General features: G+C 35.9%; 2 protein-coding genes across 4 annotated transcripts; both read left to right on the top strand.

Annotated features, from left to right (window-relative positions):
* Positions 1-25381: 25381 nt before the first annotated feature.
* Positions 25382-61544, top strand: LOC149851192 (DNA double-strand break repair protein). 3 transcript variants are annotated; one of them, XM_090013988.1, is made up of 9 exons: positions 25382-25532; positions 26308-26383; positions 27396-27479; positions 39550-39583; positions 58695-60327; positions 60413-60506; positions 60608-60763; positions 61062-61150; positions 61237-61544. In XM_090013988.1, the coding sequence occupies exons 1-7, from the start codon at positions 25424-25426 to the stop codon at positions 60645-60647; spliced, it is 2070 nt and encodes a 689-aa protein (XP_089870114.1). In that variant the 5' UTR covers positions 25382-25423; the 3' UTR covers positions 60648-60763; positions 61062-61150; positions 61237-61544. The 3 variants fall into 3 exon arrangements, with proteins under 3 accessions (XP_089870114.1, XP_089870105.1, XP_089870124.1); XM_090013979.1 differs by having other exon boundaries at positions 61062-61544; XM_090013998.1 differs by lacking the exon at positions 25382-25532 and having other exon boundaries at positions 26345-26383; positions 27396-27450; positions 61062-61544.
* A 9718-nt stretch (positions 61545-71262) lies between these two features.
* LOC149851191 (uncharacterized) lies at positions 71263-71910 on the top strand. The gene has a single exon (XM_090007919.1). The coding sequence runs from the start codon at positions 71263-71265 to the stop codon at positions 71908-71910; it is 648 nt and encodes a 215-aa protein (XP_089864045.1).
* The last annotated feature ends 179 nt before the right edge of the window (positions 71911-72089 follow it).

Raw genomic sequence — 72089 nt, 5'->3', positions numbered from 1 at the left:
ATTAGAGATGATAATTGGACTTTTAGTTGTTGGCTTCATCTACATTGGGTTTTGAATTGTGACCCTTTGACATTGAATGGCAAAATACATGGATTTACTGACACAATAATGTATTTGGTGTCTTTTTTCGGTATTCTTTGGCAGCCAATTAACCCTTAACAGTTGCCTTGAAAATAGATGATTTTTCCTTGAGAGTGAAAACAATACAAACTTGTTTTTTAATAGTGATGCACAGGAATCCATAATTTTCTATTTCTTTGGTTGGTTTTGTAGATTATTTTTCTTGTTGAAAAGTGAAAACACCAAATATTATTGTTTATATAATCAATACATACATTATAGTAAGTACTTTTTTATGTGTTTCATGTTTAGTCTATTTATTGGTTTTTAATAATGTTTTCTTTGATCTGACCATTTAGGTCTTCATGGAAGTAGCCAAGGCATATTTAGCAAAAAGTTTTGAAGCATTTAAGAAAGAACAAACCACTTTTGATAACGAAATTTTGCTCCCCAGTTTACATGTAGCAGAGTCTCAAATTAGGAAAGGTTCTATAGTTCAGAGGGTGTTACTCTCTATGCTTGATGATTTGAACACTAGTGCTTTTTGTTTCCTTGTTGATTGTGTTTCAAGGAAGTCAGTAAAATTTCAAAAAACCCATTCACGTTTTAAGAACATCATCAAAAAATATCTTCCTGTGATTTTTTAAACTGCCTCATTCCCAACTGTGTTAGAGTTGTGCACCCAGATAATAGAACTGTTCAGAGATCTAAATAATTTTAGAGAAAATAGCCTCCCAATTGCAAACAAGTTCTCTACATCTAGTCGTATTGTTGTTAAGATGATACTGAAGCGACTGAAAGAATTTCATGTTCATGCTCTTGATGCAATGAGAAGAAAGCTCAAGAACTGTCGTTGTTCTCTTAATACACAACCTTGTACCAATAGGAACAAAAAACAGATGATTGGGATGCTTCAAAGAAAATTTGGAAAGCTTCTTTCAGAGGTTAATGAAGACAGGATGCCAGAAATTTTGACTAAAACTCTAGGAATCACAAGCTTGTCTGCAAAACTGATAAACAGGTGTTTCGGTAGTCCACTCCCAGAGTTTTTTGTGGTCCATCCTGAAGTTGAAGCATTGCAGAGTGAAATCCTAAACGCTATTTGGTCTATCCTAAATGTTCCACTTGATGAACTGAAGGAGTTATCGTTGCTACTGGACCCTGATACTGAATTTGGAGGACATGTTCTTAGATCTAAAATTAAGTCCTTCCTGATTGATTTCCTTTTTCAGTATGATGAAATGAAGATTCTAGATTCAGTTCTAAGGGTTGTTTCCATTATTAATAATTTCTCAAACCAGATAACCACTAGAGAAAAAATTGAAGGTGAGCTCGAATGTATGTAGTTGCATGAGACAGATTGTATGAAACTTATTTGAACAACCAAACATTGATCTCATAAAACATGACTCTTGTTTCTGAAGTATTAGACAAAGGATGGATCTCTAAATGGAATTTTCCACGAAAACAAAGAAACACCAAGTCTATTAAATTATATTAGGATGTTCCTAAGGTGTCATAATAATTTGTCTTCTTTTTTTTCTCAAAACTGTCAAAACTTGGCTTATTCTAGGTTCAGTTTAAACCCCTAAGGTATGTGCATTACCACTTCGCAGATACCTCCATAAACACAAAGTTACACAAACATGGTCCTCTTGGTGAAGGTAAGCGTGGTATCTCTAAATAAGTGCTATATATGCAACACAAAATTTTTTGTAATTTTGAAAATCTTACATATGAAAATTGTATTCTCGATAAAATGAAGAGATAATCATTTCAAGAAAGAATCTTTGTTTCTTTTCGACCACTTTAATACATTCAGATGTATGGGGACCAACACCTGTTATATCAAAGGGTGGTTTTATGTATTATGTAATCTTTGTGGATGATTTTATGAGACACACTTGGATTTATTTCCTTAAACACAAGTCTAAAGTTTTCTCACATTTTCAAATATTTTATAATTTAGTCAAAAACCAATTCAAAAATGATATTTCCATCTTTCGCACTGATTCAGGAGGAGAGTTTTTATAAAAAAAAATTAAAGATTACCTAGATCTATATGGTATCAAACATGAAATTTAAAGATTACCTAGACTTATACCCCTCAACAAAATACTTTAGCTAAAAGAAAGTGTAGACATATTATAGAAACAATAAGAACTTTATTTATTACAAACCAAACACCTAAAGATTTTTTAGCTCAAGTCACATTAACTGTAGTTTATCTTATTAATAGAATGACATCTTCTTATTTTGAAAAAGTATCTCCTATTGAAAAACTTTTTAAACCAGTCCCAGATTACTCTAGATTGAGAGTTTTTGGATGTAAGTGTTTTATTTTTACTGACAAAAATGACAAACTCTCTCCTTGTGTTATTTGTTATGTCTTTTTAGGACATGCAAATAATTTAAAAAAACTACAGATGTTTTGACTTTAAAACTAAAAGGCTATACATTTCAAATAATGTATCTTTTTTAGAAAAAAAAACTTTTTTTGAAATTGGGAAAACAAAGAAAATAAATGAGTATTCTTTTCTATTAGATTTAATTCCAAAGATCGGTGATTGTGATATTGATGAAGATAGGACTAAATTTGCATTGGATATTTTTGCTAGGTTTGGTATTTCAGATGATAAGAAGGTTGACACTCTCAAAGTTGTAAATGTCAAAATAAAGATTGATGATGGGGAACCACTTGAAAATCCAACACTATATAGACAACTTGTAGGCGTAATGTCATATCTCTCAATTACGAGACCTGACATTGCGCATATAGTTCATACAACAAGTCAGTTTCATCATGCTCTCACCATTGTTCATATGGGAGCAGTTTTGCGCATTTTAGATATATTCAAACTTTTTGAGGACTTTTATTGTCTACTTCTTCATAATTAGATTTAATTGCTTATACTAATGCTAATTGGGGAGATGATTCCAACAACTGGCAACAACTCATTTTTGTGTGTTTTTAGGTGACTCGTTGATTTCATGGAGATGTAAGAAGCAGTAGAAGGTATGTTTTTCTTTAACTGAAATAGAATACCCTGCCATTGCTATGACCACTATAAAAGTGGTCTGGCTAAGAAGATTGCTGACTGACATGACAGTCAAATTAAAGGAGCATCCATAGTGTGTTGCTACAACAAAAGTTTTATCTACATTGCCAGCAATCAGACTTTTCGTGAACTTACCAAGCATATTGAGATGGATCCTCACTATGTTCCACAGAAGTATCTATATGGCACTATTGATCTTTCATATGTTATTTCTCAATATCAGTTGGCGGATTTATTCTCCAAACCTCTCAGTGCTCCTAGATTTCTCTTTCTCTTAAACAAACTTTCGGTTATTCAATCATAAGTTTGAGGGAGAGTGTTAATATATATATATATATATATATCATTATAATTAAAATATTTTGGTTTATCTTTGTTGCCACCACTTCCAGTTATCACATATGTACACAAAGCTCATTGAATTGTCTTGTCATAAAACTGTCATCGTTTGCTCGATGATCAAAACTTAATTTTGAGCCCCAAATGACCTTTTTAGAAATCGGTTTCGTGAACAAAGCATTTTGCTGATGACAACCTTCAAATTTACAATTTAAAAAAACGTCAAAAATGTCATTTTGAGCTTTGAAACATTGTTTTGAAAACACAAGTAAAAGGTGCTTTTTCATAACTATTTTTTTATTACCTCAAAAATCAAGCCTTTTGTCCTCTCACGTAAAGAGAGACTTTTAGACTTGCTCTCTTGTTGGCCTTCATCTCACTCGCAAAACAGTTTCGAACCATGGTTGGCCGGATATCCATCCTCTGACACATTGATATTCACCCCATCATGAATTTATTGGTTGTGGCCAGAAACATCATTGGAAAATAGGACAAGATTTCCATGTTTTTCTTGCCATCTACAACAAGAAATTGCAACGGGAATTCAATAATGTTGGGTGAATGCAGGTAACTCCCTTCCCTATTCTATGGTGACAAAGGTTATGGCTAAGCGAGTGGTATAACTAACGATAGCAGTGATGGTGGGATGATGTTGAGAAAAAACATTGGTCTTATGCAGATGGTGATGGTCAGTAGACTTTTTTTTTTGGAAAATGACTATACTGTACCACAAAAAAAATGACATGATTCTCCAAATGCCCAAATGTTTTTGAAGTCCTCATGTCTAATATAGCAATTTGGCAACTTATTTAGGACCTTTTTACCCTTCGCACGAGCAAACCTCGCGAAGTTCCTTCGATATATATTTCTGTTTGTCGGCTATCACAAACCCTCACTTAAGTATATTCACATTTTTTTGTGAACATCTTGTTAATCTAAAACCCCATAACTTTGCAAATACCACGATAAATTCGCATATAATTTACTAGGTTCACAAATCTAAATTTGTGAACCTCTTGTTAAATGGAAACCTCGATACTTAACAAATAACGTACTAAATCTGCATATAACTTACGAGGTTCACATATATAAATTTGCAAACCTCTTGTTAACCTTGATACTTCACAAATATCATACTAAATTCACATGTAACTTATAAGGTTTGCATATCTAAAATTGTGAATATCTTGTTAAATGAAAACTTCGATACTAATCAAATATCAAACTAATTTTGCATATAACTTACGAGGTTCACAAATCTGAATTTACGAACCTCTTGTTAAATAAAAATCTTGATACTTTGCAAAATCAAGAATTTTTTAAAAAACATGAATTTACACTCAACTCATAGATACACATAAAAATTTATCATTTATTCAATTCAATTGTCAAAAAAAACTCGATTTTTACATCCTAACCCCCTTAAAAAGAATTTTGTTCCCAAAATTCGATATAAGCATGGCTTCAAACAAATAGAGATATTTCTTCTATATACTAGCTTCAGGCTCCCAAGTACATTCCTCGCTACCATCATGCTCCCATTGTACTTTAGCTAGAAGAATGGTCTTCGTCCTCAAAATTTGCTTTTTTATCCACAATCACTATTGGACTCTCTTCTACGATCAAATCTTTTTTGATGCTCATATTCTTGTATTGGATCACATGTGAGGGATCTAGAATATACTTTCTCAGCATAGACACATGAAAGACATCATGTATCTGCAAGTACTGAGGAGGTAGCACTACTTGGTATGCGGCCTCACCTATCTGCTCTAGAATCTCAAACGACCCAACATATTCGGTACTTAACTTTTTTTTCTTATTGAACTGTAGCACACTTTTGGTAAGAGACACCCTGACAAAAATGAAATCTCTCACTGCAAAAATGATCTCCCTATACTGCTTATCCGTGTAGCTCTTCTATCGACTCTAAGCCACACATAGTTTAGTGCTAGATGCATGTACCAATCACCCTTCCAATTGAGGGCACAAGCTCACAACTTATCCTCGAGGGTTTGTATCATACGCTCTGACTATCTGACTATTTGGGGATGGAAAGTTGTGTTGAACTTCAGCTTTGTACCCAGAGTCTTCTGCAACTGTCCCCAAAAGCGAGAAGTGAAATGAGGGTCTCAGCCAGATATGATCAACATGGTTATACCATGCAATCGAACTATCTCACAGATATACAACTCTGCTAAATTATCGAGTGATTGGCTAATGAGGATGGGTAAAAAGTATGTCAATTTGATTAGTCTATCTACAATCACCCAAATCGCTTTATGCTGATGTCGGGTCCCTACATTGAAATCCATCATGATCTCCTCCCACTTCCACTGTGAGATCTCCATTTGTTGCATGGTACCATGAGATCTTTGAAGTTCGATCTTGACCGATTGACAAGTCATGCATCTTGAGACAATAATAAGGTCAGATAAATCCATAAAATATCATAAAATCATTTGAAATCTACTAAAACTGCAAACATTGTGATCTCCAGTTTCATTTCTTTCCACCAATACCTCTTTTGTAGGTCTTTAAAAATCTTATTGCTACCCTAATGTATAGTGTACTTGGATCTATGAGCCTCCTCCCATAGTTCTTCATTCAGTTTGGGATTGTTGGAGACTCAAATATGCTCTCTCATCCATATGCTCCCATCCTCTCTTTGCTTAAAGGATGTATGCTCCAATCGAGCAAAGAGTCTTCAATCTCTCATATTTGGGGTCTTCCTTCTGAACCTCAATGATCTGAGCGATGAGATCAGACTGAATGGTCATGCTAGACAACTGAATCACCCCTTTATCCTCGGCAAAGAGCTTTCATGACATAAAATCTTTTAATAATTTCAACTATATTTCCACCAAATTGGTTGAATTGCCTCCTGTCTTTCTACTGAGCGCATTAGCTACCATGTTGGCCTTCCTTGGATGGTATGAGATAGTAAATGCATAGTCTTTGATGAACTCCAACCACCTTCATTGCCTCATGTTGCGAACCTTATGAGAGAATAAGTATTTCAGATTCTTATAATTTGAGAATACTTCTAACTTATCTCTGTATAAATAGTGATGCCATATCTTTAGTGTAAAGACAATTGTCGCCAATTTTAGGTCATGAATGGGGTAATTTCTCTCATAAGTCTTGATCTTATGAGACGCGTGCGCAATAGCCTTCTCTCATGAACGGTGTTCCCTGAGTATACTGAGTTCAATCCTCAAGTGGTCTCAATGTTGTTCCCTGCTCTTAGAGTATACTAGGATATCGTCTATAAAGACAATAATGAAGGAATCAAGGTAGGGACGAAACACTCGACTCATCAAGTCCATGAATGAGGCTGATGCATTCGTAAGCCCAAATGGCATCACCACAAACTCATAGTGCTCATATCTCATCCAAAAAGTGGTCTTATGGACATTATTATCCTTCACTTCGAGCTCATGGTAGCCGAAACAGAGATCGATTTTCAAAAATATCTTTGCTCTATGCAATAGGTTGAACAAATTCTCGATTCAGAGCAACAAATATTTATTTTTAATGGTGGCTTGGTTGAGCATGTGGTAGCCAATGCACAACCTCATAGAACCATCCTTTTTCTCAACAAACAAAACTAGTGCTCCCCACTGGCGCCATACGATATGGTGCTTTGGAAATCAATTTTATTCCAGGCAATAAATCAATACTAAACTCCACCTTTATTATTGGTGGAAGTCTCGGTACATCTTTTAGAAAAATGTGCGAGAACTCACTGACGACGTCAAGGTCCTCTATCAATAGAATTTCAGACTATGTCCCAATCACACTGACCAAAAATGTTATGTGTCCTTGACCCAAACATCTTTAACCCTTCAATGCTGAGATGATACGACTACACAATGTAGGTCTGGATATCTTAAAATCTATTTCTAGGACCTCTAGTCTCGATATTACAACTATCTCTTCTTGATACAAAATACTCTCATAGTGTTCAAACAACCAGTTCATTCACAATATCACATGATAACTTTTCATATCGAGTAGGTCTAGATTGACAGGTAAAACCTGCCCTTGCAACTCTATACTTATACCTCATATATGTGAGACATACAAAGAATTATTCCCAACTAGGGTATAAACGTCAAGGGCAAAGGTAAGTGGTTCTATAGGCAATTCTAATTGATTAGCACAATCCACAGAGACAAAGAAGTGAGTATACCCACTGTCAAAAAGTACTAAAGTGGCTTGTCCTGCCATAGGAATCATACCTTGGACTAACTCATTCGACAACAACTAATCTGTCATAGCGGCAGACACTCGCCCTGACACTTGGTTCTGCTACTGAAAATATTAGCTCTTAAGACAACAACAATCCTAAAATCAGTTCAGTAGGGAAAAGAATTGGTCTAAACTCTGAAAATCCCTACAAAATTTGTATATCGTTAAAGCTAGAAGAGAAAATCAGATTGCTTGATGCAAGGGGAAGGGAAATCAAATTATAAAATAAAGTTAATGTAAGATGCCATTATATATTATAAGGAGAGGAGCATAGGTAATCTTGTGGAAATTGCATTTCTTTTAATGGATTTCAAACCTTTTGACAAAACCTTGGAATTTTCCAAATTTCAAATACTAATAACATGTGCTTCTGACAAACCCTTGGAATTTTCTTTGTTATCTTCCTCTTTGGTTTAGATTCCCTCTCCACTACCCACCTAAGCCCATATTCTGAACCATATATGATTGCTTGCATCCAACTACCTCCAGCTGTAAGAAATCAAATCCACCAATAGACTAACCTAGATGGCATTGATCCAGTTCTAGTGAATCTATCTACATAGAACTCCTGTCCAGAGTTGTTAGTTGGGGAAGTGGGAGCAGGAAGCGGTTCAAAAAAAAGAAGCAAGAAGCTAGGCACTAGCAAAATTTTAAGAAGCAAGATGACTTAGAAGCGAACCAAGAATCATCTCAGAAGCGACCTAGGAAGTGAAGGAGAAGCGAAAAAAGAAAAAAATAGTGTAATTAATGTTGTTTTATCTGGATGTCTCTTTTATAGTGTGGGAATCTTGGATGACAGTTTTGGGAAACCGTGAGGATACTAAAACTCTATGTGCGATTGTGCCCTTGAACTTGATATGGTGGTTCACCTTTTGGCCATGGTTTTAGGGAGTTTTCACCACTTTGCCAAGGGTGGTGTGTAGACACAGCTGTTATTGTTATACCAAGAAAGTGGCATCAGTGAATGTTGATTTTCCTAGTGTCCCGACATTAGATGTTGAATTCTAATGTTCTGATGGATGGTCTTGATTTCTGATATCGGTCGAGGGTCAAGTGCAGAACCCAATAATAATATAAGAATTGTGTGTTAAGGTACAACTGAGAACCTATCTTGAACCTCGGTAATTTATTGTGCCTATTTTGAGTATATGTGGGTTTTAATGAAAAGTGAAACTAAAATTATGTGCATTTTATAGGGACATACATACAAAAAAAACCCGATAATAATTTACTAAGTTATTCATGCATGTGCATTGATATCATGTATATTTATTGTTCTGCATTGGTTTATGCAATTTTACTTATTTATTCTCTGTTAGTTGTTGTCAATGCATGATATTTAATCTTGAATGCCTGAATTGCTATTGAGTTATAAGATTGTTGTAATTATGTTCCTCTGAAAACTTGCATGAATTTAATTTATGTTTTTCTTGTCTATTTGGATTTCTAGAGGAATTCGTACGCAAGATCTTTGATTCTAACCATGTGCCCTTTATGTTTTTCACAGGATTCAAAGCCCAATGATGAAATCGATTGCCACAGAGAGCCTATGAGACTGTGTGACTACTTTTGACATTTTCTTTGGGACATTGTGACTACATTGTTATTGACATTTATTTGATTATGTTCTTAAACTTTAATTATTGATGAATAAAGTTAATTAGTGGATTGTTGGTTCAATGTAAGATCCCTTGTGGTTTGAATTGTATTATGCATGTAAGGGCTCAAATCTCTAGGTTTGGTTTTCATAATTGTTTTAAAAAAAAATCACTTTTCAATGGGGGTGAGTTGGAGTCATTACATCTATGATGATTATATCATCCATATAAAGAAGGAGAATAGTAATACCTACATTAGAAATCTTAACAAACAAGGTTTTGTCAGTTAAGCAAGATTGAAATTCAACATCAAGTATAACTATAAACCTATCATACCAAGTCTTTATAGCTTGTTTAAGGTCATACAAAGACTTATCTAAACGAAGAGCCTTTCCCTTAGGAATAACTATACCAGGTGGTGCCTCTATATAGACTTCTTCAACCACTATACTATTGATAAATGCATTCTTAATATTCATTTGGCATATAGACCATTTCTTTATAGATGCAAAGGCTACTAAGGTCCTAACTGTGGTCATTTTAGCAACTAGAGCAAAGGTTTCCTTAGAATCTATTTCATACCCTTGGAAATATTCTTTGGCAACTAATCTAGCTTTATACCTTTCAAGAGTTTCATCACTCTTGGTTTTAACCTTATATACTCATTGACAACCTATAGGTTTTTTTTCTGCAGAAATGTCTTAAGCAGTCCAAGTATTCACCTTTTTTAAGGCATCTAATTTCACTCTTATAGCTACGACCCGCTCAGGATGTTCCTTTGCTTAAGCATAGTTGGAAGGTTCTATATAGGAATGTATTAATGCAATGTAGGATTGATACTTAAGTGAAAATGACTCATAGTACACAATTTTTTTAGGGATTTTTTATAATCTAGATGACCTTGTTTGTATTTCTACCTGTTTTTCATCATTGATATATTTTTCAAGAGCACATGGATGTTCAAAATTACCACGCCTTGAATATTGGATATACTCTTCATCCTTATGAGATTGTTCTTCACTCGTCACATCACTTTTAACTTCCTATCTTCATCAATATCATAATCACAGATCTTTGGAATTAAATCTAACAGAAAAGAATACTCATTTATTTTCTTTGTTTTCTCAATTTCAAAAAAAGTTTCTTTTTCTAAAAAAGATACATTATTTGAAATGTATAGCCTTTTAGTTTTAAAGTCAAAACATCTGTAGTTTTTTTTTATTATTTGCATGTCCTAAAAAGACATAACGAATAGCGCGGGGAGAGAGTTTGTCATTTTTTTTAGTAAAGATAAAACACTTACATCCAAAAACTCTCAATCTAGAGTAATCTGGGACTGGTTTAAAAAGTTTTTCAATAGGAGATACTTTTTCAAAGAAGAAGATGCCATTTTATTAATAAGATAAAGTACAGTTAATGTGACTTGAGCCCAAAAATATTTAGGTGTTTTGTTTGTAATAAATAAAGTTCTTATTGTTTCTATAATATGTCTACACTTCCTTTTAGCTAAGGAATTTTATTGAGGGGTATAAGTCTAGGTAATCTTTAAATTTTATGTTTGACACCATATAGGTCTAGGTAATCTTTAATTTTTTTTTTATAAAAACTCTCCCTTTGAATCAGTGCGAAAGATGGAAATATCATTCTTGAATTGATTTTTGACTAAATTATAAAATATTTGAAAATGTGAGAAAACTTCAGACTTGTGTTTAAGAAAATAAATCCAAGTGTATCTCGTAAAATCATCCACAAAGATTACATAATACATAAAACCACCCTTTGATATAACAGGTGTTAGTCCCCATACATCTGAATGTATTAAAGTGGTCAGAAAGAAACAAAGATTCTTTCTTGAAATGATAATCTCTTCATTTTACCGAGAATATAATTTTCACATGTAAAATTTTAAAAATTACACAAATTTTTATTTTTGGAAAAAATAGAATCTTAGATATACTATGATGGCCAAGTCTCTTATGCCATAGATCCAAATTCAATTTCTAAACATTACAACAAAATATATTTTTGGGTATTTCCAAAAAATCCATATAGTACAAGCCTCCTTCTCTATGGTCTTCATCTATCAGCTTCCTTGACTGACGATGATACACTCGACAGCCATGAGAGGAGAAGGAAACATTACATCTATGGTATGATAATTGAAAAACAGAAACAGACAAAAGGTTTGAGTTCAAGTTAAGAATATATCTAATTTTTGTAATACAAAACTTTTTGAATTTTAAAAATATTTTCAAAATTTTCTATTCCTTTTATCTCAAGAGATGTTTCATCAACAGTGAAAACATTTAACCCACTTGAGTTATGACAATAGGATAGCATATTACCATTTGGTGTCATGAAAATAGGCACCTGAGTCAAGAAGCTAAAGAAATTCACCGGAATCGAAAAAGCTGAAGGGAGAGACCGCGACTCCAGTGGATAAGGATGCTCCTTTGAGTAGAGGTTGAAGAGTCTCCACTATTTGTATCAAGGATATGTTTCTAATAGATTGATCACTTGACTTTTGTGGAGGTCCAACAATGGCAACCTTCTTCTCATTTGGTTTCTTTAATTTAGGACAATATGTTTTCTCATAATCCAGTTCATGACAATAGTAGCAAATAAGTTTTATTCTTTCATACTCATTGCCTTGCTTCTCATTATTTGGCCTTATATAGTGTGGTGGTTTGTAGTTATGAACATAGTTTCATGATCTAGATACGTCTAGAACATAGTCATCATCACTTTTAGAGATACGCTTTTTAAGCCTATTCTCCCTCATACTTAATTCTTCTATAGTGTTTTCTATTGAAGAGACTTTCCCTCGATGCAAGAGAGCGGATTTGTATAATCAAACTCTAATCTCAACCCATTAATAAATTGGTAAAAATGTTTCTCTTTTATTTGATTTTGGTGGAGTTCTATGTTTTTCAGATAATGCAACTTTGGTTCAAGAAGAGTTAACGGCTCTTATAATTCAAACAAACCATTATAGTATTCTCTAATGCTTTTGTCTCCGTGAACCATATTATGTATCTTATCTTGCAAGTTGCACACATATGCAATATTCTCAAGAGAATACATTCTCTTAAGATAATCTCATGCATTGTTTGCATGTTCAAATTTAGCAAGACTTGAACAGTTCTTAATGTTGATGCTACTAATGAGCCAAGACATAATCTTGGTGTATCTCATTCTCCATTCCTTTTATTTTTTTATCATAAGTGGGCATGCTTTCCAATGTACCAAAAACAATTTCAGCTTGATCACTAAGCTTTGATACCATATAAGGAAATGAGAACCTCTAGCAATGTTATCCAAGTCACTAAAGTGGATACACAAAAAAGCTACAATAAGATCTACAAAAACACCAAGATAAACACACAAAGAACCATAAATAGACGCATACGCAAAACCCACTCAATGACAACACAAGGAACACTTATAAATAAAAAAAATGATGCTTTATTCAAATGGAATTCGTGCAAGAAGCATTACATTAGTGAGTGGGCTTCACCCCTTTATATACACATTCCAAAGAGACTCAAAAAAGATGTTGAGAGAGGCTCAATGGCTCTAAATAGAGCCGTCGGCCCCTCCCAATGTCCCTTAAGTTTGACTAGTCAACCTTTGTTGACTAGTTGGAATCATACCAAAAAGAAAAAAAGGTAAAAACTTAAACTAACCTAGTTTTATATATATATATATATATATATATATATACATATATTTTGAACAATAAAGACCATCATGTTATTTCAAGAGTTGTTAGGATTAACAAGTTTTGGCCAACTTGTTAGATATCCTAAGAGTGGTTGTGGCTAAAAAATCCCAATATATTTGTAACAACCCCAACTCATCCCTGTTGAAAAGTGGAATTTTTTTTTAAACAATTGCGAAAACAAGCCTAGAGACCCAGGGTCTTACAAACATAACACATTTCAAAGTCATCAGGGATCTTACATTAACCATCAATCAAACCAAATAACTTTATTCGTCATTAGTTAAAGTCTAAGAACAATAGGCAAATGAATATCAATAAAATGGAGTCACACTGACTCAAAATAAAATGTCAAAGCAGTTACGCAGTCCTTGTAGGCTCTCTATGATAGTTGGTCTCATCACTAGGCTTCAGAGGCTTTGAAAAATATAAAGAATAAAGGGTCAGAATCTTAGATATTGCGTATAAATTTCTCTAATAATTCAAATAGACAAGAAAAGCATAAATTAAATTCGTGTAACATTTTTAAAGAAATACAATTCCAACAATTTCATAATTCAACTAACTCATCATGCATTAGAGAATAATTATCATGCAACAACACTATATTATATGTGAAAGAATAGGTAAAGATGCATGAACCAATGTAGAACAGTAAGTAAGCATGATATCAATGCACATGCATGAATAACTTATTAAGTTATTATTAGAGTTTTCTTTTGTATGTATATCTCTATTAAATGCACACAATTTTAGTTTCACTTTTCATTAGAACTCGCAGGTACTCAAAATGGGCCCAATAAGTTCCTGAGGTTTAAGTTGGGTTCCTAGTTGTAGCCTAATACATAATTTATATTTTATTACTGGGTTTCATATTTGGCCATCGACCGATATCAAGAATCAATATCATTCATCGAAACATTAGAAATCAACATCTAATGTCAGAACACCATGAAAATCAATATCCACTTATGTCACTTTCTTGGTATACCAATAACAATAGTTGTTTCTACACACCACTCCCAAGAAAAGTGAGAGAACTCTCTCAAACCATGGTTGAGATGTGAACCACCTAGTTGGGTTTAAGGGCATAATCACATACGGAGTTTTAGTATCCTCACGGTTTTTTGAAACTGAAATTCAGGATTCTTACACTATAGAAGGGATATCCAGGAAGAAACATTAATTATATTATTTACCTCTTTTTATTTTTTTATCAAAAGAAGAATTTATTGCACAATATTTGTTTTGTAAATCAACTTGCAAAACAAAATAACAAAATTTGTTTTGCAAATCAACATGCAAGACACAACTCAGGACCTTAACCCATTACAATATGGAACAATGCAATTAATTCAAAATTTCAATAAATATTAAATGGATTTTTGCAATACAAGAAACAAAACATAGAGCAATACTTGCTTGTGGCCCACATGGCCTACAGTGGTTCACATATAACCATTGATGCACCTTACGCAAAAACCACAATGAGCATGCAACATATGTAATCTTTCAGTATGCTCACAAATTCATATTCATGCACACATAATAAGAATGTACATGTATGACAACTTACATATGCATATGAACACATACTTGCAATATACATCTTTATTTTCATGATTCATCTCATGCATAATATAAAAACATGCTTGTGATCATGCTAGTGCAACAACAATGTAAATTTCAGGATTCATGTTTATATTACATTCATATATATGTAAACAACATATTAAATTTCATAAGCATGTTTTATCAACAACTCTTTCCGCCATTTTGGGCAAGCTTAGGGTACAAAACATACCCACTGAGTCCAAGCTATGCTGCCCTCACACGGGACATCACAGGTAGTCACATGAAAATATTCCCAATGTGCATATGCAAACATGCATAACAGTCCAGTCATAAAAATGCATAATTTGGACATGGACAAACACACAAATCTGAATATAACATATGTATAAATCTAAACATTCAACATGTATAAAATCTAAACTTTTAACATATGTAAATTTGAATATAATCATGAGCATTTAACACTCATACACATGAACATGTAAATTTAAACATACATATAAATCTGGGCATACACATGAACATGCATATTCATTATATATATATATATATATATATATATATATATTAAAAACTACCCAATCGATGCAGTTGGTTGGGTTCAACAAGGTGTGAAAACTGCCCAACCGATGTAGTCGGTTGGGCCCATCAGCTAAAGAGCTTGCCCAACTGGCTGCAGGTCAGCTGGGCTTATCGATTTGCGAATCAGCCCAAAGCTATACCAATTATTATATTTTAACATTTTATGAAACTGCTTTAGTTTATTTTTTTTAAATCTTCCCAGCCGAATTGCAAATCAGTTGTGGCTTTAACAACATGTAACACTGCCCAACCGATCTGCAGACGGCTCAGGCTTAATCAAAAAATTACTTCCGCGCCGAACTGCAGGTCAACTGGGATTTATTATAAAATAACAGTACCCCTCCAATGCAGTCGGTTGGGGCTTTGCAGATTTTATAAATCTGTCCAGCCGACACAGTCGTCTTGGGCTTTAACAAATCATAAATCTGCCCAGCCAACATTATCGGTTGGGCTTAACGAACTTCGAATCTGCCTAACCGATCTGCAGTCGACTGAGCCCATAAAGCCCCACTCACTTCTCTCTCTCTCTCTCTCTCTCTATCTATCTATATATATATATATATATATATATATATATATATATATATATATATATATATATATTGCTATGGCAGACCTGATTTGGGTCAAATCTAGCCCAAACAACAACTGTGATTCACATGGACAATATATATATATATACATAGGCTTTGACGCATATGTATATATAGGCATACATACATGTATATATGCATTAATCATAAATAAAACATGCTTTTTACCATGAAAAAGAATTTAAATCTGAAATACACATAACCAGCCATGCATATGTCAATTTTTTCATAAGTTAAACATGGAAAACTAAATCAAATTCATGGGTTCCTTCAAAAATATCACCTAAATTTGATTTAGGTTCTTTTTTCCCATTCAAATCATAAAAAAACTCGTACCTTTGTTTAGAGTTCAAAAAAGATCGAAGAAAATGTTGAATGACAGAAGAAGAAGATGGATCTTCTCCTTCTTCTTCTTCCTTCTTCTTCTTCTCCTTCTTTTATTTTCCTTCTCCTCTCCCTTGATTCCCCCCCCCCCCCCTCTCTCTCCTTTTTTTTTTAAGTTTTATAATCGGGAGAGGCCTCTAGAGAGTGCCCCCCCTAAGGAGTCCCACATGGGAGTCTATCTCCAACTTTCTTTCCTTATCTCTCAAGATTTCTTGTTGACTTTTTAATTTTACGAGTTTTTTTTCTTTATTATCTTCTATATTTATTTTATTTTTTTCTAATTATCTATTGGGTTCTTTTAGAGGGTGACACCCCCTCTTGAAACTCCAATCCCTATTATCTGGAAATCTTGAAATTTATAAATTTTTAATATTAAAATAATTAATTATTTATTATTTAATAATTACCCAAAAAAATAGAGGGTGCCTTATCCCTCTAGGAGTCTTTTTAACATTAAATATCTTCAAATTAAACCTTTATATTGATTTTAAATTTTTAATTTCATTGGATCTAGATTTTGGATTTGGATATGAATCCAAGATCCAAATCCATATGGATTCTAAGCTGAAGCAGATCCTAATTAATATGGGTCTTGGACTGAGTCTAGATCCATATTGACTTAGATCCTAAGGAACATATTTGTTTCAATCCAATCCAGACCTGGTCACATTGAAGCGGGCCTTTTTTTACAAAAATATGATTTTTGGGCCAACCGTAACCCGAATTCAGAAAAATCAAATACCGTTGAACTCATAATTTTGAGGCGCATCTAACGATATATAATTTGATTTTTGCCTTCGAATTTAGGCTGAATTTAACCCAAATTTCAGTTGATTTTAAAGATTAAAAATAAAAGTTTTTATCACCTTTTAATTGGCTTGTTTAGGTCTTGTCGATGAGACCAAGGCCAAGCCCAGACTCAAATATCATAACCTAACATAAAGCGTTTTACCGATGTTTCTACAACACTTAGCCAAAATTTCAAGAATCTCTGAATTTAACTAAGTGTAAAAACACACAATATTACAATATCATGGGAGAGTGAGTTGTAAAGTGTCATATACTAAGAGGTACACTGTAAGTACAAAATTGTGTAGAAGCGAAGTGAAATGTCCAGTTTTTTTATTAAAAAAAGAACAAGCATATAACTAATGCACTTTATAATGACAACAACGAAGACTTAGAAAAAAAAAAGCAGAAACTCTGGCATAAAGAAAGATACAGGCATCGATGCATAAAAAGATTTAAAAGTATATCTAATGAGTAAAAACTTGTTTTGACAAAACACCACATAAAATTCTAAGTATATCTAAAATTATTTCATAAAAGGAACAAAATTTAAGAGAAGTGCGTATTTACTATATGCAGAAGCTCAACAACACAGGAATATTATGTCCATAATGACTATGAATGTAGTTAATTTTGATTCACCAACTTTGCAAAGGAAAGACAACATTTAAGATGATGCATGGTGCCTGAAAATAAAATAACAGAACATATACCAACATACATGTCTGCAAAAAATGTTTGTTTTCTAACAGCATTTAAGCAGTGTTTCAAAACCTTAAATTGATTGGGCAAACCCATCAACCACCTGCACATATCACCAGAAACACAGAGAAGTGAGTCAGATATACAAGGGACTAATTTGTCAAAAAAACTTATTGTATTAAAGTTCTGTGGTGTATAAAGCTAATAGCTTCCATACAAACAGTAAAGGTGACCTTGACATAGGGAAAGATTCCATTAGAAAGGCACATACATGCACCCAATAAGAGAAATTCATTTGCTTACCAAATGAAAACCACAAAAAAATAATGAAAAGCTAGATATAATACATATAGTTAAATTGCAATATAAGCAAATCTCACCAACAATACTATGTAATGTTTCTATAACTGGCATTAGATACATTATTTTAACATATTATATAGTGAAAACAAATAATAACCATATCTTGGCAACAAAGAAAGGAGAAATCAATAGAGTGCATCAAAAGTACATGAGAGCCATATGCATACACCTCCAGTGTAGTGTTATCAGTATTATTGTGGATCATCCAATTCATACCATATTGGCCCAAAATTAATTCACAACGAGCTGACTTGACCCTCAACTGGTTTCTATATTTTAATATTTTATAATAATTTCAAATTTTAATAATAATTTCTTATTTTTATTGAATTTTATATTAAAGAAGTAAAAATGTCTGATTCAGCTTGATTCGCTTAAAAATCCAAATCGGTCAATTCACTAAATTGTTTTGATTGATTAAATTTGAAAACTGATTATGACAACATTGTTCTAGTGAGCAAGATACAACAATTTCTCGCTTCATCCCTTGGGTGCATTATAAAAGAGAATGATACACCACTGATTGTTTGAATGGGCCAATATAACATATATTTTCTTTATAGCTACAGATAGTTATTTTAGATGTCACATATCAACAAGCACTGAGATATGAAAATTTAAAAGCACTGAGGGGATCACCATCAGTTATCTAGAAGTACTGAATAAAAAGCATTGGGTCTTCTGCGCAAAGAAAGTGTAAGAAATGTGAGCAGAAAATGAATAACTAGGAAGTAGATAAGAATTCTATAGTTAAAAAAGATCTAAAGCATTAATTGATGGAAAAAAATCTTGTCTAATAGATGACAAGATTGATGCAACATCTTCTTTCACATGAACCATCATCAAACTGAGTCTGATGAAGAGTTAAAATCATAAATTATATCTTCTTGTGGCCCCCTCAACCCAAGGGCATGAACCAAACACCATGAAGCACATCTGAAAAGCACAAAAATTCAAGCCTCACATGTGACTATCTTCCAAGACCATGAACGCTTAAGCTACCTGGATACTCCTAGTGGATAGCAGTAATCATGTCCAACACTTGGCAGACCGCAAACACCAATGTGACAATTCCAGAGATTCCAACTTTTAGTTGATCGAGTGTTTAAGCTTTAATTTAAAATTTTGGTTTTATTCTTTTTATTTTGAAGTTAAAGAATTTTTTATAGTTAATTTTATTAAGTTTGTCTAAAACTACAAGCATCTTAGTGATGTCATATTGAAACCATATTTTCATGGTTATGCTTAAGAGATAAAATAATAGCATAGTCTCCCATATTACATTATTATTTTGACACTCACTTCTTATTTCAAAGTTAAAGCCCCATACCTAATTTCTTAAACCTTGTCATATCCAACACAATTCATATTTCTGTCTAGGTAACAACTTCTAAGCAACAATAACATGACTCCTATGGGAAAACAAACATTGTTAACCTGTTATTATTGTTTGACAGCGGGTTGGATAAAGGAATTCAGACCCTTACTAGGTCAGTCACTATGTCATATGGACTCGCGTAATAAATCAAATTCGTGTAATATTTTTAGAGGAGCATAATTACAACAATTTTATAATTCACTTATCATTCAAGCATTTAGGATTAAATATCATGCATTAACAACAACCAACAGGGAATAAAATAAGTTAGATTGCATGAACTAATGTAGAACAGTAAATATGCATGATATCAATGAACATATATGAGTAACTTTTTAAATTATTATCAGAGTTTTCTTTTGTATGCATGTCCTTATTAAATGTACATAATTTAATTTCATTTTTCATTAAAACCCAGAGATATTTAAAATGGGCACAACAAATTCTCGAAGTTTAAGATAGGTTCTCAGTTTTAGCTTAACAAATAATTCATAATTTATTACTACGTTTCACACTTGACCCTCGATCAATATCAACAATCAACACCATCTATCGAAATATTATAAATCAACATCTAATGTCGGGACATAAGAAAAGTCATTATCCATTGATGTCACTTTCTTGGTATACCAATAACAACAATTGTGTCTACACACCATCCCTAAGCAAAGTAGCAAAAAACTCACTAAAATCATAGTTGAGAGGTGAACCACCATATCGGGTTCAGGGGTACAATCACACACAGAGTTTTTGTATCCTCACGGTTTTCCAAAATCGTCATCCAGAATTCTCATATTGTGGAAGGAATATCCAGAAAGAACAACATTAATTATACTATTTTATTTCTTTTATCTTTTTATCAAAAGATAGATTCTTTACAGAAGATTTGTTTTGCAAATCAACATGCAAAACAAACACGGGACCTTAGCCTGCTATAACATTTAACGGTGTAATTAATTCAGAAAATCAATAAGTTTCAAATGGATTTTGTAATGCATAAAATAAGACTTAGAGCAACACTTGCTTGTGGCCCACATGGCCTACAGTGGTTCAAATCAGACCACTTATGCATCTCATACAAAAACCACAATGAATATGTAACCACTCAATAACTCAACATATCCACAATTACACATTCATTCACATACAATATGAATGTACAAGTAAAACAATCTACATATGCCCATGTTTGCAACATACATCATGTCTCTTGATTTATCTCATGCATAATATGCCAAAAATGCACATGACCATGTTAATGCAACCACAATATGCCTTTAGAATTCATGTGTTCATAATATGCATATTAATGCCAATAAAATATTAAATTCAAAACTTTTAAATCTTAGCATACTCGATTCATATTGAGGAAAGCAAAATGTGAAATAAATCAGATCTGAGAATATAAATGTTTGGACCCTAGTGGATTCAGAATCGATGCCAGCCACACAAAAGAAAAAAGGAATTCAGATTTGAATTCCTATATAAATCTGAAATGATTTTTACATGGCTGATTCTTAAATCTTAAATATTTACATATATACATAATCAGTGTAAGGATATGTATATATATATATGCATACGTATTTTAAATCGGGTTTTCTTTCTTTTCTTCTTTTTTTTCCACCAAAAAACACTATATAAAATTAATTTAAGCTATTTTTCTTCATTTAAATTGAGAAAGGAACCAATACCTTTGTTGGGAAATGAAAAAGAAAGGTCAAAAATGCGTTGGATGATTGGAGAGGAAGAAGGTTTTCTTCCTCCTTGTTCTTTCTTCTTTTTCTCTTTTCCCTTCCTTCTCTCCCACGGTTTTCCTCTCCCTCTCTCTCTTTCTCCTTTCCTCTTTCTTTCATTCTCTCATATTTTTTTTTTTTGAGTTTTTATAGAGGTTGGGACCCTCTAGAGGGTGACACCCCTCTAGGGTTTTTCATATGGGTTTGGGAATAGAATTTTCCCATGTGGGACTCTATCTCCAACCCCTCTTTCATGATTTTTTCTACTTTTACCTCTTTTAATTATTTATTTTTTTAGTTTAATTAACCACATGGGGATCTTCTAGAGGGTGACGCCTCCCTCTAGAAACCCTATTTATTTGTTAACTACCTTATCTAAGAAATTTCGGAATTTAAAATTTTTTAATATTAATTTAATTATTTATTAATTAATAAATATCCAAAAAAATTTAAAGGGTGTCTTACCCCTCTGGGAGTATTTTTAACTTTAACTCCACTTAAATTAAACCTTTATATTGAATTTAAAACTTTAATTTTGTTAGACCTAGATTTTGGATCTAGATCTAGATCCAAAATCCAAATTCATATCCAATATCCATATGAATCTTGAACTAGACCAGATCCTAGTGAATATGGGTCTTGGACTGAGTTTGTATCCTACCCCAGTCTCTTCGAGGTGGGCCTTTTTTGAAAAAATACAATTTTCGAGTCAACCATAGCCCGAATTCAGAAAAATAAAATATCGATGAATTCAGAATTTTGAGGTGCATCTAATGATATATAACTTGAATTTTACCTTCAAATTTGGCCTACATTTATCTCAAATTTTGCTTGATTTTAAAGGTTGAAAATAAAAGTTGTTATCACATTTCAATTGGCTCATTTAGGTCTTGTCGATGAGACCTGAACCAAGCCCAGACTCAAATGTCATCACCTAATATCGAGTATTTTACCAATGTTTTTATGACACAACCAAATTTTCAGAAATCCAGAATTTAATATAGTATAAAAACACACGATATTACAGATGCAATGTGACACGGGTGCGGCCAATATGACCCTGGGTATGGTCAAACTTATACCCAAGGTTATCTTTGTCTAAAATGGACTCGATCAACTTTAACTGATTCCATTTGGTCCATTAAAAACATGGATGGGGCTCGAGAATGGGTAGGGGTACCTCGAGCCCCCCATTCCCATTAAGAAAATAGGGGGTACCTCGAGGCCCCCACCCCTACCTCATTAAAAAAATAATGGGATACCCCCTCATTTAAAAAAAGAATGGGTACCCATTTAAAAAAAATAAGTGGCACCTCGAAAAGGGGTAAAAATTATATATAAACCCTCTCGTACCCAAGTTCCTTTTAATGTGTCGTATTGCCGCACCCGAACCTATGTGACATAGGTCAGTCATGATACTGAAAAATGTGGTTGAATCAAATCTAGGCTTTTTTTTTTATGTGCATAATATATATATATATATATATATATATATATATATATATATATATATATATATATATATATATATATATATAAAGTAATGATATGGTGCTTTGGAGCACCTACACCTACCTAGTGGAAACTATAATTTTTCATAATTTTGAAACTTTTTGGTCAGTCAAGCGATGTCATATAAACAAGAAAAAAAGCTCTACGTACCTATCAACACGGGTGCCGGTACCGGGTGCGGCATGGGTACGTGCTAGGCCTGAGTCAGGTTGGGTTCAACTGAGACCCAACCCGAACCCCGACTCTCTCTCTCTCCTTTTTTTCTATTTTTTTCTTGTCTCCACCCTAACCGAGGAAAAAGACTCCACCCTAACCAGCAAGAGAAGAAGAATGAGGGGAGGAGAAAGAGGATCATTAGCAAGAGAAAAGAAAGATAAAGGAGAGAAAGCGGTACCTACCTACTCCTTACTTCTTCGTCTTATTCTCTTGCTCGTTCTCCTTCGTATACAGAGAGGAAGTGAGACCCCTCCTCCTCCTCATTTTTTTCCTTCGTATATATATATATATATAGAGCAATAACAACAATGGCGACTACTCATTCTTCTTCTTTACATCGAGATCGAGAGATAGAGAGTGTGTAATACCCAAAAATCCTGAACTTCTAATCTTTTTAGAAGAAATTTAAATGCATTGCAATCAATCTTTTTTCAGAGTTTAAAATGACAGTTCAACGAAAAATGACGTTTGAAATAACAAGTCAACGAACCTTGAGTGCATTACATGCAAACTTTTCTATACACAACGGATTTGTATCTCCATACAATCATTGAAACCATATATATTCAAAACGATGTTTGTATCTCCTATGTTTTACTTGATGAGAAGCCATATGTGCACTTTACACTCTCTCAGCCTTCAGTCTTTCTTATTCTTTAATATACTTAGTTAAGAGGTCATTAAAAGACCACTCATCATTATGTGTATTGTAGGAGATCTTGAAATGTCCATATTCAATAGGCAATTAGGTCAAAATCAGATGGAGCAGAAATGAGTCAGAAATGACAAATTTCATGTCATTCAACTGAGATGCAATATTCTTTATCTCCAAGATGTTTTATCAGATGTAACTATCACCTGAATATTTCATAAATACTAACTTTGACATCTCTATATTTGCCATAGCCTTATTAGGATTGACGAACTGAGGCTCAATGACTCAAAAATTTATTCACTATCCTGCAGTGAGGGATGACACCTCGAATGTTCTTAGCCATTCGAGATTATAAAAGTAACATACTAAGTCTATTTGAGCGCTCACACTTCTCTCAGTCAGCCTTTTGCACAACTGTACTCTGCTTTGTAATAGCGGGAGGTTCATCAATTATAAGTGCCAAATCCAGGTTCATATAACCTAAAGTGAACAAAATTATCTCTTTCCAATCCGAAAAATTATATTTGTCTAAAATTGAGATGTTATTAGAACCGTCAATTATGAAAGAACCTGGTACTACAAGAAATGAAAGAAAAATAACTTATAATTGCTCAAACGAAACTCATATTGAAAAGGTAAAAACTAATTCTCTTTATTATTTACCTTTTCTAATAAAAGCATAATTGGGTCATTATCGTTCCACTTTGGTGGAAACGATAATACTTATAGTTGTTTTGTTTCCTCAATTCACAAGGAATTGACTTTAATTGGTGAAATTAGTAGATCATGTAACTAGAGGCAATTTAACATTGTACTTTTGGGTACGAACATGCTTAATGGGCTAGTATACACATCTTCTGTGAATTTAGAATACAATGACCTACCTTTGGGTAGAATCATTGTTTCATAAAGTCACACATATATTCATGACGAAATATGCATTATATCATAGCAAATACAAGATCATGCATCAATACATATGCACAAATAAATTTTAATGAAAATACATTACAAATGTCATGAATTTAGTCATATTTCATGCTTAATGTTAAATAATCATCAAATACATGTAAAAGTCATGCTTTCATGATAATAAACACTTATAAAGAATGAAAGAATGACAAAACATACTTGTTCTCAAGCTGAAATCGGTCCTCAACTGCTCTGAACCGGTCCAAAACGGTCTTGAATCGGTCAAGTAAAGGCTTGAACCGGTCCCATAATTGATGAACCCGTCCAAAACATGAACAAATGACCTATAAACTCTTAAATCTGAATGAAAAAACCATGTTATTTACTGATACATGAAAAACAATGTTTCTATATTCAAGAATCGGTGAAAAATCATCTGAAAGAGGTCAAAAGGGCCTCAAACTAATCCCCCAAATTCGCTTATCGATCATAGAACCGGTTCAGATGTAAATAGTGCTTGGACCCTGTTGCGAATCTTATCCGATTCAATCCGGATCTAGATCCAGTCCATAACAGAACCCGGGCTAGATCCAAGCTATGATCCAAACATTAGTTTGGATTAAGTTTCAAATTAGTTCCACAAAAACCGAATCAAATCCCGAAACCGGATCTGGACTAGACCCGAACCCAGTATAAATAGGACTCGGGTTGAACCCGATCCAAATAGGACCGGGGTCTAATACAGTCAAAAAAGGACTTAAGGCGGACCTGGTCCATACAAGACCCGGGTCAGACCCGGTCCAAAGAGGACCCGGTCGGACCTGGTCCAAACAGGACCGGTCCAGATCCATACCCGGGTCAAAACGGGACCCGGGTCGGATTTGGACCACAGTCCGGTCGGACCCAGACCCGGAACAGGAAACATGATAAAAGAAGTTTTCGTTTTCTGAGACGGTTTCTCATAAACCGAAAACCCCCACCGCGTCGCCCCCACGATGGCGCAGGACCTCCGGCGGCCATCCGCACCGGTGGTTACGCCGGAGAAGGCCACCTTACGGCGACACTTTACCGCCGGAGATAGATTTCCACCGGCGCCGGCAGAAGGTAAGTGAACAGAGTTTGTTTTTTCTTTTTTTTGATGTTAAACCATCGCCGGGACTACCGACGACACCGGCGGCCGGCCAAAGCAGCCGGCGGAGACGGTCTGTGGATGGAGACCGTTCAATGACTTCCACCGTCGTCGGCGGTTGCAATGGCCGATGTCAGCAAAACCTAAAAAATTACTGTTTCTTTTCCCCCTTTTCGAATTTTTTATTTGTCCGCCGTCGGTGACTGTCGCCACCGACGGCCGGCCATTGCAGCCGACGGAGACGATCGATCGACGGCGACCAGTCGCCGTCAGCTACCGCCGTCTTCCGGCGGTTGCAGTGGCCGGAAGACAGGCAGTTTCCCGTCTGCAGACGGCGCCGGCTGCCTCCCGCAGCCGGTCCCATAGGCCGTCACCACCGGCTGCTTCCCGCAGCAGGTCCCAAAGGCCGTCAGTGACGGCTTCCTACGCTGGCATCCTTCTACTGCGTCAGGGCGGAGGACGGCCGTGGAAAACTGCAGAAAAAGAAAATATGTTTCTGCTGTTTTCAGTCTGCTGACGACGGCCGGCTGCGGACCCGAAAGCCGTCACCACCGGCTGCTTCCCGCAGCCGGTCCCAATGGCCGTCAGTGACGACTTCCTACGGCCGTCAGTCGGGTGTTGCGTTAAAAAGAAACCGCCTCCTGTGGGGGCTTTAAATAGAATAAAGGGGGCCTGTGTGGACCCGGATCCTATCGGATCCAACCTGTATCCAAAACATATATCTATATTTTTTAATACCGAGTCTTACAGTTCATGTGCAAGAAGATGCTGCATCAATCTTGTCATCTATTAGACATGAAAAAAAACTCCTTCATATGAAAAAGAGGTCAGTATGCCCAAGATTTTTTTTCATCAATTAATGCTTTAGATCTTTTTTAACCATAGAATTCTTATCTACTTCTAGTTATTCATTTTCTGCTCGCATTTCTTACACCTGCTTTGTGCAAGAAGACCCAATGCTTTTTATTCAGTACTTCTAGATAACTTATGGTGATCCCTCAGGTTCTTTTAAATCTTCATATCTCAGTGCTTGTTGCATTCAAACAACCAGTGGTGCATCATTCTCTTTTACAATGCATCCAAGTGATGAAGCTAGAAATTGTTGTATCTTGCTCACCGGAGCAATGTTGTCACAATCAGTATTGGACTTTAATCAATCAAAACAATTCAGTGAATCAGCCCATTTGGATTTTTAAGCGAATCGAGCTGAATCAAACATTTTTACTTTTTTAATGTAAAATTCATTAAAAATTTAAGAAAATATTATTAAAAATTTAAATTATTATAAAATATTAAAATATAAAAACCAGCTGAGGGTCAAGTCAGCTCATTGTGAATCAATTTTGGGCAAATATGGTACGAATCGGCCGAATTCACAATAACACTACACTAGAGGTGTATGCATATGGCTCTCATGTGCATCTGATGCACTCTATTGATTTCTCCTTTCTTTGTTGCCAAGATATGGTTATTATTTGTTTTCACTATATAATATGTTAAAATAATGCATCTAATGCCAGTTATAGAAACATTACATAGTATTGTTGGTGAGATTTGCTGATATTGCAATTTAACTATATGTATTATATCTAGCTTTTCATCATTTTTTTGTGGTTTTCATTTGCTAAGCAAATGAATTTCTCCTATTGGGTGTATGTATGTGCCTTTCGAATGAAATCTTTCTCTTTGTCAAGGTCACCTTTACTGTTTGTATGGAGGCTATTAGCTTTATACTCAGCAGAACTTTGATATTCTCACTAGATTTCAATAAGTTTTTTTGACAAATTAGTCCCTTGTATATCTAACTCACTTCTTTGTGTTTCTGGTGATATGTGCAGGTGGTTGATGGGTTTGCCCAAGCAATTTAAGGTTTCAAAACGCTGCTTAAATGCTGTGAGAAAACAAACATTTTTTGCAGACATGTATGTTGGTATATGTTTTGTTATTTTCAGGCACCATGCATCATCTTAAATGTTGTCTTTCCTTTGCAAAGTTGGTGAATCAAAATCAACTTCATTCATAGTCATTATCGACACAATATTCATGTGCTGTTGAGCTTCTGCATATAGTAAATATTCACTTCTCTTATATTTTGTTCCTTTTATGAAATAATTTTAGATATACTTTGAATTTTATGTGGTGTTTTGTCAAAACAACTTTTTACTCATTAGATATACTTTTGAATCTTTTTATGCACCGGTGCTTGTATCTTTCTTTATACCTGAGTTTCTGCTTTTTTTTTTTGAGTCGTCGTTGTTATCATTATAAAGTGCATTAGTTATATGCTTGTTCTTTTTTTAATAAAATACTAAACATTTCACTTCTCTTTTACACAATTCTGTACTTACAGTGTACCTCCTAGTATATGACACTTTACAACTCACTATCCCATGATATATTGGGATTTTTGAGCCACAACTACTCTTAGGATATCTAACAAGTTGGCCAAAACCTGTTAGTCCTAACAACTCTTGAAATAACATGATGGTCCTTATTGTTAAAAATATATGTATACATATATGTATATGTACATATATATATACATACATATATATATATATAAATATATATATATATATATATAAGTAATTAGGTTAGTTTAGGTTTTAAGCTTGTTTTCTTTTTGGTTTGATTTCAACTAGTCAACAAAGGTTATATAGTCAAACTTAAGGGACATTGGGAGGGTCCGACGACATTTAGAGTCATTGGGCCTCTCCCAACGTCTCTTTAGAGGTTCTTTGGAATGTGTATATAAAGGGGTGAAGCCCCCTCACTAATGTAATGCTTCTTGCATGAATTCCATTTGAATAGAACAACTTTTTTTATTTGTGAGTGTTCCTTGTGTGCTCATTGAGTGGGTTTTGTGTGTGCATCTATTTATGGTTCTTTGTCTGTTCATCTTGGTGTATTCGTGGATCTTATCGTAGCTTTTTTGTGTATCCACTTTAGTGACTTGGATAACATTGTTGGAGGTTCTCATTTCCTTACATGGTATCAAAGCTTTGTGATCAAGCTGAAATTGTTTTTGGTACATTGGGAAGTGGGCCACTCCAAATTTGAAAGTGTTGAAGCTCTATTGCAAATTTTATTCAAGTGAGGTATGATCGTGATTATTTTCAAGAAATAGGTTGGTGGTGCTTGCGTGAAGTGCTCTTGATTGGTGGCCTTTGCAAGGTGGAGTGCTCGTGTTTTCCACCTTTGCTCTTGTTCTCTCCTCTATTCTTTGTCTCATTCTTTGTTTTTTTTTTATCTTTATCTTTACCTTTGTAGAATAGATGACAATGAAAATGTCACTATAAAACCCATCAAGCTCAATGATTCAAACTATGTAACATGAACTTCAATTATGAAGCGCCTCATATGAAAAAAGGGTTATGGGGATTAGTGGATGAGACCGATCCGAAACTCAAACTAGTCTTTACCAAAGTAGAAGGTGAGAAAGCGGTACCTCGTATAGGGTTGAAAAAAATAAGGCAATAACCACTTATGAGAAGAAGTGGAAAGAATGGAGAATGAGATACACCAAGATTATGTCTTGGCTCATTAGTAGTATTGACATTAAGAAGTGATCAAGTCTTGTTAAATTTGAACATGCAAACAATGCATGAGATTATCTTAAGATAATGTATTCTCTTGAGGACATTGCACATGTGTGCAACTTACAAGATATAAGATACATAATATGGTTCAAGGAAACAAAAGCATTAGAGAATACTATAATGGATTGTCCGAACTATGGAAGGACTTTACTCTTCTTGAACCAAAGTGGCATTATCCGGAAGACATAGAATTCCACCAAAATCAAATAGACGCGGAATATTTTTATCAATTTATTAATGGGTTGAGATCGGAGTTTAAATCTACCAAATCCGCTCTCCTTTATCGAGGGAAAGTCTCTTCAATAGAAGACACTGTAGAAGAAGTAAGTAATAAGGAGAATAGGCGTAAAAAGCGTATCTCTAAAAGTGATAATGACTATGTTCTGGCCGTATCTAGATCAGAAAACTATGTTCATACCTACAAACCACCGCACTATGTAAGGCCAAATGATGAGAAGCAAGGCAATGAGTATGAAAGAAGGAAACTTATTTGCTACTATTGTTGTGAACTAGGTCATTTGAAAACATATTGTCTTAAATTGAAGAAACCACATGAGAATAAGGTTGCCTCTGTTGGACCTCCACAAGAGTCAAGTGATCAATTTACTGGAAATATGTCCTTGACACAATTAGTGGAGACTCTTCAACCTCTACCCAAATGAGCATCCTCGTTTACTAGAGCTGCAGTCTCTTCCTTTGGCTTCTTCGATTCTGATGAATCTCTTTGGCTTCTTGACTCAGGTGCCTCTTTTCATATGATACCAATCCGAATGTCATAACTCAAGTGGGTCAAATGTTTTCACTGTTGATGAAGCATCTCTTGAGATAAAAGGAATAGGAAAATTTGAAAATATTTTTCAAAATTCAAAAAGATTTTGTATTTCAAAAATTAGATATATTTCTAACTTGAAGTTAAACCTTTTGTCTGTTTTTGTTTCTCAATTATCTGACCATGGATGTAATGTTTCCTTCTCCTCTCATGGTTGTCGAGTGTACAATCGTCAGTCAAGGAAGCTGATTGATGAAGACCATAGAGAAGGAGACTTGTACTATATGTATTTTTTGGAAATACCCAAAAATATATTTTGTTGCAATGTTTAGAAATTGGATTTGGATCTATGTCATAAGAGACTTGGCCATCCTAGTATATCTAAGATTTAGTTTTTTCCAAAAAATATATATAAGTAACTAGGTTAGTTTAGGTTTTTAGCTTTTTTTTCTTTTTGGTTTGATTCCAACTAGTCAACAAAGGCTGACTAGTCAAACTTAAGGGACGTTGGGAGGGTCCAACGGCGGGCCTCTCCCAACGTCTCTTTGGAGGCTCTTTGGAATGTGTATATAAAGGGGTGAAACTCTTTCGCTATTGATTCCATTTGAATAAAACAATATTTTTTTTATTTGTGAGTGTTCCTTGTGTGCCCATTGAGTGAGTTTTGTGTGTGAGCCTATTCATGGTTCTTTGTGTGTTCATCTTGGTGTTTTTGTAGATCTTATTGTAGCCCTTTTGTGTATCTACTTTGGTGATTTGGAGAACATTGTTGGAGGTTCTCATTTCCTTACACTTATAGCAATTATGACAAAAAAAATGATGTTTCCAAGGTAAAATAAATAGTATGATGCACTTTTTCTAAATTCTGTAATTGCCTTTTATCTTGGTAATTAATATAAGGAAACCACCATAGTATTTTGAAAACTTATGGGCAGAATTTTTAGTGAACTTTGTTGAGATTAACTATAAGTGGTATCATAGTAGCCAAACTCGTCCTCGTTAATTCTTCGTGATGTGTCCTCATCAGCCAATCTTGATTAATCAGTCAAAACATGGATCAACTTTGGCAGTTTGATTCCTCGGCTAATTGTGATTAAATGGTAAAAATCACCAGACACATTTTTTTGTATTAAGAAGCTATAAATAGTATCATAAATTCCATTACAGAATACACATACAATTGCATAGAAAACTTTTCTTGATTTGAACAATAGAGTAGAGTAATAGTACCTTAGCCAAGATGTCTCGGACAGAAAAGCATAACAAGTTTATTGATACATAAAGCAAATAGAGTGGTTTCATATTCAATCTGGACCTGTGAATTAAAATTTGCAAGAAGTGAAAACTTATCCATATCTGGAAATGAAAAATAACAATTTCATGTCCATTCAATATGCAACTAAAAATTGCCTAACAAAATCTGTATAAGATAATATGAAACTGATTGTCATGACACAAATGGCAGAATCGATGAGATTCAAGAACCTTTTTCTTTCATATATATAAGCAACAGCAATCTGATTATTATATCCCCCACCAAATCCAGGAAAGCACCAAAGAGATGGACAAAGTACTTCTTGAAGTAAAAGAGCTTTTGCAATGCCGGATGAAGGGTTGTGATTAGGATCATAATCACTTGTATCATTAAAATTTACTTCTCGGCGAGGGTATTTCTCGGATTGATTTTCAAAAGTTGATAAATCTCGGTAATATCTTTGGAAAATCTCATGAGTTTAAAAAATTGAAAAAATATAAATAACAACAAAAAGCTAAGAAAATAATAAGTCTTGCATTATTTTTCTTTCACATGTTTTAAAGGTTTTAAAATATAAAAGAAACAAAAATCTAGTAAATGTAAACTTAAAATTAAAAAAATAAATTTTCTAAAAAAATATCGCAATATTATCCTGATATTTTGTTTCTGGCAATATTTTGAAAATATTGCGGTGTATTCCCGATATTATAGGCTACCTTGAAATAGCCGATAATATCGCGATATTTTCAACATATCACGGTATCAGTGACAGTGATTAGGATATAGTAAACTACAGTAAGACGTGAAATATGCAAGGCACCATCATTCCTCCATAAGCTAGATATCAACTGAAATGAACACATACTCCTAAATCTGCCCGGGAAAAGTAACTACTCACAGCTCCTTCTGTATAAGCTTAACCCAAAAACTATAATATGATAAACTCCCATGTTTCACAACAATGTCATTACAGACCGGCTAGTGATATAACTCCCATTGAATTGCCAACTCTAATGAAAAGGAAAACCAAATATATGATGATAAGACCAATTCCTAACAGATTACTTAGATGCATGTCATTCTTAGGCAAAATTACGAGAGCTCAGATGAGTCCACAAACAAAAAAAACCATAATATAAATGAGGCCGCTGTCTCTTGGAACTATGAATGCTCCGGGCCTATTAGATCAGGATCCAAGTGTTCAAATGTATCTCCAAAAATCCTTGTTGTAAGTATAAATATATATACTTATATACATAGAGATACATATACATATAAAATATTATATGTATGTGTATCTCTGTATATATAAATATATATATTTATATACCTATTTTATTTTCTTACCCAAAAAGGGTATTCTTGTAATTTCCTATCTTGCGCATATTCCATTTGGAATATGTTGTAATTTTTCTTTTTATTTTCTTTTGTACTTTTTTATTTTTTCATTTATTTTTTATTTCTTTAAAAGGTGCATTGGGGGTCCCCCAATAGAGTCGCTGGGAGGCCCCCCAACGACTCCTTTGGGAGCCCCCCTTTGCACCTCTTGGCTCTTGTATAAATAGGGGTGTTCCCCCTTGTTATTCTTAAGCTTGAGAGTCTCAATCATTTGATCTTTTTATGAAATACATGCACTAGTGCATGTTGGCTACTTTTACGCATTTTGCGTATTTTGTTCAAGTGTTGTGAGAGTGTCTTCGTGCACTTTTTTTATAAAGTATTTATGCTTGTATGCGTATTGTCTCTTCATAGACAATTTCACATGGTATCAGAGCTCGGTTGGTGATAAAAGATAGTGGGATTCTCTTCTTTTCAAGTGCCTCGAAAAGCGTGCCTTCGGATCTTTGGAGGTTGAAGTGGTGGATCTTGCTTCTCATATATTTTAGAAGGATCTTGCGCAAGCTAGAATTTGAAATATTGTGTTGGTACGCCCTTTCTCTCTTCCTCTTTACTTCATAATGGGCGAAAAAGAGTCTCATTTTACTCTTGACTTCAAATTAAATGGGTCCAACTATCATGTTTGGGCCGGAAACATGGAGGCTCACATAAAAGAGAAGGGGCTATGGGGATATGTGCAAGGCACAATTTCGGAACCGGAACCCAAAATAACTGTGATAAACGGAAGTGAAATCAAGATTCTTGAAGGAGAAGAAAGGGTTAAAGCTCTTGAAGAGTATTCTAAGAAGCACGATTAATGGGAAATGAAGAATTTCAAGATTCTTTCTTGGTTCTTTTCATCCGTTGAAACTAAGATTAATGCCAACATTATTAAGTTCAAAAATGCATCGGAAGCTTGGCACTATCTTGAGAAAATGTATACATCGAGGGATCTATCTCATAAGTATTATCTTCAAAAGAAGTCTCTCTCTCTTACTCAAGGTGAAATGACTATTAAGGAATATTTTGCCGATCTTTCCTCCATTTGGGATGATCTTGCCATGCTTGAACCAAAATGGAGTGGAGAGACAATTGAACTCCGTCACAAACAACTTGAAGAAGATCGGTTCTTCAATTTTTTGAATGGGCTAAGGCCCGAGTTTGAGCAAATAAGGTTTTCTCTTCTATCCTCATTTATTCCTCCCTCTCTTGAAGATGTACTCACCAAATTAAGTGGTGAGGAGACTCATATGAGTTTATGTAAACAAGGATCAAGTGTTCTTATGGTTCCTTGTAATTATGAAGAAAACAATGAGGTCAATGCCATATCAAGACCCGGGAACAATGTAAAAACCTATCGTCCCCCTCATTTTAAACCACAAAATCAAGGTGAAAATGGTGGGCAAAGAGGAAAAAGGGACTATAGCAAAATCATTTGTCATTTTTGTAAAGAACCCGGACATATCAAACCCATATGTCCCAAATGGAAAAAGCTTCTCGCAATGGTACCACCGGTGTACCACAAAAGGATAAGGCATCATCAAGTGGGTCACTCTCTATAAATCAAATAGTGGAAGCTCTTCAACCTCTCCTCAAGGGAGCTACCTTCGGTGCCGCCGTGTCTACTTCATTATTTTCAGGTAAAGTCTCTTGGCTTTTGGACTCCGGTGCATCTTTTCATATGTCCCCAAACATGTTTTCACTTTCCGATTACTTAAAAAATGTTTCTCCCTCTTTTGTTTCCACTGCGGATGGAACCTCTCTTGAAATTAAAGGAATAGGTAATTTTGAAATTGAAGACTTTTTTATTCCAAAAATTAGATTTATACCTAAACTAAACTTAAACCTTCTCTTTGTTTCTCAACTCTCGGACCATGGTTGCGATATTAAATTCTCTTGTGATAAATGTTTAATACAGGATCGCCGGTCCGGGAAATTGATTGGGGAAGACTTTAGAAAATGAGACTTAAACTATATGGAATCTCTTCAAGTTCAATTTTTTTTTTGTAATGTTGCCCAAAACAAAGATATAAATGTGTGGCACAAAAGACTTGGTCATCCTAATATCACCAAGTTGTCTTATCTACATTTTGCAAAAGACCTATGTAAAAGTTCATTTGCTTGTAATGATTGTATTCTCGAAAAAATGCAAAGTTTACCTTTTAAGCAAAGAACTATGTTCTCTTCTAAAACTTTTGAAATTGTTCTTTCGAATGTTTGGGGACCTGCACCTGTTGCTTCAAAAGGAGTCTTTTCTTATTATGTCATTTTTATGGATGATTTTTAGAGATATTTGTGGATCTATTTTCTTAAGTTCAAACATGAAGCTTTTTCGTGTTTTAAAACCTTTCATTCAATGATCAAGAATCAATTCAACAGTAACATAAAGATATTTAGAAGTGATTCTGGAGGAGAATATCTCTCCAATCAATTTAAAGAATATCTTGAGGATCATGAAATTGTCCACCAAAGGTCTTGTCCTAAAACTCCTCGACAGAATGGGTTGGCCGAAAGAAAACATAGGCACATCATTGAGACCACTAGGACCCTTCTTATTTCCCAAAACATTCCTAAAAACTTTTGGGCATAAGTAGCTCTTGCTTCTGTTTATCTGATAAATCGCTTACCATCTAGGATATTAGGAAAAATATCCCCTTTTGAGATATTATATAAGCTTGAACCTGATTATAATAGGTTACGGGTTTTTGGGTGTAAGTGTTTTATACTTATGGATAAGAATGACAAACTCTCTCCCAAGGCTATCCCTTGCGCCTTTCTTGGATATTCCGAAACTCAAAAAGGGTTTCGTTGTTATGATATTCCAGATGATAAGTTGTATGTCTCTAGAAATGTAACATTTTTAGAAAATGAAAGTGGCTTTGAAAAAAATGTTTCTCAACAAGAAAATTTTGATTATTCCTTCCTATTTGACTTATTGTCTAGTAATGATGATATATCTAGTGATGATGATGTATCATCAAACCATGATGAGAAAAATGATGGTGATATTGGTGAACATAGCTCACTCAATGAACAAGAAAGTAGAATTTCAAGTGATCCAATAACCTACTCTCGTAGAAACCAAGACACCTTTAAGAGTGCTATTGACAAATATAGTGAGCTTGTTCCTACTCTTGATCATCGAAGATCTGAAAGGAATAGGAGACCTCCAACTCGTTTCGTTTCTTTTGATTCTTTCTCACCCCGATATAGGGCTTGTCTTAGTGCCATTCACTCTTATTTTGAACCAAGGAATTTTGAAGAAGCTAAAAAATGTATAGAATGGCAAGAAGCTATGCAAAATGAACTCAATGCCCTTAAAAAGGCTGAAACTTGGGATTTCCAAACTCTACCCATAGGAAAGAAAACTATAGGTTGTCGATGGGTTTTTAAGGTCAAAACTAAGAGCGACGGATCTCTGGAAAGGTATAAAGCTCGCTTAGTTGCAAAAGGGTATGGGCAAGAGTATGAAATTGATTATGAAGAAACCTTTGCTCCTGTAGCCCGAATGGTTACAGTTAGATGTCTTATTACTATTGCATCTATTAAAAATTGGAATATTTTTCAAATGGATGTGAAAAATGCTTTTTTAAATGGTGATCATAACGAAGAAGTGTACATGGATGCCCCACCAGGCATGAAGATTCCTAAAGATAAAGTTCTTCGTCTTCGAAAGGCCCTCTATGGTTTGAAACAGGCCCCCAAAGCCCGGTATGACAGGTTTACCAGTGTAATGCTGGAAAATGGTTTTTCCTCATGTTATACTGACACTGCTCTATTTACTAGAAAATCTAATGCAGGGATTGTGATACTATTACTCTATGTTGATGACATGTTAATTGCAGGTGATGATGTTCAAGGAGTCAAGGGCATTAAGTCCGTCTTGACTTCAAAATTTGCAATGTCAGACTTGAGTTTTCTGACATATTTTCTTGGAATTGAGGTTGCCTATTCGCAACGTGGTTATTTCCTATCTCAGTCTAAACTTGCTTGTGAGATTATTGACAGATGAGGAGTTTCTGATGACAAAGTATGCGAAACTCCTGAAGTGGTGGGATCAAAAATGAAGATTGATGACAGTGTTCCTCTAACCGATCCTACTCCTTTCAGGCAATTGGTAGGTTCTTTAATGTACCTTAGCATTACTCGACCCGATTTATCACATGCTATACACATCGCCAGTCAGTTTCAGCACGCTCCTACAACCGTTCATATGAGTGTTGTCCTTCGCATCATTAGATATTTGAAGGGGACAATGAATAAGGGAGTATTTCTATCTTCTTCTTCTGAATTAAAATTACTTGCTTATACTGACTCAGATTGAGGAGGTGACCCTAGTAACCGTCACTCCACAACTGGCTTTTGTGTTTTCTTAGGTGAGTCTTTGATCTCATGGCGATTTAAAAAGCAACAGAAGGTATCTCTGTCATCCACTGAAGCCGAATATAGAGCCATGGCATCTACCATCATGGAAATTGTATGGATTCGTCGCCTTTTGGAAGATATGGGAGTGTTTATCAGAGAACCAACAAAGCTATGCTGTGACAATAAAAGTGCAATTTATATTGCCAAGAACCACACCTTTCACGAGTGAACAAAGCATATAGAGATGGACTGCCATTATGTCAGAGAAGAATACTTGAAGAAGGTCATTGATCTACCATACGTGACGTCTGAGTATCAACTTGCAGACTTCTTCACAAAAGCTCTATGTTCGCCCAGATTTCATTTTCTTCTTGACAAACTTGCGGTTATCGCACCGTAAGTTTGAGGGGGGGTGTTAAAATGTATCTCCAAAAATCCTTGTTGTAAGTATAAATATATATACTTATATACATAGAGATACATATACATATAAAATATTATATGTATATGTATCTCTGTATATATAAATATATATATTTATATACCTATTTTATTTTCTTACCCAAAAAGGGTATTCTTGTAATTTCCTATCTTGCGCATATTCCATTTGGAATATGTTGTAATTTTCCTTTTTATTTTCTTTTGTACTTTTTTATTTTTTCATTTATTTTTATTTCTTTAAAAGGTGCATTGGGGGTCTCCCAATAGAGTCGTTGCCCCCCCCCCAACGGTCACAAATGTGACCGTTGGGGGCTCCCCAATGACTCCTTTGGGAGCCCCCCTTTGCACCTCTTGGCTCTTGTATAAATAGGGGTGTTCCCCCTTGTTATTCTTAAGCTTGAGAGTCAATCATTTGATCTTTTTATGAAATACATGCACTAGTGCATGTTTGCTACTTTTACGCATTTTGCGTATTTTGTTCAAGTGTTGTGAGAGTGTCTTCGTGCACTTCTTTTATAAAGTATTTATGCTTGTATGCGTATTGTCTCTTCATAGACAATTTCACACCAAGTAGCATCAAAACCCCTAATTCCACAAGTATGTTGAACATTGGTCCAACATAACATCTTGATAAAGCAATCTGCATGCCAACCCCCCAACATTAGATATCAAATAGCCCATTGAGTCTCCCCAAGCCAGCCCAAGTGAATCTTGAAAACAGACATATCTCCAAAAGAGATGGTAAGTTGTTTCTTCTTCTGCCCTACACATTGGCCAGTGACTAGCTAAATTTTTTTTCTAGACATGAGGTTTGCTTGTGTTTAAATTTTGTTTAGCAAAATCTCCCTCACTGTTTCTAGAATTATTTGGATTTAGCTGGGCAGCTATAAATGAATGAGTTAACCATAATCTTTTAGGTTGGAGATAGTATGGGTCTAATTCTGTGTGGTGATGTGCAACGTGCTGTCATAGGCTGTAGACAGTATGGGTCTTCTTCATTTTGGATGTATTCATATGGTCTCATTTAAATTCGTACGGATATCTGTAACACTTATGGAACAGCATGGGAGAAAAATGAAACAACTGCTGTAAAAAATGGGACAGAAATGAAAGAAAACATAGCTTTCCTGTAACATCAAAACAACTGATTGTAAAACAAAATCTCACATTTAGAACCAATGGCTTGCACTAGATAAGGGGAAGAGACTGCAAAAAACATGAATGGGGAACAGAGCATGAGCAGATCCTCCACTTTTCAAACTTGAACCATATGAGAATTCAGGGCTTCTATCATATGCGATTAGAGAAGGGGTTTGAAACCTTAAAACATAAAAAAATGGCCTGCATAAAGAAATAAATAAATAAAATCAAGACATTTTGGTATCCCAAGCCAAAAGCCGAATAACACAGATCTTATTTTCCAAAAATCCTAGCCAAAATCATGGGATTTTGGTCTAAAACTGCTGTCTGCATGCCCATTCAATGATTTTAAAAGAAAACCTTAAAAAATCTGTTTTTTCAAGCAAATATTCACGATATCTATGATTTTTTCCCTTTTTTGAGAAGGTGATGTTTCTTGAGAAAATCGTGAGACATGATTTTTGCAAGCAGATTCATTGCCGAGTTGCTGCTCAACCGATTTCTGGTTTTAATCGTTGGTTTTACTTGGCTGGACCTTCGATTGCGATTCCTCGCCGATTTTGGCAATGAATCGCCGAGGACAGCTGCAATGAGTGGTATATCTCTTTCTTTTTTCTTGGCTGAATTTTATTGTACACAAGTTTTTGTTAGCTAGAAACTTAAGTGGTTTCATCACATATTCAAGTTTTTTTTCCATGCATTAATGATGTTGCTAGAGATACTTGTTATTCTGGTTTAGCAGAGGATGGGATATATAAGAAATTTTGTGAATAATGAGATTGGATTTCCCTGTTCTATTTCTCTCTCTTCTCTTTGCTCATCTTCTCTCCTCTCTCTTTCCATCTCCTTTTCCTTTCTTTGCCTTGAATCCTAAACAACTGAAGTAAACAAAGCGAATAAATGGATGACAGAAATGGGAAGATTCGGAAATAAAAATTTGTAAAGAATCGTTTTTTTTCTCCAATTCCTGTTATGGATTTTTATGTTTGAATCTTATTCATAAATAACAATAGCATGTCTAATGTATGTTTTCCTTTTCTTTACAGGTTTCTTCCCGAATCATTTGTGAGGGATGATGATGTAATTTTTCTTCCTTAAAGCTTATTAACTTGTTTTGGCTACTTATTACTTCATATTGGCACCTGACTTTTCAGCATCTTTTAAAGTTCAGCTTATTGAAATGTTTTGAAAGTACACCTGCTCCTTGTTATCGATAATCCAAGATGACAATGCATCTTTTCTTTGAAGAAAAAGACATCATGGATGAATACCTTCAACTTGACATAAATTTATAGTAAAATCTTGAATATGCCCTTAAAATCTTAGTGGAAACTTTTTTCTCTTTTTCTCCGAAGTTTGATCTTCCCTCATCTTCTTAAAGTTCAACCAGTTTGTTGTTAGCAGAGTGATAGTGATGTAGAGATCAATAAATTTTAAGACTAATGCTGAAGATTTCTAAGCAAGGCCACCTTATTCATAATTATTCCAAGCACAACTTCAAATGAACGACAGCATTTGGAACCAAAGAACATTTTGCAAATTTTGAGAGTAAAATCGTGGTATGTTTGCAGTAACCAAGATGGTTAAAAGTAACAGCATTTAATGTTGGGTTTGATCTTAATCTACATAATCCAAACTTTTGGTGCCTTAAAAATTTTCAACGGTTAGTTACATTTTTTAATAATGCCAAAAAGTTGGTGTCATTTTCAAAATTTCGCTTTTTCTTGTTTAGGAAGAGTTGTGTCCTTCAGATGATGTATGGAGAGTGTATTTGGATTTTTTTATTGGTTACCCTTTTCTAGAAAGAAAAAAATTATGGCCTTGCTAATTTTAACTACCAATAATTTGAATTGTATAGGGAAGTGAGGATTTGAAGTTGAAAAAGAGACGATGGTAAGCAGGGCTGGCCTCATCTTGATTCAATGGGATTGTTTTAGTTTAGTCTAGTCTGTATTTAGGTGATTTGGGTTGCTAATGTATAGCTTTTTTTGGGAGTCTGGGATTTGAATTGACTGGACTTGGTTATGTAGGGTTGGCCTCATCTAGCTTCAATTAGACTCACATGGGTTTGTGATGCAACCTTTGATGCAACGCCTGATGCGCACAACGGGAAGATGCTGAAAGACGTGAATGATGGTGTGTAAAGAACAAACTACCGAAAGGAAAATGCACTCAGAAGTTTATTAAAAGGAAGGAAAAACAATAAAGAAGGAAATGAATCTTCTGTTCTCAATCATCTCTAACCCCCTACATAACCCTAGTCTATTATTTATACACATCATGCTGGATCTGGATCCCAGATCTAGTACAAGATCCAAATATCAAAGTTCGAAAAAAAACCCAAATAGTAGTGCAAGCAAATTCACTAATCCAGCGTCTCGCCTCCCTCAGACTTTCGCCCGTCTTGAGTATGTACGCAGAGGTGCTTCCCCTTGTCTCGGTGCCATGCTTGATGTCGCATCCACTGCCACAATCCGCTGGTAAAAGACTTCGTGTTTTTACGGCCATCATGAGTAGAACATCACACACATGCTCCTCACAGTTACACCTAGTTCTAAAAATATTGTTTCGCAACCACTTGGATGCAATTGACTCGCGAGGGGTAGTCAAAACATGGTGAATTGATAGCAGGTTTTCGACGTTACCATCAAATTCTATGACCGCCTCTTTGTCCTCTCCCTCAACAGGTGACTCACTCCCACTCTCACTAGATGATTCAAACTCAGTTGCAGGCTCAATTAAATGGGTTCTTTTAGTCATGGAAGGACACTTTGAGGTCACATGTCCTAACTCTTGACACCTAAAACAACGAATGGTGGACTCAGCAGGCTTAGTTTTGGACCGAGTGTGGTAGGCTGGCCCTGAATTGTCAGACTTGTTGAAATTAGCTATGGTGAAAAACTTTTAGTCTTCACTCTTTGAGGGACTTGCTCTCCTGGTTGGAAAACTTGACTTAGGCCGACTTGACTGGTCACTCCTAAAAGCTCTGAACTGTTGTTTCCTTTTCAATTTCTCCTCCACATTCATGGCATAACTGCTTGCCTGATCTATTGACCCCACTGTGATATAACTAAAATTGTCATAAATAGCAGTGCGAAGGCCAGAAATATACCTGGTAACCTGTTGTCGGGCGGACTCCACAATCTGCACTTATAGGGATAGACGGTAGAACTCTGCTATTCCGCCACGGTACGGGTCCCTTGACGTAGGGTCAACTACTCCTTGTAGTCTCTCTCGGCATGATCTGAAGGCACGAACTTGGCTTGCATCAGTCTCTGCATCTCATCCCAGGTCTGCACGTGCCCCTATCCCTGTCTTTCTCTCGACCGCTGCAACTCGACCCATCACGTCTGCGCTAGGCCTCTCAGTCGAGTGGATGCCAAGGAGACACGTCGGTGCTCAGCTACAGAGTGGTAGTCAAAGAAGAACTGTACTACGTAGGCCCAATCAAAGAACTGCTCTGCGTCGAATCTACCCACGAACTCCGGAAGGTTCAACTTCACTCCATAAGTGGTGGAGTGCTCTTGTACCCTGTGCTGACGGCGACCTACAATCCTTGGAGGGTGCTCATGCCAGAAGGTGTCATCGTCCAAATAAAGAAAACCCTCTTCATCATTTTCCCGATCGACATGCTGCTGGGGGCATCAGTCTCTATCGCCCTGTGGTAGACGCTCAGGGCGTGCCTGCCCATGTTGTACCTGTACTGGTGCTGTTGGAGGCGGTCTCAGTCGGCCCCTAATAAGAGGTGGAACCGACTGAAAGCGCTGTTGAGGATTAAGTAGAAATGGTGGTCCCAACAAAGGCGGGAGGACTGGGTGAGTAATAGGGTCATGGGTTGGATCTGAATAATGGGTTTGGTTTGGGTTAAGATTCGAGCTTAGGTAATGGTGTTGGGCTAGGTTTGGATAAGGTATTTGGATTGGATATGGGGTTTGGATTTGGGTAGGATAAGGGGTTCATGTTTGATTTAGATTTGGGTTTGGGTAGGTGTTTTGGGTTTAATGTTGATTGTTACTTGAAATTGAACCCGATTGGATTTGGATCGGGTCTGAGCCTAAACCAATCGTCGGTCCTAGATTTGGATAGGTTGGATCTTGGATCGAGTTGTGGTGAAAAAAGGCTTGGCTTGAACCCGATCCACGATCCATATTATTATGGGTCTGGTTCTGATTCGACTCAAAATGAAACAGAGGTTTCGTCCGGGTCTGAATTAGGTCTGGGTTGGTCTCAGATCACACATTAGGACCAAAAATGCTTTGTTGGACCTGATTCAGGGTGGGTCCCAAGTCAGTTCCAACTGGGTTAGCTGAGTAAAGAGGCTCGGAGTCTGGACCCGGTCCCAGGGACCTGAAAATTGGTCCTTGGGGTCGACTATGGCCCCAAAAACCCTATGGACCGGTTCGGGTCCAATTGGACCCGAGTCAGCCCAAAGGGGTGTGGGTCCTCCTACACGCTGATCCACTGCAGGGAACCCTGCTTGAGCGGGTTCAAGGAAGGGGGGGAGGCCGACGCCGTTTCCCCTTACCGCGACGACGATAGGGGCTCGACCCACCGTCGGGGGCAGTTCCCGCTAGCCATCTCTAGTCAGCGGGACCCTTCTCGATTGTTGGGGACTCGTTAGAAAATTCGGGCCGACGACAGAGGTTCCATCGCCAGTCGTCCCCTTCTGTAGGCGGCCACCACCAGTGGGATCCAACGTTGAAAATGGAGGCTAACCAATCAGCATGGAGACTGTCGGTTTTGGAAAGACAGATTGGCTGGCGTCCCTACGCAGGACCAATTCGACGTGTTCAGGATACACGATCAGGGACAACTCTCCGGTTGGTTGATACCTCATCGCATCTGATCTGGTCCGTCTGGGCATTGCTTGGAGGGGGTCGACCACCACCGTACCCACGAAGCTGACAACATCCGACGACGGTACAGATCCCGCACGGTTGAAGGCTACCGAACTTGAATCAGGGGTGTCGCCCAAATCAGTTTTTTTTATGCATCGCTGCCTCGTGCGCTTCCACTTCCATCGACGATTCAAGGTTCGATATTCTGTCATCTATTCCATCCAGCTGTTTCGACATACCTGCCATGTCCTTGTTCATGCACAACATATTTTCTTTGATTTTCGTCATCATGTCGAACATACGCATCATGTGATCATCGCTGCTCATTTTCGGTCTTTCTCGTTCCTTTTCGCTCGCAGGATCGTCCCTTGCTTCCCGTGCCATGACAACGAACAAGGAGAGTAGGGCTATAGCTTTGATACCACTTTGATGCAACACCTGATGCACACAACGGGAAGATGCTGAAAGACGTGAATGATGGTGTGTAAAGAACAAACTACCGAAAGGAAAATGCACTCAGAAGTTTATTAAAAGGAAGGAAAAACAATAAAGAAGGAAATGAATCTTCTGTTCTCAATCATCTCTACCCCCCTACGTAACCCTAGTCTATTATTTATACACAACATGTTGGATCTGGATCCCAAATCCAATACAAGATCCAAATATCAAAGTTCGAAAAAAAAACCAAATAGTAGTGCAAGCAAATTCACTAATCCAGCGTCACACCTCCCTCAGACTTTCGCCCGTCTTGAGTACATACGCATAGGTGCTTCCCCTTGTCTCGGTGCCGTGCTCGATGTCGCATCCACCGCCATAATCCGTCTCTCTATCCCAGTGGAGCATGGGGCCTGCATTGTCGATCCTGGGTTCGGTAGAATTCGGGCTTCTCCCTGTTCTTGCATTGCATCAGTTTAGCCTTAGTTGCACTTTACATGGGTGGTAGGCAGGTTCAACCTCATACAGGTTCAATTGGACCCATAATGATTCTATCGGACAAGATCAAGGTTATTGGAAGCGCCATAGGACATGGAGAAGCGCGCTTTCCTGAAGTGCATTTCAGAAGCGCGAAACGTGGTGCTTTAGAAATGTGTTAGGAAGTGCCAAAAAAAATTTGGGAATCACACTTCCCAATTTAGTGGAAGCTTGCTTGCCCCTCGCTTCTCCTTCTTTTTTCATTTATTTGTATTTTCATTTTTATTTTATTTCTTTTGTTTTTTTTAGCTTCTCCTTCGCTTACTAGGTCGCTTTCGAGACGATTCTTGGTTCGCTTCTAAGTCGTCCTACGCTTTGCGCTTCTTAAAATTTTGCAAGTGCCTGGCTTCTCGCTTCTGCTTTCCCGCTTCCTGCTCCCGCTTCCCCGGCTGACAACTCTGGACAGGAGTTCTAGATAGATAGATTCACTAGAACTGGATCAATGCCATCTAGGTTTATCTGTTGGTGAATTTGATTTCTTACAGCTGGAGGTAGGTGGATGGAAGCAATCATGTGTGCTTCGGGATATGGGATTAGGTGGGTAGTGGATAGGGAATCTGAACCAAAGAGGTAGATATTTGATTCTGTAGTGGTTGTTTTGATAATTATTCTTTATCATTTTTTTATTATTAATTGAAAACTAATTTATCACTTGCTGTTTTGACAACAGATGTCAAAGATTCATAACAGAGAAAATTCCAAGGGTTTGTCAGAAGCACATGTTATCAGTATTTGAAATTTGGAAAATTCCAAGGTTTTGTCAGAAGGTTTGAAATCCATTAAAAGAAATGCAATTTCCACAAGATTACCTCTGCTCCTCTCCTTATAATATATAATGTTGTCTTACATTAACTTTATTTTACAATTTGATGTCCCTTCCCCTCGCATCAAGCGCTCTTCTCTTCTCTTCTAGCTTTAACGATATCCAAATTTTGTAGGGATTTTCAAAGTTTAGACTAATTCTTTTCCCTACTAAACTGATTTTAGGATTGCTGTTGTCTTAAGAGCTAATATTAGTAAAATGGTAAAGTGAAACAGGGCTGCAGATGGAAGTTTTGAAAGAAATTATCAACCCAACACCATAAACTAGTGCTAGACTGCAGCCAAGATAAAAAAAATGGACGTGAGAATCATTTTAGTTATACGAAGTTCAAAAGAGAGTGCACAAGCACAAGCTCAAAAGGACAATACACAAGCCAATCTATGGCAAATACATAAGATCACAAGAGTCACCAATGGGCATATACAAAAGAACACAAAAGATACAAAATAATTGATCTTTATTGAGTTAGAATGCTTAGAAAAACATTAAAGAAAATTGGGACAAGAGGTCTCTTTTTATATAATATAGGAGGGAAAGAGAGCCCAATATAGTTGTTGGGATCTCCCAAAGGCTATAAATATAGCCGTTGGGAACACCAATGACTATAAATATAGCCATTGGCCCTGACTCTATGGTCTAAAAGTCCAAAAAGCCCTCAGATAATAATAAAAAGACAAAATTAAAAAAATGACAAAAAAGGTTAAATCTGCCCTTAATGGGTAGGGCCTATTACAAGTGTCAAAAATAACCAAAATACCCCTAAGGGGCATAACCTATTACAAATTAATAAACATGATAAATATATATATAGACAGAGTTGTTAGTCGAGAAAGTGGGAGCAAGAAGCGATTCACGAAGCGAGAAGTGGGAAGCGAGGAAGCAAGGCACTTCTAAAATTTTAGGAAGCGGGAAGCACAAAACGTCTTAGAAGCAATCTTAGAAGTAAACTGGGGATCGTCTCGAAAGCGACCTAAGAATCGAACCGGAAATGAACCAGGATTCTAAGGGAAAACTAAGAGGGAAGCGACCTAGAATTCGAGTGGGAAGCAAATATGAATCGAAAAGGAAGCAAAAATATAATTATATTTTTTCCAATTTACCAAAATATAAGATTTATGTTATTATTAACAAAATAAAACATAAGTAGATAACATTAAAGTTGCTCTATTGATCTCAAAACAAAATCATATATGGAAGTGCAACCATTTAACAAATGCATTTAATAAATAATACATTAAAAAATAGTCATCATTCTGTTGCAACCATTTAACAAATACATCCAAACATTTATTAAATAATACATCAAGAAAGCTAATAAATTTGATTAAGAAGCATACCTTTTTCAAGAAATAAATCAAATGACTGTTTCACTTTATTAGCACACGACAATTCAAACACTATAAAACTGCAACAATAATCACATTCAATAATTCACCAGAAAGAAGAAGAACAAGAGATAGGGTTGTCAAAACAAAGAACCACCAAGCTACCTCACTTGTACCGGTCATTAAATGAGGGGGAATTGATTGTTTCTCAACTTGAAGGTCCAAAATTCTTTGGTGCTTACCCTCCAACTGAACCCTTAACACCCTCTCATCTCTCAAACAAGAACAAACACAAGAATTATACAAATCAACTATCTAAACTCGGCATGCTTGAGACAAACAAGACCACCATCATGCACCTTAACCATAACTGTCATCATTTCCGACCCAATAACAGTAAACAACAAACCAAACAGAACCGTTGACCATGTGACCACACAACACCAAAAGACCAAAAGGAAAAAGAAACCAAACCAACATGCACTATCATGGTAAATCACCAAACAAACACCAATGCCATTCTACCAGCCTCTTAAATACTATTCGATACACATCCTAATGCAGCACATTTCCCCAAAACAATGGTAACAATAACACCATGAACACCAAATAAGAATCACCAAAAACCACTTTGGTTGGGCAAAAAGCGCAGCATCTAGAAACCCCAATTCACAAAAGGAACAAAAACAAAAAGCACCCCAACAAACAAAACACAGTAAAATAAACGAGGGATCCCTTCTCGCAAGCTTAAATATGAAGAAAACCCAATAATGAAATTCCAACACCTGCCACCATCAAATCACAAAAGGAGATAGAGGAGTCTGAATGATAGAGAAAAGTGAGTTTTTCCCCTCTTTAACGAACGAGAGCAAGAGAAAGAGAGAGTTTTGGGTAGACCCACCCAGTGGAGAGCTTGTCGACAAAGGTGAGCAACATCTTGAGCTTGCTGTTGCCCTCGGAGGCCAAGCCGACGTGCATCTTGACAACCATGGCATTGACCAACTTCTTATTTAGGGGAAGCTTGCTTCCGATTTAGGGGAAGCAAGCTTCCCATTTTAAAATTGTGCTTCCCCTAACGTATTAGAAACACGACGTTTCGCGCTTTTGAAGTGCGTTTTGGGGAAGTGTGCTTCCCCATCTACATAGGTGCTTTTGGTAACCCTAGAGTACAACATATCTATATATTTTAATACTCTTCGGTGTGATAGCTGAAAGTTTGTAAATACAAGTTTTCATTGGTAATCTTTGGCTATCTTTGAAAAGATAACGTCAGTTTGTTTTGTATCTTGGACCGGATCCTTAAGATCCAGATCCAATCATTTTATGTCTGATATTCAAGACGTCACTTATAGGTGGACATGTAATTTTTAATCATTGTTTAAGGGTAAACTTGTACCCTAATACATCTTGTAAGATCCTTATATTCAATGAGAAAGGACGCCCAAGGTGGCTGTGTTCCCTCTCTGTTTCGTTTTGCCCCTTTCCTTCTATTGTCTTTCTTTCTTCTACAGGTAAAAGACTGGAGATCTGAAAATCTAACATGGTATCAAAGCACGTTAGATCTGGGTGTGGACATGGTTTCCAGAAGGTATGACTGAAGAGACTCTTTTTTTCCAAGTCGAAAAATTTCTTCCGCAGTCTTGTCTCTCTTCTATTAAACCTCTATTAAACATCTTTTCTAGTCCTAAAATTGTTCTCTTTTGCCTTAATTTTTTTTTCCTGCGACAGTTTTGAAAGGTCTTTTTGTTTCAGCTTGTCACAGATCTGTTTTTGACTTCAGGTCTAAATTGTTCCAGGCTGTCGCAAATCTGTTTTTTATTTCTGATCTAAAGTTTTCTTCTTGCGTCAGATCCCCAGATCTGGAACTGTGAATCCCAGATCTGAAATTGTTGCTTTCTGCACCTATATTCCTTTTCGCTGAATATCGTTCCTCTTTCTTAACGATTTCTGTATTTCTGTTTCTGCTCAGCAAAGAATCACCAGATCTGATTATTATCGGATCTGCTTGTCGCCCAATCTGACTTTCTTTCTCAACACAAAAAAAAAAATCAAAGGAGGAAGATCAGATACTTCTTCATTTTCCCGCACTCAACGATTGATTGAGGGTTTTCAAAGGTTCCAAACGTTTTATCTGGAATCTGTCTAGTCCTATATATATATATATATAAAAAAAAAGGGGCAAATCGAGAATCACAACTCGATATTGTTGAAGTTCAACATTTCTCTCAATATTTTCCTTTCCATATTATTTTTATTTTCTATGGATTTCCCAGCTGCACAATCTAGTCTCTCCGCGAGTTTTTTTAACCAACTTGTATATGAAAAACTCCATACTTCAAATTTTTTGGCCTGGAAAAGACAAATAATTCCTTTTATAAGGAGTCAGGGTTTCCTCTGTCATCTCGATGGATCCGTGTCAACCCCTCCAGAATTTGTATCTCGTGAAGATAAGGATGACAAAGGGGCAACATCTACTCTTCTCATCAAGAACCCAGAATAACTTAATTGGGAAAAACGGGATAAGTTGCTTGTGGCCTATATCACTTCGACTCTATCGCAGGAGGTTCTCCTTGCCATTCCAGATGATTGCACAACCGCACAGTTATGAGACAGATTGGTTCGCACATATTCTCAGATTCCAGAGGCTCGAGTTGTATTTCTCAAGCATGAGTTTTAGATGTTGAGGAAGGATTCTATGAAATATTTGAATAAAATGAAAAGCATAGCTGATCAGTTAGCCATCATTGGATGCCCCATTAGCGATAAGGACATGGTTCAACAAATTTTGAGTGGATTGGGGGCTGATTATCATGTCCTTACGACTTCATTGTTGTGTTTGCCTGAATTACCAAAGTTTGAGGATCTGCGCGCTAAGTTGTTACAGTATGAGATGTCGTTGAAGGGTTTGCCAGAGGAATCTCATACGCAAGGAAACACTCAGGATGTTCTTGCTACAGGAGTCCGCTATGGACGAGGGAGAGGAGGATATGGTTTTCGAGGACGTGGAGGATAGGGCAAAAACGCATCATGGGAACGTGGGCTTTTGCCCACTCTTAATATTCTTCTGAATTTTCAAGGACAGAGAAACGTGCCTACATGCTACATATGCAACAAAATGGGTCATGTTAAGGCCAACTGTTGGTTTAATCCACATAATAAAAGAAAAAACCACCAAGGAGAATGGAAGAAAGGGACTGAATCAAATGGAGAATTAAAAGAATTGCTCATGTTAGCAGCGTTGAATTTGAAGCAGAATGAGTAGGGAACATGGTATGTTGATTCTGGGGCAGCAACTCATGTTACTGGAGATGTAGGTAAGCTTCTAAATCCTATTTCTTATTTTGGCAAAAACTGTAGTCACTGGGGATGGATCCCATCACTCTATTTCTCATGTTTGATATTCGGTTATCCCTATGTCCAAGTCCATTCTCAAACTTTCCAATGTTCTTCATGCCCCAAATATCAAAAAGAATATTGTTTCTGTTTTCAAGCTTGTTGATGATAATCATGTCTCTGTTGAATTCACTCCTGTTCATGTGAAGGATCTCCTCTTGAGGAAAACATTCGTTGAAGGGAAGCGACATGGTAACATATACGTTTTTCAAGAGGATCCTCCTACATGTCGTCGGCCAATCTGTAATGCCTTGAAGCCTCCGTCTGTGTCTTCCTTTGCCTCTAATTTTGTCTTCAATGTCTCAGATTTTAATAAGCCAGATCTATGGCATGGTCGGTTGGGTCATTGTGGTGATCATTTTGTTAAAAAGCTTGTCACTAATAATCTTATTCCTAGGAAGAGTTGAGTCTTGAAAAGAATAAACAAAAATGTTCCAGTTGTCAGCTATGTAAGAGCCATGTGCTCCTTTTTCATAATGTCAATAAAAGAGCTTTAAGGCCTTTTGAAATTATTTGTTCGGATATCTGGGGACCTGCTCTAGTCAATTCTTGTTCTGGTACTAGATATTATCTCATTTTTGTTGATAGTTATTCTCGTTATATGTGAATATTTTTCATGAAACATAAGTCAGAAACTTTCTCCTTGTTTCAAAGATTCCATTCTTTTGTCAAGAACCACTTCTTCGAAAATATTCAGTATTTACAGTCCGATGGGGGAGGTGAATTTTTTCTAGTGACTTTATTAGTTTTCTCCAGAATAATAGAATAGGAAGAAAGGTGTCCTGCCCACACACCCCTCAGCAAAATGGAATTGTTGAGAAGAAGCACCGACACATTGTGAAAACTGCAATGAGCATGATGCACGACAATAATTTACCCATAAATTTATGGACGGAAGCCTTCCATACTGCAGTTCACATTATAAATAGATTACTGATGAATATTTTGGAAAATAAATCTCCATATTTTACTCTACATGGAGTCCATCCCAATTATCATGATTTACGTGTGTTTGGATGTGTTTGCTATGTTCACGTTGACAGCTCATTAAGGCACAAATTTCAAGATAATGCTTTAAAGTGCAGATTTGTAGGTTTTGCAGATGACTACAAGGGTTACAAGTGTTATGATCCAGGGACAAAGCGTATCAAAGTTTCCAGACACGTAATTTTCGATGAGGTGAATTTTGATTCTCATCCAGGCTTCACAGATCCCTCGTCGACTGTTGCTGAATTCTACTATCCATGGTTGAGCTCAGAATTATTTACTGAAGCCGATATAAGTTGTCCTGCAGAGTGTAGACAAGTAACAGAGAGAGTTGAACAACATGACAATTTGAGTCACCATGAAAATTGGAGTCACCAGGAAAATGCAGAAACCTCACCACAACCAAGAGGAACCTCACCACAACCAAGAGGTACAGGGACATTGTATATACTTGACGAGAACAACACAGGCCAATGACCAGTATGCTTGGTCATGCATCTTCTCAAAATCCTGATCTTAGAAGGTCTAATCGAATTCGACATCCAATTGATAGATGGGTTAGTTATGAGAATTTCTCCATGGATTTTCAATTATTTTTAACTGCTTTGGACAAAGAGGATGAACCCATTACTTTTCACCAAGCAGCACATTCTAGACGGTGGGTTGAGGCCATGAATGATGAGATGGAGGCACTGCACGAGTGTGGAACTTGGGAGATTGTTCCAAGACCATCAAATAAAAGTGTTGTTGGGTCAAAGTGGGTGTACAAAATCAAATACAAGCCAGATGACACTATTGAACGATATAAGGTGAGGCTTGTGGCCAAAGGCTTCACCCAAGAACAGGGACTAGATTATGCTGAAACATTTTAGTCCTGTTATAAAGATGGGGACAATTCGACTTATGCTCTCTTTAGCCGTTGAGCATGGATGGGTACTAAGTCAACTTGATGTTAAAAATGCCTTCCTTTACGGTGACCTAAAGGAGGAAGTTTATATGGAGCAACCCACAGGATATGCTGAAGGAGATCCACAAAGGTATGTATGTAAGTTAAGAAGGGCAATTTATGGATTGAAACAGGCATTGTGTTCTTGGTTTGACAGTTTTTCTGTAGAGATACAGAGACACAATTTCTCACTATCACTCTTAGATCAGTCTCTGTTTATTTTTAGACAGGGAGATGTAATCACCTTGTTGCTCATAAATGTTGATGATATTGTTATTACTGGAAACTCTAGAGATCATATTGAAAAGGTCAAACAACTTCTAAGTCAAAGGTATTTTCTTGGAATTGAGGTTGACAGAAAATCATATGGCCTAACTCTCAACATAAATACACCATGGATATCTTGACTAAGGCAAGTATGAAGGAATGTAAACCTCTGAGCAACCCATGCATACTTCACCAGAAGTTAAGCTCAAAAGATGGAGATTTATAAGAAGATCCTACACGATATCGAACCTTGGTTGGCATGCTCCAGTATCTCACTTTTACTCGACCTGACATAGTTCAGGTTACTGTGTTTATATTGGGCTGAACTTAATATCATGGAGTAGTAAAAAGCAAAAGGCTGTTGCAAGATCAAGTACAAAAGCCAAATGTAGATCAATGGATGCTGCCATTGCTGAAGCCACTTGGATCAGACATATATTAACTGAAGTGGGACAACATATTTCACGAACACTCTTATTGTGTGACAATCAGAGTGCGATTAATATGTCTTTCAATCCCATTCATCATAGTCAGGCTAAACATATTGAAATAGACCAGCATTTTGTGCGCCAAAAGGTAGAAGACAAGGAGGTTGAACCTCAATTTGTGAGAACTGAAGATCAAGTAGCAGACTTATTCACCAAAGGGTTAACGAAGGACAGATTTTGGATACAAAAAGGCAAGTTGTCCATGGTACAAGGCCACGTACAACTTGAGGGAGGGGTGAAAAGATAGCGTCAGTTTGTTTTGTATCTTGGACTGGATCCTTAAGATCCAGATCCAATCATTTTATGTCTAATATTCAAGATGTCACTTATAGGTGGACATGTAATTTTTAATCATTGTTTAATGGTAAACTTGTACCCTAATACATCTTGTAAGATCCTTATATTCAATGAGAAAGGACACCCAAGGTGGCTGTGTTCCCTCTCTGTTTCGTGTAACCCCTTTCCTTCTATTGTCTTTCTTTCTTCTACAGGTAAAAGACTAAAAGAGTGGAGATCTGAAAATCTAACAATCTTTAACTTCATGATATGATGCATCAACAAAAGTTACCTTCTCAACCCATATCATCTTTAAGAACCTTTAGAGAGAACAAAACAAAGATTCCAACTACACAATCGAAAATATCCTAACTAAATAGTTTTAAGAGAAAAACAAAAAAGAGTTTTAACATGACAAAAGTTAAGAATAGTTATAAATTATATGAAATAGTTTAAAAATATATATGTTTTTTGAACATGACCAACACAAATTAAAGTACAACGATATTATATATGTGTATATATATGGAGAGGAGATGATTAAGCACACCAACGAAACATAAAAAGTAAAACATAAAAAGTAACGTATATAGAAAATAAACTACACAATTAAAAGTGAGTATCAAGAAAATGACTTTAAGCAATAATTTTAAAATTTTAGAAAAATTGGCAACAATTCAAGCAAGGTACAATAGTCATTAAGATAAACACAGGGAATATACTTAAAAAAATAATTTTTAAGAATTTTAGTTTAAAGAATCATAACCATAAAATCAACATATTTTTCAAGAAAGCATAAATACTGATGATAGTAGAATTTTGACCACTAAAGTCCAAAAGACAAGCACATATTAGACATAAAATATCAAGAAGATATAAACAATTATGCATAAATAAAGTCCCAAAGGCTTAGGTAAACATTTCAAATAAAGGTACTAATCATTAATTATACTAAAAAATACGACAACATGCATATTAAATGTAAGAGTTCAAAGGAACTCATAGCAAAAAAAGAGCTAATTAAATTCATACAAAAATGCAAGATAACCAACATGGAACAAATTGGCTGCCCTATTTGGGATATGGAATGTAATTTTTTAATTGATTAATATAAAATTGGGGCAATCCCCCAACACATATTTTCAAAAAAAAAAAATGGAACAAATCTAAATATCATGAACATATATATATATATATCCGATCTACAATTAAAGCATATTTAATGCACATAATAATGCATGAAATTTTTTTAATGAATAACCATTTTCCATACAAGGGAAAACAGGTAGTGGAAAAGATTAAAAATACATGGAGAGATTTTTTTTTAAAAAAATCCCACATACAACAAATCATTACAAGAGAAATGATATTTGCAAATCTCAACAATTGTTTGCTCACTACAAGCAATTACCTCTTTGACCTCCAACTCAACATCCTCAAAATTTGAGTTTATCAGCGCATAGGATAAGGTATCAAACACAAATGTTTACAATAATCATACCATTGACCATGCACTAGCAATACCAGCTATCTAAACTGACAATAAATACCAGCTACAACCACAAGTGCACACACCTCACCTCACAAATGGTTGCAAAACTTTAAACAATACAATCTGCTACAACGGGTGCCCATAACTCACTACACATGTGGTCGTAAAACTGATAAAACAAAATCTGTTATCCAAAAACAAAAATCACTCAAATAAGGGGGAAGAGTGGAGAAAACAAAAGGTAAAAATATTGCAATGAAAACAAACTGATGTCAATAAGAGGATTTGAAAACAATATTTAAATAAAGTCAAAAGCAATAAATTTTACAATATTATGATATTTAATTCATAAGGACCAATACGGTCACAAGCAAGTAACCGTTGAGCCATCACTGATAAAGATTAATATGAGCATCCAATATACAAGAGCCATATAAACAACTAAGTAATACAACTTACTCATAGAACCAAAGATTAAACAACCGTCCGTTATAGCCAAAACAAGCATCAATACTGCACTCATAAATCGACAATATAATCTGACAAAAAGAAATGAAGTGCACACAACTCGCCCCAAAAAACATCTCTGGCTCCACAACACCTATGTGCACACAACTCCCCTCGAAAAGGCCGAATAAAATAATTTGTGCATCAAATAAGAAAACGATGGACTAAGCCAAAACAAAGAGGCAATAGGAAAACCTTGAAAATCTCTTTCCAATGATGAAGCAAACAAGAACTGATTCGACAATCAAAGTTTCAAATAAAGTCAAATAACAAAAGTTTGAATCCTCAAATAAGTTTAGTAAATCTATGCATTAAATGCAATCATATGACAAGATACTAACAAATGTCTATCAAAGAATCCAAAGTAGACAAGCACAAAAGGCACACTCACAAATGCTACTAAGAGCACACATCGAAGAAAGCACACAAAGTATAAAAATAATATTTTATTAACCAACAAAGTATGCAAGAAGCATAATACTTAAATTCGCATGTGAGGCAGCACGATGTGAAAACATGAAAGATAATGTTCACTAAAGAGACACGGGTCCAAGAAATAACACAATCACAAGGGCCAACAAGAGAGGACCCAATAAAATAAACAGTTTTAATAACCTTTAAAAGGCACATTAAAATGCATTCATAAACCTCATAGAAGAGTTCAACATAAACTCTTCAAGGATGAGTACATAATTCCCATAAGGAACAAGTCATGCATGAAGAAAACATGCTCAAAAACTTATGCACAAATAAACAAACTCATTTATTAATGTGTATTTAAAATATAGGACAATTTCAATAGCACAAAGATCATATATCAAAAGGGAAAAATCATGTATACGAACTCAAATTTACAAAAACAAGATACTCATGATCACTAAGAACCAACCACATAATCTTAATACTTCTCAAATACATAAAGTATCTAGGTTTCACATGAGCGCATGTCAAAGAAAAAATTCGAACACAAGTTAAGAAAGACCTCGTAAGATCACGCTTGTGAATAACACACAAAACCATTATACAAAATTAAAAAGATATTTCAAATCATTTTAAACTATTTAACAAGATTGAAAAAACAACACCAGTATCAGTTCAACTAAGTCCAAGATAAGGATAAAAATACATTTTTTTTTGAAAAAAGAACACATAAAGGTATTCAAAAGAGCTCAATCATGTGCTTATGATCAACCAAGAAACAAAGAATGATTCAAAAAAGATTTCAAAAGAACGACAAACAAACAATTTTTAATAATTTTCTTTTGAAAAATCATAAACAAGTGCTTTGCATGAGATACACAATAAAAACAAAAATAAACAAAGATTTTAAAATACTTATTAGATTAAGATTCCCTTATCTCTCCATGGTCAAAGAATCCCAAATCCATCATTAAAAGCCAAATACCAAGACGGTCATATCCTTGCTCTGATACCATGTAATGAAAACAAGAGAAATACAAAAGTGCCACCAAGCACATACAAAGATCAACCGAGAGTGCACAAGCACAAGTCCACAAAGGGACAATACACAAGCCAATCAATGACAAATACATAAAATCACAAGTCACCAATGGGCATATACAAAAGAACACAAAAGATAAAAAAATAATAGATTTTTATGAGTTAGAATGCTTAGAAAATCATTAAAAAATAGGGACAAGAGGTCCCTTTTTATATACAACATAGGAGGGCCAAGGGAGCCCAATATAGTCGTTGGGAGCTCCCAATGGCTATAGATATAGCCGGTTGAGAGCCCCAACAACTCTATGGTCTAAAAGACCAAAAAGCCCTTGGATAATAATAAAAAGATGATATAAAGAAAAAATCACAAAAATGTCAAATCTGCCCTTAATGAGAAGGGCCTATTGCAAGTGTTCAAAATATCCCTAAAGGGCATAACTTATTACAAATCAATAAACATGACACACACACACACACACACACACACACACACACACATATATATATATATATATATATATATATATATATATATATATATATATATATATATATATATATATATATAAACCAAGGTTGCTAGTTGAGGAAGTAAAAGTGATTGGGGAAGCAAGAATTGTGGAAATTCTAAAAATTTAGGAAGCGGGAAGCATAGAACAACTTAGAAGCGAACCGAAAGTTGTATCGTTAGCGACCTAGTAATCGAACATGAAGCGACCTAGGAATCGTGTCGGAAGCGAAAAAATGATTCAAAAGGGAAACAAAGAGAGAATTGAGTGAAAAGTAAAAGGGGAAGCGAATAAGAATCAAACAAGAAGTGAAATTGCAACACATGTTTAAAAAAAATTACATAAAAAATCAATAACATAACATGGATAATTCAAGTTATGAAGATTTGGAAAGCCAATATCTGTTTTAGCTTCATAGAATACAAAAATGTGCAAATCCATTCAAAGAAAATAGGAAACTAACCAAGTTAAAGACGTTCAGAGAGAGAGAGAGAGAGAGAGAGAGAGAGAGAGAGAGAGAGAGAGAGAGAGAGAGAGAAGAGCAACAATGCTCATATATATATATACATATGAGTAGAGAGAGAGAGAGAGAGAGAGAGAGAGAGAGAGAGAGAGAGAGAGAGAGAGAGAGAGAGAGAGCTAATGGTGTACCTTGTAAAGAAGGCCATGACCGTTGCCAGAAATCCTCATGTCGTTGGGAATCCTCTCATGTCATCGCATTCGGGGAAGCAAGAAGCCAAGAATCCTAGAGAGCCAACTGTTGAGAGCACTGTGTTTATCAAACCTTCAAAAAGCCCCAAAATATCTCCCTTTGTGTTTTAAAACTTTTTTTTAATGTCAAACGACCTTTTTACCCTTAAAAAAACAAACCTTCCTTTTCTTTTTGTGGTAAAAAAAAATCAGGTAGGGGAAAAAATGCATGAGCACAAAAAAGGGGAATCGACCCAGGAAACTCGAATACCAACTCTGGGAATCGTGTTTCCTCATTCGAGGAAACATGATTCCTTTTGGTTTGTGAGCGCGCTTCCCATTTTTGGGAATCTCTCTTCCCTTAAATAGGAAAACAAGCTTCTAGTTTAAAACATGCACTTCAACGGACATTTACGAAACATTGTGTTTTGCGCTTCCAAAGCACGTTTCGGGGAAATGCAGTTTCCCATGCCCTGTAGCGCTTCCGGTAACTCTGATCTTAATAACTAGTCCATCTTGGAACTGTCTGCTTGTGAGATTTATGATGCAGTGGTGCTTTAGCATCACTCTTTGAATTTAAGTATAGTATCAAAGATCCTCAAGTTCACTATCTAATGAAGGCAAAAAGAAAAGTAGATTTTACCAAAGGTGATGCTTTTGGAATGTCTTGGTGGCTGCTATGCTCCCATCACAACCACTTGAATGTGAGATATGAATCTAATTCTATTCAAATGTTCTTTGCATCTGTGATTGATATGATAAACCATGTTTAACGGCTGTTTAATTTGATTTCGTGATTAGAGATGATAATTAGACTTTTAGCTGCTGGCTTCATCTACATTGGGTTTTGAATTGTGACCCTTTGACACTGAATGACAAAATACATGGATTTACTGACACAATAATGCATTTGGTGCCTTTTTTCGGTATTCTATGACAGCCAATGAACCCTTAACAGTTGCCGTGAAAATAAATGATTTTTCCTTGAGAGTGAAAACAATACAAAGTTGTTTTTTAACAGTGATGCACAAGAATCCACAATTTTCTGTTTCTTTGGTTGGTTTTGTAGATTATTTTTCTTGTTGAAAAGTGAAAACACTAAATATTATTGTTTATATAATCAATACATACAATATAATAATTACTTTTTTTTATGTATTTCATGTTTAATCTATTTATTGGTTTTTAATAATGTTTTCTATGATCTGATCATTTAGGTCTTCGTGGAAGTAGCCAGGGCATATTTAGCAAAAAGTTTTGAAGCATTTAAGAAAGATCAAATCACTTTTGACAACGAAATTCTGCTCCCCAGTTTACATGTAGCAGAGTCTCAAATTAGGAAAGGTTCTATAGTTCAGAGGGTGTTACTCTCTATGCTTGATGATTTGAACACTAGTGCCCTTTGTTTCCTTGCTGATTGTGTTACAAGGAAATCTGTAAAATTTGAAAAAACCCGTCCTCGTTTGAAGAACATCATCATAAAATATCTTCCTGTGATTTTTGAGTCTGCCTCATTCCCAACTGTGTTAGATCTGCGCACCCAGATAATAGAACTGTTCAGAGATCCAAATAGTTTTAGAGAAAATAGCCTACCAATTGCGAACAAGTTCTCTCCATCTAGTTGTACTGCTGTTAAGATGATACTGAAGCGACTGGAAGAATTCCCTCTTCATGCTCTTGATGCAATGAGAAGAAAGCTCAAGAACTGCCCTTGTTCTCTTAATACACAACCTTGTACCAATAGGAACAAAAAACAGTTGATTGGGATGCTTCGAAGAAAATTTGGAAAGCTTCTTTCAGAGGTTAATGGAGACAGGATGCCAGAAAATTTGACTAAAACTCTAAGAATCACAAGCTTGTCTGCAAAACTGATAAACAGGTGTTTCGGTAGTCCACTCCCAGAGTTTTTTGTGGTTCCTCCTGAAGTTGAAGCATTGCAGAGTGAAATCCTAAAAGCTATTTGGTCTATCCCAAATGTTCCACTTGATGAACTGAAGGAGTTATCGTTGCTGCTGGACCCTGATGTTAAATTTGGAGGACATGTTCTCAGATCTAAAATTAAGACTTTCTTGATTGAGTGCCTTTTTCAGTGTGATGAAATGAAGATTCCAGATTCAGTTCTAAGGGCTGTTTCCATTATTAATAATTACTCAGACCAGGTAACCACTAGAGAAAAAATTGAAGGTGAGCTCGAGTGTATGCTTGAGACAGGCAGTTGCATGAGACAGATTGTATGGAACTTATCTGAACAACCAAACATTGATCAAGACTTTTGGTGTGCATATAAGGATGAATCAGAAAGTGATGGTGATAGCAGTAATGATGATGATGACAGTGATGATGATGACAACAAAGAAAATTATTGTTCCAACTATGAAAAGGCAGACATGTCGATTCATAATGGATCTTTTGTTGATGAATCTCCTTACAAGGAAAAGCAGGAAGATATTTCCAAGGGGATGACTAGAATAGGTCTGCCTTCTAATATACCTGTATCCCCTGGATGTGGTGGCAAATATTTATCTGAAGAGCATTCACAAATTTTAAGAGAGAAGCATCACTCCTTGCAAATGGAGGAGCCTTGTTCAACTGAAGAACCTGGATATGTTTTTCCAACTCTTTCTGAGTTGGCACAATCTTATGAAAAGAAATTTCATCCATCTGCACTGCAGAACAGTACTGTTAATGAGTACCTCATCATTCAGGACATATGTGATGAGGTGAGTTTATTTGCTCATAAGTTAATTGGATGCTTGATTGAGAAACTTCTAGATTTTGAAGGCAACCACTTGAATGCTGCTGCTAGATCATATCTCCAGGGCGGAGCAACGGTTTGTGAAATTCATCAAGGCATGTTAATTTATGCTGTCTTCATTTTTCCCCGTGGGAATGATTGTGTAGCTCTTCTAACTTCTCTTTTTTTATCATTTTGAAGTTGTGGAGAAGTTGCAACAATCCAAAGACAAGGACATAGATGCTCTTATTTTTATCCAAGTGATCAATGAACTCATGCCTTCTTTTTCAGAAAAGTACAGCAAATTTTCTTTGGAACAATCTGTTGGGATTATCTGAGAGAGAGAGAGGGTGGTATATTTCTGGCCTGACCATTAAAATTGATCTGTTTTTGCAGTGGAATGAAAAGAGTGCTGGAGGTGCTTAAGCAACCATAGTATTTCGGAACCCTTTGAAGATGTGACTGCTGCATTGTTTTTTTTTTTTATAGGCAGACCCCACCAGTTGTAGAACCATACAATTGGGATTTGAACTTGCCACATCCCGACACAAGGTAACGTGCACTACCTGCTCCTACCAACCTACTTGCATGTCACAGTTACTTGATTCAAAAACTATTTCCGGCATAGATCACATTTATAGGGTTTGTTCTGCAAAAAATTGAAAAAAATATGAAAAATAAAGGTGATGACTGCTGCATTGTTGTCATCTATATCCACAAGATATCGCCAAGAGGGTGGTTTCCGGTAACATCTTTCTCTACATGTCTTAACATACTAATACTTGTATTCAGTCTTTCTTCTGCATTTTTTTTCTCATGTCATTTTATGTTTCTTGTTTTGCTTGTTCAGGCCAGTTTGAGGCTACAATGCATATGAACACCGTTAAATAAGCTCAAACTTGGTACAGGCACATGTTTAACAGTTTGATGCAAAGAAAGGTACAACAATGGCGTGTTGGTGTTGAAAGCATCATACTTCTTGCTTTTCTATTAAAAAATGGGTTCACTAAAAATGAAAAGAACAGATCAGGCTGCACTGGACGACAATGCTTGTGACAGCAATGGGTGTGTCCAAAGAAACGCTTGTCATTGACAAGGAAAAAGGATCACATTTGTCTTTAAGGCAGTTTCTTTTCTGGATGTGCATTGAGATGAAAAGATAACAGATGCTGAACTTACAAGAGTTTGGAACATTGTCTCAGTTGTTTGATCTTTATCTGATTCATGTAAATAATGTTTTCCATTTCTCTTTTATTTAAATGGGCTGTCGAGGGTGGACCATTTGAGTTGTTAAATGTGAAACTTCAGACATTGAAACTTTGCTAGATCAGAGAGCTTTAAAAGTTTTAATAACTGGGTTATTCTGTCTACGATTTTCAGGCACCATTCCTTGTTCTACGATTCCATGATAGCATGTCTCATATTTCATGTGATGTCTTCGTCCAGATAATAATATGATTAAGGTATATCTAGTTGCTAATTTTAAGAGGACTTGTTATAATTAAGGTAAATCTGGTCGCCAACTTAACTAGAGTTGATCTTCCAAGTTCAATTTGTTAGAATTTGTAACTACGGTTTCTGGAAGATGGTTGTTTGTTAATTTATACGGAACTTGAACCATCTGAACTTGGAGAGTCCTGAAATACCCTCTCAACCAGCTTAGCGAAATCAGGACTTGGGCTTTGGGAAACTTGGTACATAATAAGCATCTCAAAGTAAATTGTAGGGTAAGCTCTTCTTACCTTTAGTACCTTAGTGTGGCAAGGTAGGAGGATTACCATAAGATGCGATCCGATGCAGGTCACAGCATTCAAACAAAGGTCGTTCACATGCATCTTAACCATGGAATCAACTTCAGGGCTCTATATGACAGTGAAAAAATGGGGTCGTGAAATGTTCTCTCATAAAACATGACTCTTGTTTCTGAAGTATTAGACAAAAGATGGGTCTCTAAATGGAATTTTCCACAAAAACAAAGAAACACCAAGTCCGTTAAATTATATTAGGATATTCTTGAGGTGTCATAATAATCTCTCTCTTTTTCTCAAAACTGTCAAAACTTGGCTTATTTTAGGTTCAGTTCAAACCCCAAATGTATGTGCTTTACCACTTCTCAGATATCTCCGTAAACACAAAGTTACACAAACATGGTCCTCTTGATGAAGGTAAGCGTGGTATCTCTAAATAAGTGCTATATAAGCAACACATCCCTCTTTCGTTATAATTCAGATATTTTGGTTTATCTTTGTTGCCACCACTCCCAGTTAGCACATATGTACACAGAGTTCAATGAATTGTCTTGTCACAAAACTGCCATCGTTTGCTCGATGGTCGAAACGTAATTTTGAGCCCCAAATGACATTTTCAGAAATCGGTTTCGTGAACGAAGGGTTTTGCTGACGAAAACCTTCAAAATTACATTTTTAAGAAAGGTCAAAAATGTCATTTTGAGCTTCCAAACATTGTTTTGAAAACACGGGTAAAAGGTGCTTTTTGAGAACTATTTTTTGATGACCTCAAAAATCAGGCCTTCTGTCCTCTCACGCAAAGAGAGACTTTCTGACTCGCTCTCTTGCTGGCCTTCATCTCACTCCCAAAAAAAGTTTTGGACCATGGTTGGCAGGATATCCATACTCTGACACATTGATATTCACCCTATCACAAATTTCTTAGCTGTGGCCAGAAACATCGCTGGAAAATACATGATTTCCATGTTTTTCTCGCCATCTACAACAAGAAATTGCAACTGGAATTCAATAATCTTGGGTGAATGCAAAGAACTCCCTTCCCTATTCTATGGTGACAGGTTTTGGCCACTAGGATGATGTTTTGTTTTATTATCGGATATTTTGTCTGTTACGTTGGGTTACACACTAGAGATAGTTACACCTTCTAGCGGTAAGACTATCGTCCGTGAGTACCTATCAGAGATAGAGGTGTTGATTTCGGGGCAGAATTTATTTGTCAATCTGAGCATTCCGAATATGATAAGTTATGACGTGATTTTGGGGATGGATTGTTTGCACAAGCATTATACTTGTATGCAGTGCCGAAGGATGTGGATATTTTTTGTTCGCTTGGACCAACCCGTCCTTTAAGTACAAAGCAGGTAAACTGATGGAGAAGGCAAAGTTACTTTCAACGATGAAGGCCCAACATTTGGTTGGATGTGGTTGTGAGGCTTTTCTTGCTAGTGTGTCTTTGCTTGAGCTTACACCAACTACGATAGAAGTGCGGGGGGTCGTAAGGTAGTTTGTAGATATATTTTTCGAGGAGCTACCTAGATTACCTCTTAGGTGAAAGATGGACTTTGCTATTGAGTTGGTGCCTGAAACGGCCTCAATCTACAAAGCTCTATTTAGGATGACGTCAGCTGAGCTTGAGGGGCTCAAGAAGCAGTTGGAGGAGTTGACAGATAAGGGTTTTATTCAACAAAGTGAGTCACCATGGAGAGCACCAATATTGTTTGTTAAGAATAAGGACAACTCTTTGAGGTTATGCAGTGATTATAGGATATTGAACCAAGTGACGATCAAGAACAAATACCTTTTGTTGCAGATTGAAGATTTATTTAATCAGCTTTAGAAGGCTAAGATAAATCTTGACTTGTAATTTGGGGTTGTAAAGGATCGTAAAGACATAGCTTTTGATATGTTTGCTGATGGATTGCAGGTATTTTCTAAGATTGACTTAAGATCAGGTTATCATCAACTTCAGATTAGGGATGAGGATATTTCTAAGATAGTGTTTAGGACCCCATTATGGGCATTATGAGTTCTTAGTTATGCTCTTTGGACTCACAAATGCTCCATCAGCATTCATAGATCTCATGAATAAAATATTCTGATTGTATTTGAATGTATTCATGATTATCTTTATTGATGATATTTTGATCTATTTTGAGAGTAAGAAAGAGCATGAATAGCACCTGAGGATCGCTTTGAACACCCTTAGAGAACATCATATATATGCGAAATTCTCTAAGTGTGAGTTTTGGCTTGATCATGTGATGTTTTGGGTCATGTTATCTCTAATGATGGTGGTGTGTAATTTTTTCCATAAGTATTAGTATGGAATTTCAGAAAATTCTTGAACCTTAATAAACTTTTAGTATTCTAATGGGTGGAGGCAGTACTGAAGTGGGAGCAACCTAAGAGTGTTGAAGATATTAGGAGTTTTCTTGGATTGGTCAGATATTACACGGGTTTTATACATGATTTCTCATAGATTGCTTTACTGATGATGAAGCTTCTTCGTAAGGGAGTGAAGTTTGCATGGAACACCCAGTGTGAGGATAGTTTCCAGACCTTGAAGCAGAAGCTTACAACTGCGCCAGTGTTGACATTACCGTTAGGGCAAGGTGGCTTTTTCGTGTACACATATGCCTCAGGCACAGGTCTGGGGTGTGTTATGATGCAACACAGAAAAATTATTTTATATGTATCTCATGAGTTGAAGGTTCATGAGAAAAACTACCCTACTTATGACCTAGAGTTGGCAGAGGTGGTGTTTGCATTGAAGATTTGGAGGCATTATTTATATGATGAGAAGTTTGAGGTTTTCACAGACCATAAAAACCTCAACTACCTCTTTGTGCAGAAAGAGTTGAACATGAGACAAATGAGGTAATTTGAGTTCATCAAGGATTATAAGTTCACGATCGCTTGTCATTCAGGGAAGGCGAACATCATAGCGAATGCTCTTAGCCGAAAAACAGGGGGATTTTTAGTAGGCTTATAGAGTTTGACTCAAGATCTCATTAAGTGGAGACCTTTTAGTGTTGAGGATGGAAAAATCAATATCGTCAGTATGGCTGTGATGACATAGATTATGGAGCGGATCATAGAGAAACATAAAGATGATCTCAAGTTTTTTCAGATGGTAGTTGCATGTCAGGAGGACAAGTCTGCTCTACACCTTTAAGAAGCTGAAAGCATCTAATTTGAGAAGAGGCTATAGGTACCTAGCGACCCTCAGATCAGAGAAAAAGTTCTTGATGATGCACGTAAGATTAAGTTTACTATACATCCTAGTAGTACAAAGATGTTTAAGGACTTGCAGATGAATTATTGGTGGAGCAGAATAAAGAGAGACATAGCATAATATGTTTCAAAGTGCTTGACCTGTCAGTAGGTGAAGATAGAACATCAAAGACCTGCTGGTCAATTGCAACAAATTGAGATCTCTTAATAGAAGTGGGAAGCTATCACGATGGATTTTGTTGTTGGTCTACCTAGAACCCACAGGGGTAAGGATGCGATTTGGGTGATTGTGGATCAACTTACTAAGTCAGTTCATTTTCTTTCGATCAGGACCAACCAGTTTTTAGAGAGACTGACAAATTTATATATGCAGAAGATCCTGCGACTTCATAAAGTACCTCTATCGATCATCTTGGATTGAGACTCATGTTTTATGTCGAAGTTCTGGAGACAGTTGCAAAAGGCTTTGGGGACTCAGTTGAAGTTCAATATGGCCTTTCATTCTCAGACAAATGGCCTGTCAGAGAGTACGATTCAAACTCTGGAGGATATGCTGAGAGCTTGTGCCTTAGATTAGAGAGGTGAGTGGGATAAGCATGTTGTGTTGGTAGAATTTGCCTACAACAACAGCTACCACACGAGTATTGGCATCTCACCATACGATGTACTATATGGACGGACGTGCAGGTCACCAGTATATTGGGATGAAGTTGGTGCGAGTGCTCTAGACACATCAGTGGTGATAGAGCACTAAATTGAGCAAGTGTGCAGGATTCGTGATAGACTTCGAACAACTCAAAGTAGATAGAAGAGTTGTGCAAATCGTAGACGTCGAGAGCTCACATTTGAAGTTATAGATTTTGTTTTTGTGCAAGTTTCTCCTACTAAGAGTGTGTTCGGGTTTGTAAAGAAATAGAAACTTAGTCCCATATTTGTAGGACCGTTTAAGGTTTTAGAGAAGGTAAGCACAACTGCATATAGGGTGGAGTTACCACCCCAGTACAAGAAGATCCATGATGTATTCAATATGTCAATATTAAGGAAGTACGTACCAGACACGTCATATGTGATTCAGTATGATGATGTTGAGGTATGAGAAGACTTAACTATAGAGCAACACCCAATAGAGATCAAGGACCGTAAGAAGAAAATGTTAAGATCGAAAATTGTTCTCTTAGTAAAGGTACGTTGGCAACACCACGGTATCGAAGAGTATACATGGGAGCCTGAGGACAACATCAAAGAAAAATACCCTTACCTATTTGAGTAGGTACTAATTTCATGAACAAATTTTTTTTAAGGGGGGTAGAATATAACATCTGCGATTTTCTTGATTTTTTTGATTTCAAGTTATTATAAAATTAAGACTCAAGTTATGAAGAAAATTTCAAGAATAATTAAAAAATTTAAAATATATGAATTAAACAAGAGAATAAATGATATATATCTATATATATATTGATTTTTTTATTTTGAATGGGTTAGGTTCGAATACAAACCTGAGTTTAGATCCAATGCTGATTTGGATCTTATATGTGGATATGAATCTTTAATTTGGTTTCAGATTTGAATCTTTTTGTTTGGTGCTTAGATCCAACCCAACTAGGTTTTGGATCTCGATTGAGTTTTGGATCTAGTTCATTTTTGAATTTGGACCCAAGTGAGATCCACTCCAGCCCCTAGAGAGTCTTTAAACCATAGAAGGTTGTAGAGAGGGCGGGACACCCCTCCCTAGTAGAGCCGTATTTTATTTAAATTAATTAGTAATTAATTAATATTAAAATAAAAGCAAATTAAATTAAATACATAATTAATTAAAGAGATTAGTTAGGATATTATTGGAATAAGACTCATAGGGATCAGCCCTAGATAGAGTATCACATGGTTTGGCACTCCAAGGAGCCCCCCCCCCTTGGCGGATTTCTATTATAAAAAGAAAAAAAAATAGAGAGTTATCTCTAATTCTTCTTTCCTATTCTTTTCTTAACATTCTTCTTTCTTTTTCTTTCTTGGAACTTTTTCAACATCCATTGGAGCTTTTCCAAGGTTCTAAGAAGGGAGATGAAGTTCGATCTATGGTTGGAAACTCGATTAAGGTAGGTAAATCAATCGCGTAGGCATGGATTTTTTCAAACACATAAAATATGCATGGGACAATTTTTAGATCTGAACCAATGATTGATTAGACCTTCAAACACCTTTCTAAGATTGATTTTCAATCTAGAGAATAGAGTTTTATGGATCTATGTTACCCAAAAAAAAGAAAAGTGGTTTTTAAAACAAGACAATTTACGAGCTTCTAAAGAAAAAATGATTTGAAGAAAGTTTCTTTCTCGTTCTTTGTTAGATCTTATTTATTCTAGCATGTTTAATATGTTAATCTTAGTTTATATTGATGAAATATAGGTTTTATAAGTTTTAAAAATTTGTTATATGCTTGAATCCATGTTCTTATGTGCAAAAAATTGTTTTAAAGAAGGTTTTGGCAAAAACATTTTTAGGGCTTTGATATTTTTGATAAAGAAAGTTGACCTCGACATATATGATGGATTATTTCATGTTTAGCATAATTAAACATCATGTTAATGTATAAAGAATCCATGTTTCTATGCTTGTTTAGGGTTTATTTTGATTCCTGCATAGATATAATCTTATTTGAGTTATTTCTTGATGGTTTTACGATTCTTGAATATTATATATTATTGTTTTAGCAAGATCAGCATGAATCTGAGCAAATATTTATTATATGATAATATAAACATGTTTAAAGTATAAAAAAACATGATTATATGGATCTTTACCTTGAATCTTATTTTTTCTTGATGAATCTTGCATGAGTTTGAATCTTGGCTTTTCTGTCCTCATTTTTTATCATCACCTATTTCAGAAAGAAATTGATAACTCCTTGAAAATGAAGTTAATAAATTAAAATAAAAATAATGATTATTCTACACACCAAGGGCTTGAATTTAGAATCTTGAATCGCTTTGTTTGGAGTAGTATTGAGGTCGAAACATCCCTTGCAATAGAGCACTGGTTTTCTACCCTGTCTGCAGGACTATTTTAACCCACAATTTTGATGGTCTTAAAGACCCAATCAAGATTGATCCAAATAAATTGAGAAAACTCTCAGTGAAAGCTAATAGATATAAGAAGATCTTGTAAAAATGGTTTTATAAAAAGATTTTTCTGTAGGCTTGGAGAAATTATCCAAACCGAGATAAATGTTTATAGATGACAGGATCTGGCTTAAATTTTTCTTGAACAAGGTTTAGTCCAAGAATTTTAATGATTTAATTACAACAAAATTTTGAGTTCTGTTTATTGGACTGCTTTCTAGGGGCATTGCTAGTAAAACGGAGAAAGTGTAATTCAGTTTCTGTGATTTTTGGTGGGCTTTTCAAAAAGCTTTTCAAAAATGGGTTACTAGGAATCCAAAATTAAACATTATGACATGCATGGATGCTTAAGTGTATTTTATATTATGCAGCATGGTTATAGATGTTTATCTTAAAATTTGAGTTGATATGCATACAAATTGAATATATTCCTTGTTATTCTTGATTTATAACCATTCATATGACATGCAGTGTAAAGTAAATTGTTATACATGTTGTTGCTTGTTTAAGCATGATCATGAATTGCATGTGATTGCAACTTTTATTTATACATGTGAACATATGACATGTGATAATGATGTATGATATGAGCATGTGTGTGACTTGGTGTGAGCCAGGATTTGGTGAAACCTATGGGTGCCTGTAGTGCACCAGAGACAAAAAAGATATTCATGTATATAATCACATAATTGCCATGTGGAGTGTCAGACTCATAGTGTTAATTGTGAGATCTGGATGGGAAAAAAATAGACTTGCTTATGAAATCTTGAGTGGAGAGATTGGGCTGGTGAGCCCGGATGTGTGTGCAGTGGGCACATATAATTTAATTTATGAGTCTAATAAGTAAATAACACCCATAACCCATTTGGAACAGGTCCTTTGAATTGGGGTCCACATTAGAGAGAGTGAGAGTAAATACGACTGGGTGACCATTGTTTGTTTTGGAGAGTAGTGGCATATCCTAGTCCCCTATCTCTGGTCGTAGGGAGCTCAGACTATCATGTATCCTAGGTGGTAGGTCCAAAATTTCTGCAGAGTAAGAATCATTTTCACGTAGGATCACTGGGAGTTTCTCTCAGTTACAGATTGCTCTAGTGGGACCTCGGTGTGAAGTTGTAGGCTCTTTCAATTCAATGAGGTTAATAAAATATATGACATAATATATCCCTCATTGGATTGGATGAATCAAAGTTAGAAACTCGAGAGTGTACCTTCAAGCATAAGTAAAAGTGGTACATAAGAAATCAGAATGGAATCATTGTAATATTTCAGTTTGTACATAAATTGTTATTTCATTATCATGATGCATTATAGCATGTTTATCCTATAATATGGATGCCAACATGATTAATTATGTAATTGTGATGTTGCATGACTTAGATGATATTTAAAAATATGCTAATGCCTATTTATGTGATTGAAATATTTGTGTTCACGTGTTTTGGTGATTACCCTTTGAGGCTGTGAACATATGCCTCTATTTATAATATTTCAGGTAATGAATAGGCTGATGGGTGATGATAGTATGATCGGGGTGGCACCAAGAGGGTCACAGTTCTTTACGGCTTCGGGGGGACTTGATATTTTGTTATTGGATTATTTGATTAAGTCTTGTTAACTCTGATAATATTTGGGACTAGTATTTGATTTAATTAAATATAAACTATAGTTTGATTTAGTTATTTTAGTCTTGTACGTGTGTTATATCTATAACCCGCCTAAGGCTTGAACCATATTAAAAAAAAGAGTTTCCATTGTGTTTCTTAAAAATTGTGTAAAAATTTTTAATTTTTTTTTTTATATTTTTGGTTTAAAAAATTAGGGTGTTAGAGTCTTGGTATCAGAGTTAAGTTAAAGAATTTGTGACTCTTAGCCCGTCGAGCATTCAGTCATAACTATAAGTATGGTCTAGCTTAAATTTTTGATTGTTTGATTGTTGTTACTTGAAAAATTGTAATGTAATGCGAGAACCTAGACATATGCTAAGGACACTACTTGAGAATTTGGTTAAAAATTTACTAAGTTTTCTTGTCGAGTTAGATTATGTGGGCTAATCAATGCAACAATATCATGGACACCTTGAACAACCTCGCATGGGTTGTGGGCTAGTAGGCCGAGGCCATGCAGGCCATGGGAGCCAACCTGCAACAGGTGGCTTAGGACAAGCCGATTATTGGGGGTGACAACATGTCTTATAAGAAGTTTATGAACATGACTCCACCTTCGTTCACGGAGAAAACGAATCTCGAGGCCGCAGAGAATTGAATTAGGAAGATTGAGCGTATCTTCCAGGTTCTTGAGGTTTCAAAAGGCCAAAAGCTTGACTTTGGGACCTACAGGTTGACAAATGATGCAGAGAGGTGATGGAAGACCACCCATGCAGTTCGTTTCCAGAATAGGCCCGTAACTTGGGCACAGTTCCGTGAAGTTTTTAATATAACATATGTTTTGAAGCATGCGATGGACAAGAAGATGCAGAAGTTTCTTGACTTGAGGCAAACTGTTACTCTATCAAAGTACATTATGAGGTTCTATCATTTGTAACACTTTTGCCCCAATTTGTATATTTAGGACCATGATCGAGCCATGAAGTTTGCCTGAGGTCTGAAGCTAGCCCTGAGAACCAAGGTCTTTACATGAGGACCGAGGTCACTACATGAGGCCATTGAGGTGGCCACTTTGTTCGAGGATGACTAGGCAGAGATATTGAAGTCCTAGGGAAAGTAGTCTGGGCAACACTCGGGTAGCCAACAAAAGCCTTTTGGTGGGAAGGGATCTGTACCACTTGCCAAAAAGGGCAAGATGTCGTATCTGCATAAGGAGCAAGGCATAATATGCCCTAAGTATCATCGTGGTCATCCAAGGAAGCCGTGTCCTTTTGACACAGGCGCGTCCCTTCAATGCAGACAAATGGGTCACTTCGTGAAGGAGTATCCCTAGCGGAGGAACAATGGCAGGAGGCCAGCCTCAACCTCAACAACAACAACGACAACATCAGGGACAACAAAAGAAGGCTACTGGAAAAGTGTATGCCATCACTGCAGTCGGGCTAGAGTATGATGTCGATGTCATCAAAGGTATTATTCCTATAGCTGGTTTTATTGCTCAGGTGTTGTTTGACACTGGAGCAACTCATTCTTTTGTTGCCACACGTCCTGCTTCATTATTCGATATTTTGTTAGTTACACCTTCTAGCTGTAGGATTATCGCCCGTGAGTACCTATCAGAGGTAGAGGTGTTGATTTCAGAGCAACACTTATCTGCCAATCTGATCATTCTGGATATGATCAGTTATAACATGATTTTGGAGATGGATTGGTTGTACGAGCATTATGCTTGTATAGAGTGTTGCAGGAGGCAAATATGTTTTATTTGTCCATACCATCCTGTCTTCAACTATAAAGCAGGTAAATCGATAGAGAAGGCGAAGTTGCTTTCAACGATGAAGGCCCAGCATTTGGTTGGATGTGGTTGTGAGGCTTTTCTTGCAAGTGTGTCTTTGGTTGAGCCCACACCGATTACGATAGAAGAGCTGAAGGTCGTGAGGGAGTTTGTAGATGTTTTTCCCGAGGAGCTACTTGAGTTACCTCTTAGGTGAGAGATGAACTTTGTTATTGAGTTACTGCCTGGAACAACCCCAATCTCCAAAGCTCTATTTAGGATGGCGCCAACTGAGCTTGAGGAGCTCAAGAAGCAGTTGCAAGTGACAGATAAGGGCTTCATTCGACCAAGTATGTCACCGTAGGGAGTACTAGTGTTGTTTGTTAAGAAGGACGG

The sequence above is a fragment of the Nuphar pumila genome, chromosome 1, assembly GCF_984573655.1.
Source record: "Nuphar pumila chromosome 1, dmNupPumi1.hap1.1, whole genome shotgun sequence".
In the NCBI taxonomy this organism is placed as follows: Eukaryota; Viridiplantae; Streptophyta; class Magnoliopsida; order Nymphaeales; family Nymphaeaceae; genus Nuphar; species Nuphar pumila.
The sequence above is the reverse complement of the archived record's forward strand: the minus strand, read 5'-3'. Positions and strand labels throughout refer to the sequence as shown.

Excerpts from the sequence above, each read along its gene's own strand:
- LOC149851192 (XM_090013988.1), top strand. The coding sequence starts at position 25,424 with ATGGCGCAGGACCTCCGGCGGCCATCCGCACCGGTGGTTACGCCGGAG. Across the intron at positions 26,384-27,395 it reads CTCCTTCATATGAAAAAGAG|GTGGTTGATGGGTTTGCCCA; the intron begins GTCAGTATGCCC and ends TGATATGTGCAG. Across the intron at positions 39,584-58,694 it reads CATTTGTGAGGGATGATGAT|GTCTTCGTGGAAGTAGCCAG; the intron begins GTAATTTTTCTT and ends CTGATCATTTAG.
- LOC149851191 (XM_090007919.1), top strand. The coding sequence starts at position 71,263 with ATGGCAGGAGGCCAGCCTCAACCTCAACAACAACAACGACAACATCAG.